Source organism: Rosa rugosa, chromosome 5 (genome assembly GCF_958449725.1).
Source record: "Rosa rugosa chromosome 5, drRosRugo1.1, whole genome shotgun sequence".
NCBI lineage: Eukaryota > Viridiplantae > Streptophyta > Magnoliopsida > Rosales > Rosaceae > Rosa > Rosa rugosa.
In genome coordinates, this window is record NC_084824.1 from 53,962,219 (window position 1) to 54,034,307 (window position 72,089).

Genomic DNA, 72,089 nt, shown 5'->3' on the forward strand with positions numbered 1-72,089 from the left:
CAACAACAAGATTATTATCAATTTGCTGAAGAAAATGTTGGAAGTTAATCCACGACAGTGGCATGAGACACTTTATGAAACTCTTTGGGCCTACCGCACCTCTAAGCGGAATCCCACCGCGACAACACCTTATGCTTTGATGTTTCGCCATGATGCAGTTCTGCCGTTGGAAGTCAACATCCAATCATTACGAGTTCAAGAGCAACATCATCTCATTGGAGAAGACTACGTTCAGGCTATGTGGCAGGAACATGAAGACCTTAGCGAAAAGCGCTTGGAGGCTTTAGATAATTTGGTCATGGAAAAGCAACGAGTCGCTCGCGCCTATGACAAGCGGACGCGGGGAAGGAGTTCTCCCACTTGGCGAAAAATTAGATGGTCGCGGCAAATGGACTCCAAGATGGGAAGGCCCGTACATCATCTATAAAATCTTAGAGAAATGAGCTTTTCATCTCAAGGACCTGGATGGAGATGTCCATCATAACCCTATCAATGGGAGATACTTGAAGAAATACTTTCCCAATGGCTGGGACTCGGAGGAGTCGTAGACAATTTATTCGCATAAGACATGGGGGACAATTCTAGTGTTCCTACACTCGTAAAGCCCATTCATGAAGGCCTGTTTTTGAGGCCCATAATCATTTCATCACTATGCCTAGCAACACTATACAATACTAAGCCCATTTAGCCTACAAAAAAAAAAAAAAAATTTCGATAACTTTGTTTTAGGTTTTATATTCATATTTCGGTTTTTTGGTTTATCTTTGTTCTTTATTTCGTTGGTTGTTTGTTTATTATTAGAGTCAAAATGAATTTTGGGTAAATATCTTCTTCATCATAGGGCGCATCCAATGGGATGTGAGGTCTAGTTTGGATACGAGAAGTGCTGACAAAGGGTCTCGTCCCCTGTCAATCAAGTGAGTTGAGCTCCGCCAAAATCGTTCCTCTCTTCACCTGGTCATGTTCCAAAGGAGTTACCGAAAGGAGAAGAGAAATATCCCTAAGTCCAAAACGTTTTTTTGTATGTTGCGTTGTTGCGTCACTTTATGTGTTGTTCTTGTTTTTATTTTGAGTCTTATGATGCCCTTTCAACTGTCTATGATGAGTTTATATCTCCAAAATTATGGCTAAAAAAAAAAAAAAAATCATAAATACAACTCTTAGGGGGCAATTCTAAGTGTTCCTACACTCGCAAAGCTACTAAGCCGAGTCAGCGGCTCCAGAAACTTTTTCCAGCTTTGCCCTCGCAGGAAAAGCTGAGCTCAAGGGAAATGTGAGAGCCACCACCGTGACCGCCACCTCCATCGGAAGTAGTCTTCATGTTGCCAAAGATGTCCTCACCATGCACGGGAAACAGTGAAAGGGTTTCAATCTCCTGGTGATCTTCTCCTCTTTGTTCCATGAAAGTTTGTTCTACATTCATGTCAAAGAAAGTAGAACTAGTTCCCCCTCCAACTGAGATTGAACAATCCCTAGCACTCTTCTCCATGTTCATGGATCCATAACCGCCATAGTTCCCCATCTGCCCGTTAAAAGCAATCATTACACCAGCAGAAGAAGCAGAAGCAGAAGCAGGTGCAAATGAATTGGTAACATTGTCATCACCAACAAGCCCTGATCTTTGCATGGGCACATGAACATCCGAAGTGGACCTCTTCTTCGGCTTCTCCCGAGCCCTTTGGTTCACGAACCAAAAATAGACGTTCTTGAACTCGATCTTGCCGTACCATTTCAGCTGGAGACAGATCCTCTGAACCTGCTCTATAGTTGGGGACCTAACTCCCTTGTTGTAGAAAAGCTCCTTGAGGATTCTTATATGATCTGTAGTGGGAGTCCACCTGCTCCGCCTACAAAGCATGTTAGCACTACTCCCGGCTGCTTTGTTGCTTCCTCCATCCTCGGTTGGTTGCTGGGTTTGTGGTTCCATTGGTGATGGGTTGAGAGAATGCAAGAATTGAAGAGTGATGATGATGAGTAATTAAGAAAGATTGCTGTTAGAAATATTCGAGTTGATGAAATGATTTTGGGATTGGAAATTTGGGTTTATAATGTGGAGGAAGATATAGGCATGCAAATATCCACCCTTGGATGAAGCTCAATTTCAAAACCGATGTCAGTAAATCGAGATTAGTGATTCCAAATCTCGGAAGAAAAGGGACTAGCAGCATGTGAGGAGCGGTTTTTGAGGAGTTAGCTATTATTAAAGGATTAATAGCATGTGGGGAAACCGAACGGTTTTCGAGGAGGTAACTGTTCTTTTCACGAGATTATTTTTCACGACTGTTGTTTTTCAACGAGTGATTAGTGCCTTAAATCTCGGAAAAGAAGGAGTTATTGACGCTAAGAGTTTTGCGTTCGGAGCCAGCAAGTGGATCCAAAAGATACATATTTTCTCAAAACCCTCGCCGCGAGGCTCTTTTTGACGCGGAGCATATTTTAAAAGTTCATATTATTTTCAATATACAACTTTAGGGGCCTATATTTGGGGCCTTGCGAGACACAATTATTGGCTTCTCACGGATATTTGGACATCAGGATAGGAAAATATTATTGTATTCATAAAGTGGCTTTGCGGCCAAAAGCAGTACATTCATTACAAAGCCAAAAGTGGCTAGAATACAAAATAGGAATCTTCGGATTATCTTCTAAATCTTTTCTCAAGTAGAAGCAGCTATGGAATCCAACGTCGGGTTGAGCCGCGCCATTATCTCAAGGAGGGGCAGACTTCAGGGAAGGAAAAAGAGGAGTAACGAAGCCCCCGCGCCCCCTTTACATGGAAGCGGCGGAGGAATACAACATAGGCTTGGCCAACGCCATTATCCATGAGAAGGGGAGACTCCAGTGAAAGAAAATGGAGTCTCCAAGCCCCCTCAATTGGAAGCAGCTATGGAATCCAACGCCGGGTTGAGCCGCGCCATTATCTCCTGGAGGGGCAGAGAGTGAAGGAACCGAATATCAGCTTGAGTCTCTGCACCCCCTCTAGCCTTGGTAACCAGCATTAGTTGGACGTGAAGTATAGGAACAGCCATTTTGTAGCTTGAACCCATTCTTTCAAAGAGTACATCCCTTCTCATCCCTCTAAGATTCTATCAAGAAGAGAAAGGGGGAGAAGGAGGTGAGAACCAAAGCCCCTTCCATCTGGAGGGCACAACACGGGCAGGGTCCAGAAGGAAGGAAACAGAGGAGGAAAGATGAACCACAGAGTGGCCTTCTTCCCTTTCTCCGTTTCGCTCCGCGTGTGGGATTCTAACAAAGATGATCTCGCATGATCGTGGATCCCACACTCGGAGCCCCCTCGCGTTTCTAAACCAACCTGAAACCTGGCATTGTTGTTGCATAATTCCAGAAGGACGAAACAAGGGGTTGCCTAAGATTACGCCATAAGGCCTAACCCAGGCTTAAGATTACGCCATAAAGCCTAAAATTTAGAGGCTAAAGGTCATTTCATGAGGGGAAGATTTGTGAAGAAGGAGAAAAAGAAGCAAGGACTGAAAGGCCATTTCTTGAATATTTCAGAAAAGTTGTTGTGAGTATTCCCTTCCCGAAATACAACTATTTATAGGGACTTCAGGCAAATCCCCACCCAAGGATTCTTATATGATCTGTAGTGGGAGTCCACCTGCTCCGCCTACAAAGCATGTTAGCACTACTCCCGGCTGCTTTGTTGCTTCCTCCATCCTCGGTTGGTTGCTGGGTTTGTGGTTCCATTGGTGATGGGTTGAGAGAATGCAAGAATTGAAGAGTGATGATGATGAGTAATTAAGAAAGATTGCTGTTAGAAATATTCGAGTTGATGAAATGATTTTGGGATTGGAAATTTGGGTTTATAATGTGGAGGAAGATATAGGCATGCAAATATCCACCCTTGGATGAAGCTCAATTTCAAAACCGATGTCAGTAAATCGAGATTAGTGATTCCAAATCTCGGGAGAAAGGGACTAATAGCATGTGAGGAGACCGAACGGTTTTCGAGAAGGTAACTGTTCTATTCACTAGATTATTTTTTCACGACCGTTGTTTTTCAACGAGTGATTAATGCCTTAAATCTCGGGAAAAAAAGGGACTAGCAGCATGTGAGGAGCGGTTTTTGAGGAGTTAGCTATTATTAAATGACTAATAGCATGTGAGGAGACCGAACGGTTTTCGCAAAGCTCAATTTCAAGCAAAGTTCCTCCACGCGGAGGTTCGCCGCAATAGCACTAGCTTCGGCCTGAGTGGCCCGTTCTCTGAGATGGGCCAGGTTGAGGCCCATTTCTTCAGAAGCAGCCAGAGGTTCATCGAGTTGGGCTTCTTCTGTAGCAATCGCGTTTTCAACAAAGGCTAAACCGGTATGGAGGTCCTCGATCCGAAGGTTGAAGTCGGACCTTTGGATTTGTAGTTCCCGCAGGCGGTTGGTTCGCTCATTTAAAATACCGCGAGAGATGTCCATTTCTCGAGAGAGGCTATTCAAAGCCTCTCGAGTGTCGTGAGCCTGGGCGTTCGCGGCCGGTTGACGTTGGCGGGCCTCACCAAGTTCATTCAGCAGATCGTCAATGGCACTAAATTGCTGCAGGGTCAATGCCTTCTCCCGACAAAGATACCTTAGGGCTTCCAAGACTCGCGAGAGGATGTCAATCTCCAATACCTGAGGACCCAGATGTTCGTGAAGCACCATCTTAGCCTCATCCACAGCAGAAGGAAGAGTTACCTCTAACACCCTCATCAATCTCTCGAATCTGGTGGGAGGAGGAGGAGGCGGCGGAGGCGCCACAAGATCACGAACCACCAATGCAAAAGGGTGGACAGCTTCCTCAGTTTCTTCATCTTCAATAGGTTGGTCTGTCCCTTCAGCCGCGGGAGAATCTGGAAACTCAACTCGCGGCTCACCATGGGCAAGTGGAGCAGATTCAAGCACAGGGCCCTCGGCTTCGACGGTTGTCTCATTTATTCGCGAGACTTGGGGGGCACCACCACCGTCAGTATCATTTTCCATCTCTGGGGCGACTGTCCAGCCGATAGGACCCTTAGCGTTTGTAGCCACCTCCTCGGTACAAACAGAATCCTGGTTAGATTTAGAAATGTCAGAGAGCGGGGTTGGATCTAAAGGGAAATGGAAAGTATTGGCCAAACAGTGGCTTACCTCTCGAGCTGTCGGGTTAATATCTGGTACATAGTCACCAAGAGGAAGAGGCCCAGCCTCATTCACCTCTTGAACCTCTAGTGCCGCGAGAATCTCTGTCGTCATCATTTCCTCATAAGCGGCAGAAGTCTCAGAGTGGCTTTCCACGCTTTCATCCTCCGAGGAGTCGTCATCGGAGATCGTTATTAGAATGGTAGGACCTTGCAGATGCTCTGTAGATGTGGGAGACGGAAGAGGCGCCACGGGGTTAGTTGATGCTTGAACTAGCGAGAGAGTTGGTTCTTCTGCAGTGGCTGAGGGTCCAGCCTCGCTCAGGCGAGAGGGATTAGTGGTCCTTTGACGGACCTGTCAAAAGATACATAGTGTAGATCCTGCCCAGATTCTAAAATTTAAATAGGATAAGACGGGGTCGGAGTTTACCAATCGCATTCCCAGAGGTTCGTCATCTTCAAAACTCTCTTCGACGAATTGAGCTCGATCGCGTTTGCAAGCAAAGACAGCAGTGGCCTGTACGAGAAAAGAGTCATAACTCAAAAAGGGGGGAAGCAACAAATATACAAGTTTGGGATCATTCTTAACTAAATTACCTCAGCGGGATCTTCATCATGCAAAGACTCTCCCTCAGAAGTCTCCTCTGCTATTGCCTTTTGTTTCCAGGCCTGAACAGAGGCTATCCTGCTCCGGGTAGTTTGCTGCAAAACACACTCAGGAATAAGAGAGGGAAAATCAACACAAGGAAAAGGAATGGTGAAGAAAGACAAAAACTTACTGTTGCCCTAGGCTCGTGGATTTGTATCCCTGGACGCGATGAGCGAGAAGGTAGAATAGGTCGCGGGGGTTGTGCTGCAGGGTTGGAGAAGCGCTCAAGAATCTTGCGGTCCTCCGGACCAGGACTACTCATGCCACGAAAGATCAGGACGAAGAGTTCGTCATGTGGCAGGTCCCAACAGTTCACGGACACTTCTTTCCACCAATCAGCATAATCATCGTCGACATCGTTGAGGGGGTACAGCGCTCTGACCCAAGGGGGAATCACTATCAAAGTAAACTGACTCTGAAAGGGGGCAGACCCAGGTGGGGCTAATCTCCGCCAAGAGGTGTAGTAATTGGCAGAATCAAACAGAGACCAGGGTACCAACTGGGCCAACCCAAATTGGCGAGCGAAGTGGTTAGGGGCATAGAGCTCATAACTTACGCGGTCGGTGGCAAGACGAATATCCAAGCAGGAGATGGCGCGACGAAAGGCCAGGAGGGCTCTTTCGCTATGATCCCGTCCACTGGGCAGAAAGCCATCGTCAAGGGGAGGAGGGAAACTCCTAGAAAGGACTATTTTTGGGTCCGGCATCTCTCCCAGCAAGTACAAGTAAATAAAACACTCGGAGTAGGGAGGAGCTCGATACCTTACGTTGCGGCAAAGCCAGTTCCCCAAAAGGGAATCAACTGGAGGTTCCTTTGGAATATCACCGCGACGGAAGAGAGGGAAATAAATCTGCAGCCAAAAGGCAAGGATCCAGAAGGGACCACTAATTTCGGTATCGAAGGGGCGCATTACGGCTCTATAAAGGGAGCGATATAACGCACCCAATACAGGTTGCCCAAGGCCAACACAAATACCATTGTAGAGAGCAGTGGCCAAAGAATTCCAGGGCCCAGTAGGTTTGTTGGAAGAAGTGCAAAAGATAAATTTGCAAAGCCAGAATTCCAGGAATGCGATACCTCCTGTATGGTCACGCTGGGTGCAGTAATAGTCGCGCCAGAATGGGTAGGATCTGTTGTGATGCCCTCGACCAGCCATATCCATTCTCAAAGAAAATTGAATGCCATCAAACTGACCATGCACATAGGGGTCAAAGTCAATGGGCAACCCCGTGATGGTAAGAACATCCAGCAGAGTTATGCTCATCTGCCCAAACTGGAAGTCGAATGTATTGCTGGAGGTGTTCCAGAAGCAAAGAGCGGCGGCTAGCGGTGCAGGGCTAGTATTATGGGGAAGACAGAAGCATAGATCCATGGTTTGGGTGATACCCACCGCATCCCATCGGGCCAAATCTCTCGCTCGGACCTCCTGATACCAAACCTTTTCCTCGGGAGCGATGGTAGGCCAGAAGCCCACTTTCCTCCTTGGTCCCCAACTGCTAAAATCACCAGGCACCTGCCGAAGAGCCGCTATGGGACGGCGGATGGGAAGCGCATAATAGGCCATAGCATCATCTGGCAAACGATCGCGAGGTGTGGGACCCAGACTCGCTTGACTATCGCCGCCACCAAAGCCCATCAGTCGACTTCTCTCCTCTCCGGTCTGACTTCTACATCGAACACTCATGTTAGTCCGCCAGGTGAATGCGGCTTTCTCAGTGATTTCATCTGCCTGATCGATAACGAATGGTTTCTTGGATGCCATTTCTGGGTTGTGAGGAACACTTCTCCATTACACCTTGATTTATAGCTCAGATCTTTTTGGAGATTAGTTTATTAGCTGGGCCAGTGAGTGGCCCTAGTTGATAATTAATGAATCATTATTTCATCTTGAGAATCGCATCTAAGACGACAGTGAAGATACTTCTCCATTACACTTTGATTTATAGCTCAGATATTTTTGGAGATTAATTTATTAGCTGGGCCAGTGAGTGGCCCTAGTTGATAATTAATGAATCATTATTCCATCTTGAGAATCGCATTTAAGGCGACGGTGAAGATATTCCACCTTTTCCTACCACCGCAGGGCCAGCATAGTGGCCTGATGTTTTTTTAAATAAAACATGATTAAAACCGATGCGGTTTTAGATGCTAAAGTTGCAGCTCTTATGGTGGTTTCACTTGGTCACACGTCATGATGTCGATAACCATGATCCAATCATCCTCTTCGGCATAAGACTCGCGAAGGATTAAATGACAGCAAACAGTTTGCTATTCTGCATCTTATTTCGCCAAGTACTATAGGCCTTGATCTAGCCAGGAAAGCGGCTCCAACACCTACATTTGAGAAAATCAACAGAGAGCCAGCGAACAAGGCAGATACTTGTTGCTATACACATGGCGAAGCTACCACCAAGGAAGAGAAGGATCCTCATTCGCGATCAAAAGCAGTCTCCTTCGCATGGGGGGCACGCTAAAGTTCTGATCTCCTACAACCTGCCCAAGTTTCGCCAGATCCATGGGGGGCAATAAAGTTGGCAAAGGAAGCGTCAGTTCATGACAAAGGCAATTCAGTAGTGGCATTCAAGCTTTATGGCCTATTTAGAGGCCTATATGGAAACAGTCAAGCCAATACAAGTGGCTTTGGAGCAACAACATTATAAGAGTAGTGTTGATTCAAGACCTCTTCAGTCAAGACGAAGACCTTTGACTTCGAGGTCTGGGGGGCAATGTTTGGACCCAAAATGAGCATTTTGGCCTGACAAGGCACGTCTTGGAGAAATTGAGCCAATGTCAGTGGCTCAAGCTATATATTGTCGACAAGTTCGAAATATATATTTAGAGGCTAAATAAAGCCTACTATGGAAGCATGGAAGCATGAAAAGTCAACTTTAGCACATTTTCCTACTTCGGCTAGGAGAAACCGAGCTAAACAAGGAAGGAGGGGCGGAAGACTAACCAAATGAAATTCAAATGAGCTAAAACTGTCCAGATTAAATCTAGACATCCCAAGGATCATTTCTTATGAAGAGTGCCAGAGCTAGTTTTGAGTGGAAGGCCTTCAAACAATCAGTCCAATCTTTTGCAGAAGCAAAACTGGAAAACTGGACCTGTAAGAGGTCCAGCAGCGTTTCCGGCCCAACCACTGTATGAAAAGCTCTGAAATTTCATCAGGATGATCTACACTCATAGTGGAACATTTTTTATGAAGAAGTCACGGTCAAATTCTGAATTCTTGATGGAGATATAATTGAAGGAATAAAGGAGCCGAAAGTGCTTCCTTATCTCCAAAATTCATCATTCCTTATCTCCAATTATGCCTCCTTATCTCCTTATCTCCGAAATTCATCATTCTTTATCTCCAATTATGCTTCCTTATCTCCAAAATTCATCATTTCTGATCTCCAATTAATGCTCCACTATCATTTGTTTAATGCTAAACACTTTGGCATGGTAGCCTATAAATAGAGGTTACAATGAAACACAATTCACTCATCAATACATCTCTAAGATGATCTAAGTCTCTCTAGAGCAAACCTCTCTAAGAGCAACTCCTCTCCTTCTCTTTCTCTTACCGGTGATCACACTCCTAGTCCTAGTCTTCTCAGAAGCCGACTTTCAGTGCCACCAAACCCTCTGTCAACGTACTTCGGTCCTAGTCTCCTCGGGAGCCGATTGTAGTACCACGACCACAACGGTTACGGAACCAGCCAAGAAAGGGTAACGCCCTCGCAAACCAGCCAAGCTAAAGTCACGCTTTAGCAAGTTCTCTCTACTTCCCAGTGGTTCTCGCTCTGCTCGATCTACAACATCGAGTATCGATTGTGATTTTCAAGAAGATTAGCAAAAGTCCTCACCACGAGGCATAAAGAATCCCACGACGAGGTTGGTGCTCTCCTCGTCTACAATTGCTTGAAAGAAGTCAGGTCAAGGGACACCCCCGACGACCGTACCCGAACGGTGCTGGCATGCCCACGCAGAAAAGAGACTGTTGACCAGCTGCAACAAAATTGGAGGTAAACAGGACCGAGGTACATTCATGCCAAACAAGGAAGCACGAACAACTTCCATCAACTGCCTGTTCTTCCGTTCTGCTAAACCATTCTATTGAGGAGTATAAGAATTGGAGGTTTGATGACGAATTCCATGCGACCGGAAAAACTCAATCATAGGGCCATTCACAAACTCTCCACCATTGTCAGACTGAAACACTCTGATGGACTGTTGATACTGAGTTGCCACCATTTTGTGAAATTCGGTAAACATTCCAAATACATCACTCTTATTCTTCAGTAATGACACCCATGTCATGCGAGTGCAATCATCAATAAACGTTACAAAATACCGAGCTCCAGAAAGAGAAGGAATTTTCGCAGGACCCCAGACATCAGAGTGAATCTTCATAAAAGGAATAGGACTTTTATTAAGACTTGGTGAATATGAAATACGGTGACTCTTGGCCAGTTCACAAATGTCATAGTGGAAATCCAAATCACTAACAACTGAAAACAAATGAGGTTGCAGATTCTTAAGATAACTAAAGGATAGATGACCTAAACGGCGATGCCATAACCATACAGCTTCCTTCGCATTCTCTACCCCGTTGATCGGATTAGCTTGTCCCAAAAGATGCTTCTGTTTCTTTCCAGTCTCTGTCAGATCCAGATAGTACAATTTCCCCCTTCTAACACCATAACCAAGAATCCGTCGAGTCAGAATGTCCTGAAACACACAGAAAGACGGATAGAAGGTCACAATACATGCAAGAGCTAAAATAATTTGATCAACAGACAGGAGATTATAAGCTAGTGATGGAACAACTAAGACAGATTCAAGGGTTAAGGTATCAGATAAAGCAATAGAACCTTCTCCGGCGACCGGAGTTGGAGTACCATCAGCAGTAGAGACAATGTTTTGAGGGGAACGTCTAAGGTTTTTCACAAGACTTGGGTCATTGGTCATATGGTCAGATGCACCTGTATCAATTATCCATGTACTATTAAAAGCAACCTTACCCTTCATACCTGACTGCGCTACATTAGCGGAGGCATTGTCTAGGTAAACTTCCTCTGTAGTAGCAACAGCAGCCTTGCCCAGATTCTTTCGCGGTTTCTTGGTGAAGTCCTGCCAATCAGGGTAACCAATCACTTCATAGCACCGCTCCTTGCTATAACCTAATTCCCACAGATAATGCACCTTTTGTTTGCATATGGATTTGGTTTACCTAGAGGATGGCGTGGAGAAGGTCCTGAGAAGCCTGGAGGAGGACCTTGTTTGCGTTGAGCCATAACAGAAAATTCGATAGTTACCGAATGCCCCATAGCTTGTTTCTCTGATTGCACCATTGAGGAATTCAGGATTTTCGCAGGATTGGATTTTCTAGGGTTTCAAGGTGGATATGAATGTTTTGGACAAAAAAGTTTTTTTTTTTTCTTCTTTTTCCGAAAAAAGGTAGGGTGATGGTGGTTTGAAATTCAGGATGGTTTGATTTCGACGGTGGTGGTACGCAGGTGTTCTTCAGGATTCAGGATTCAAAGGATGCAGAGCAAGTTCAAAGGATTGAACCTGCTCTGATACCAAGTAGAAAAGAATACTTCAATTCAGGGTTAATTCGATGATTCTATTCATCCCACAATGAGGGTATATATACAAGTACAAAGGAGTAGTCTAACCCTAATAGGAAACAAACTTTCCATAATTACAGGATATCCTAATTAAATAAAATCCTAATTACATACAGATTTACAGTGATTCTACAATGAAGCCATTGATCCGATGTCTATCCGGCGACGCCGCAACAACTCGGAGACCAGAGTCCCAGAGGGACACGTGCCGGTGTACGTCGGCGACGAGATGGAGCGGCCATCGTCTCCGCTGAGCTCCTCAACCATCCGGTGTTCGTCGAGCTCCTCAACAAGCCGGCGCAGGAGTACGGCTGCAAGCAGCGCGGCGTGCTCCAGATTCTCTGCCACGTGGTGGTGTTCGAGCGAGTCCTTGAGACGCTCCGGCTCAGACGCATCGCGCCGTCGAGTGACATCAATGACCTCCTCAGCTCGTTCTTCGATGATCGTCACTTCATCTACGCCAATTGGCGGTGGAGGATTACCATCTCTCGCCGGTTTAGATCTCGCTGGGGTGGGTTTCATCTCTCTCTCTCTCTCTCTCTCCGCCTGTTATCTCTGAAAGCTCATAATTTTTTAATGAAAGAGCTACGCGAGTCTTGAAGTACTTAAGGGTTTGTCTTCCATTGCTAGTGCTATTAATTGTGGCGGTGGTGAAAACAAGGCAGGTGGCATGGGAGGATAGTTTTTGTTTGGGTTGATTCATTTTTCAAATTTTTTTTTTTATCATAGATTGTAAAGCTATCCACACATCTTTTAGGAATGCTAGCTACCTTCCCCTTCTACATTTCCCTTTCAACCTTCCCCGCTCAACAAATGACATATGGATTCTACTATCACTTTAAACTCAATATTTATTACATTAAATAACTAATTCTATTTTTTCCATGTCAGCCCTTCTAATTTTTTTAATTGTTATTTTGAGAATCTGGGTTGTGGTTTTTTTCTTTTTGGGTTCATCTAGGTCAAACTTCCCCACACCTATTTTCCCTTTTTTTTTCTTTTTTTTTATAGTATGAAATATTTAAGTTTTTTTTTTTTTGGCAATTAAAATAATTTATTAATTAAAAAAGATAGTACCTAAGGGGGGGGACATGAAACCAAGACCCCTTAGAAAAAAAACAGCTAGCTCAAAAGGCAACAAAACATAAGCAAGATTAAGCAGAGCCGATTGAATCAAAGATCAAGACGCACAACGGGCGTTCGATTGAGGGTAGGGTAAGGATCACGTGAATCTCTCTTGGTCTTCAATTTTTTATTTTGAGACTTTGAGAGAGACTTAAGAAGATTCTCGTCTGCCAGAATTGCTTCACCCTCATCAAACCAAGAACACACCGGACTTATCTCATCCTGAGCATATGTATGATGACCAAGGGGTTCTTCATTTTCCAAATCACCCCAACAGAACTTAGCTTGATGAGCAATAGATTCAACCAAAGTAGAATTTGTATTATTATTGCCAACCAAATTGTCATTGCGCTCTCCAACTTCCTCTTGCTCATCTACAACAATGTTCTTTCCTTGCTGCATTGGAGAAAGAATCTCAAAGCAATTACCAGTAGAAATATTGACATTAACATTACCTGGAGAGTTTGTTGGAACTGAACTTGCAACTGGGCTAGAGATAATTTGTCCTATCTCCTGTACTATTGGAACAATGGCTTGCTCAACAACAGATTGACTAGTAGTTGGAGCAGTAACCTTCTCAACAATTGGAGTTTGTTCAACAATATCCATAACCCTATTCAATTCCGAATCAACAACCACTGCTGTAGCAAGAGGAGGAGATGCTCGTGCCAATGAAGGACCCTCTCTAGCATCTGCATTCACACTTGGCATAGGAGCAACAACCATCTTCTTTCCCTTATCCACTTGCTCAGTATTCTTTGCAACAAATACTTGTTTTGTCTTCCGTCGACGGCGCTTACATGATTGACCTTGACCCATCTCAATCACAGTCTGACCAGAAGCTGCATGATTTCGTAGAAGCTTACAAGTTGTAACGTTGTGCCCAACATTGCCACAATGCGAGCAAAGATCAGGGAGACGCTTGTATCCAACTTCAATCACAACAATATCTCCGTTGTTGCGACGAACAGCCAATTCATGTGGAGGATCAGAAGATAAATCAATATCAACCAAGACCCTAGCAAAGAGACCAAGTTTTCTATCCAAGGTATTCTGATCAATTTTCACAGGCACCCCAATTCCATTTGCAATCTCAAACAGTGTCAGAGGCTCCCAAAATTCAAGACCTAAATCCCAAAAATTCACCCAAACCTGAGCATTGGTGTTCTTTTGATTTGCAAGGGAAAATTGGGTGCCCACCTCATAAACCTCAGTATCCCAGGCTTAAGGGCAATTGCACCCTTCTCCCAAACCCTAGAACAAGCCGCATCAGATGTAAAGCTGAAAGAGAAGTATCCCTTGCCCATGGGAATAATTCTCCAATGGCCAATATCACCCCAAACCAATCCCAACTTACGATACAAGTCTGATGGAGAATAGGGTTTATCCTTGGCTGCCATATAGAGACGACCCAATAACATGTGTTTGCATTCTTCTAATCCGTATTGGTACCCTGCCTCTGAAATTGTCACAGTCGTTCTCCCATCATGAATAACAGGCGCATGTAGCCTTCCCTTTCTCTCAAATAATTCTTTATTTCTATCTATTTCTCTAGCATCCATTCTGAAATCCATTCTCCTTTTTTAATTTTTGTCCAATCAAATCTTTCTTTATCTCTTTCTATTTCTCTAGCATCCACTCTGAAATCCATTCCCATTTTTTAATCTTCATTCAATTTCATTTCTTTGGTGAGGGAAATATCTTTTGCAAACTATGGGCTGAATGTAAAATATGAACACGATTGACAACGAATTGTTTTCAAAAAATTGAAAAGAAAAAAGAACTAAACTCAGAATAAAATAGAAGGATCAAGCAAAAGTGCAAATTATATTTCAACAAAAGACAAATTAAAAACTCTGATTATGAAATGGAGATCTAAAAATAAAATTGATAGGAAACTAAAGAAAATTAAGAGAGAGAGAGGGAGAGAACAAAACAATTTGGGGCGCAATTTGGGAGTTTAGTTTTTTTTTATTATGGAAATTTTATTGTGAGTTGGTACTAGGGATTCTTTGAAAAAAAATAAAAAGGGTGCGGCTATTTCCACCCTATGAAATCCTCAGTTCACCCTATATTTTTTTTTGACCTATAAAGTTCCAATTTTGCCCTTAAACATTAGAAAAACTGCAAGAAAAAAATTAACCTAAAAATAAAAAGGAAAATAATTAAATAGAAGTTTAGAAAAAATACCACAAATCCACCTGCTAGACCTCCATTCTTCTTATATGCTTTCCTCCCCATTCTTCTTAAAGCACCCAAACCTCTACCGTATGACTTTCTAGTACAGTAGGTAGAAGTACAATTATGATGATCTATAGATTATATAACGGGAAAAATTGTAGTAATGATCACTTCAATTGAGGAGCTATAAACAAAAATAAAATAAAAATAAAAACAAAAAAAAAATAAAAAAAAAAAGAAGAAGAAAATTACAATCCCATCAAATTATTAAGAGAACTCGCAGAAAATTGAATTAGTGCCAGAGGTTAGAAGAGAGATTGCTGCAAAGGAAGATGACAAAGGTAGTGGGCTGAGGTTGTGATTTAATGTGTATATATATATATATATATGTTTTACAAAACTTCTAATGTAGGGTTAATATTGGAATATTTGATTAAAAATTCTAATGTAGGGTGAACTAAACAAACAGTTGGGTGGCAATAGCCATACCATAAAATTATCGTTTCATGTTTTATAAACTCAGAAAAGGAAACAAAAAAACCCAGCAAAAAGTTATAAATACAAAAATATATATAAAAGGATTGTAAAGGGCAAGCATGGAAAAAATATAATTAGTTATTCAATGTAATAAATATTGAGTTTAAAGTGGTAGTGGAAACCACGTGTCATTTGTTGAGTGGGGAAGGTTGAAAGGAAAAGGTAGAAGGGGAAGGTAGCTAGCATTCCTCCACATTTTTTAGTATTTATCAGTTTGATCTGAATTGCGATATTGCTGTTCGCTCAAAAATCGTCTCGGCCGCGTGTCACTGGGCCGAGGGCTTCTTTGGCTTACACGTGTCCTTCTGGAGTGGTGACGTGTGCGCGGGGGTGCCAACTCGCAGCCGGCAGGCCAAGCGAGGTTTTGTTCTAGATTGTAGATCTTGCGCCGATCTGACTTCTGATCAGTTGATTGTGGGCTGAGGAAGGATCGATCTCGGCCGCGGGGTTCTCTCTGCCTTAAATGCAAGGACTTTAGCACGGATCAGTCTTATCTAGCCGCAGTATTGTGTAATTCGGTGATTGAGGTGAAAGTGAAGTGATGATGATTCTTTTTGTGATTTTGTATTTTGTATAACGTAAAGTAAACAACATGAAATAGATAACATAAACGAAAGTGCAGGTAAAGACAAAGTAAAGTGCAGGAAAGATAAGTACCGGTAAAATAAAAGCAATAAGATAAACACGTGAAGATTGATAAGTGTTGTAGAAATGTTGAAATGTATTGAGATAAAATTTGAATAATCGCGTAGAGCATTTTGGTCGAGGACCACTAACAATGAATCCTATGGTCCTTTTTATAGTGAAACTAAACTACTGAATGAAGGAAAAGAAACAATCTCAGCCTTTACAATTAAGACCGCATTGATTACAAATAGAACAATATTCATGTTTGTGATATTTTTAACGTTATCAATGATTGATTTTTTTCATGAGCAATCAATCAGGTCTTGTAACTGATGATTGGCAATAACACCTCCTGATGCTCATTTAAGTTAATTGCCCCAAAACTTCAGTAACGTTTCTCCTTACAATCAACTTCTTTGATGTGCCACGGCTAAGTAGCCGCGATCATTCATTACGACTTGTGGATCATTTGATCTTTTCCGATTTAATAACGGCTCTTTGCACATGTTATTTTCGGTCATAAATTTGACAATAAACATTTAATGTGCCGCGGCTAATTGGCAGCGGTCCTTCATTAGGCCTTGCGGGCCGGGCCCACCTATCTGCTACGTGGGCCTTGCCAAATATAAGTTCAAACAATTGCATATTTTCAACCATATATATTTTAGGGTAATTAAAATATAATGATTAATTTTAGAGACACTAGGAAGGAGCTAATGCCCAAGTTTTATTGATTTTATTGCTCCAATAAAACATTTATTGGACGGCAATAGACGTCTATTGCCCCACTGAGGGGACTATTGGGGGGCAATAAATGTTTTGAATTGATGTAATCTCCTTGTTTTTTTCCTCAATCAAAGTTTTATTTGTCTAATTTTAGGGAGATTAGTTCATATTCCAGCGATGGAAATATCTATTGGGGGGCAATAAAGGTTTACTGGGGGGTAATAGAAGTTTATTATCGGGGGCAGTAAACCTCTCCAGCCCCATATGAGATCTCCGACAACCTCTTTAGGGACTTCCGGCCAAGTTTCATAAACCTCTATTGCCCCCCAATAGAGATCTATTGGGGGGCAATAGAGGTTTATTGTCCCTCTATTGGAGGGCAATAGAGGTTTATTGTCCCTCTATTGGAGGGCAATAGAGCTCTATTTATGGGCAATAAACTTTTCCAGCGACTTATGAGATCTCCGACTACCTCTTTGGGGACCTCGGGCGAGGTTTTCAGAGAAGTCCGGTGGGCGGCGGCCTGTAACGGGAATCCGGCGAAAGTTGGCCGGATTCCGGCAACTAGGGACCGGAATATGGCTGCTGGTGACCGGACTTCAACGAAGTCTCCTATGGTTTCTCTCTCTTCCATTTTCTCTATCTCTATCTATGTAACAAGGGGTTAGGGTAAAATAGTCTAAAACTAAAACAAAAAAAATAAAAAAACTTAATGGGGTATTAGGGAAGACCTCCTTAGAGTGGTTTGGGTAAGGGAAAATTAAAAAAACTTGATGGGGTAAGTGGGAAAAAAATCTCTAAAATTGGGGTAAATGGATAAAAAGTTAAAAACCCAAAAAAAAAAATCTAAATTAATTATTCATCTTGATATTAAGGGATTTGGGAATATTTTTTGTGGAAAAGGAATTTGGGACTTTTGACCAAACTCAGATTCAGGTCGTTAATTTTTAGTACTACGACATACATGTATATATGTAGTTTACAACCATCAATGAAAATTTGAACCTAAGTTTCTTTATCTGTGTGCTATAATATGTTGGTTTTGTACGGGAAAAAAAAAATTCATCTCACCACGTCAGGATGATGAGTTCAAAGGAGTGGGAACTTAGGAAATGATCTTAGTCAATATCAGTCTAATTTTGTTTATTATTGAAAATGGAGAATTACACAAATGGTCACTCAACTATGACTCATTCAACACTTTGGTCACTCAAGTTTCAAATATATCACTTTGGTCACTCAACTATTACACTGTCAATCACTTTAGTCACCCAATGAGTTTTTTTTCTCACTTTAATCACTTCTCCCAATCATTCTAATACATATTTCTCAATTTTTCACAATTGATTGGATGAAAATATCATTAATATTGTGGCAAATAATTTTTTTTTAATGAAAAAAATTAACAAAGTGACTAAAGTGATTGACAGTGTAATAGTTGAGTGACCAAAGTGATATATTTAAAACTTCAGTGACCAAAGTGCCGAATGAGTCATAGTTGAGTGACCATTTGTAGAATTTTCCCTATTGAAAAATGTAATTTTAGAAAAACTCAAAAATATGGACTCACTCCTATTGGGTCCCTTTGCTTGGGGTTTTGTTTTTGTTTTTTTTTTTTTAAATATGTATTAGATAAAACAGAAAATGAACTAAAATGGGAGCAATCGTCTAAAATATTATGTATGCGTTTCCGCGATATCTTCATTGTTTCTTTCACTCCTACTTTGTTCATATATACTATTTCCCGATTAATCCACTTTTGGCAGAGAATTGTCATAGTCTGGTATCATAATCTCCACAACTTTACAACCACAATGCAAATAAATTGGTGTAAAACGACACAGGGCACGCAATCAGTTGGCTACTAGTCTTGCTGTCATAATCATAGAGCTCTTTCCAGGAAAATGTGTAATACAGACTCTTATCAAAGTTCGGAATGTAACGCATTGAACCTTTGAATCCCTATACAGACTTTGAATCCAAGTATAGACTGCATTACTATAAGTAAGGGTTTTGTATGCAAGGTGATATACAACATTAGCTACAAGATATCCTTTTGCACTTGAGCATTCCTAAATCAATTGTGACACGATCCCATCGTCTTGTCAAAAGTTCTTTGCCAGTAATCGATCGATCCGATCCCAAAAAAAAAAACTCTCTGTAATACGCCTTGCAGTTTCAAAAGAGCATGAGTAGGTCATCCTTCAGTGCCCTGCATGGAAAATTGGGAAGCACTGTTGAGTTGATTCTTGATGTCCCGAGCAGTAGTCTTGGCATAAGAAAAAGAAAATGGCATTCTGCTTTCATTACCATCTACTGCTCTAGAGCCTTCCTCTCTTTACGACCTTCTCCTCTTCCCAAACATACCAACTCCACATTCATATCTCGCACACTCTCTTACTCCATTGTTAGCGTCGAGCCAGTCTCGGTCCCAGCCGTTAATGGATTCCAAGCAGACCAAAAAAGCCTCACTGAGCTTGTGAAGGAGAAAAATCTCAAGGAGCTCTCGGAGCTTGGAGGGGTTGAAGAAGTAGCATCAGCTCTCAAAACTGATGCAGAGCATGGAATCAATGGTGATGATGCTGAAGATATTGCGCGCAGACACGACGCATTTGGTTCCAATACATACAAGAAACCGCCAACGCAAGGATTCCTCCATTTTGTGTGGGAAGCCTTCAAAGACCTCACAATCCTAATCCTCTTGGGATGTGCTGCGCTTTCTCTTGGTTTCAGCATCAAAGAAAATGGATTGAAAGAAGGTTGGATTGACGGTGGAAGCACTTGTCTTGCAGTCATTCTGGTCATTTCTTTTTCAGCCACAAGCAACTACATACAGAGCAGACAGTTTGACAAGCTGTCGAAAGTCGGCAACAATCTCAAAATTGATGCCGTGAGAAATGGAAGGCACCAACTGATTTCAATATTCGAAATTGTGGTGGGTGATGTCATCTGCTTGAAAATTGGAGATCAAGTTCCAGCTGATGGATTGCTTTTAGATGGCCATTCTTTATCAGTAGATGAATCAAGCATGACAGGGGAGAGTGACCATGTTGAGGTAAGTGTCACGGAGAATCCTTTCTTATTATCTGGGACTAAAATCGCTGATGGTTATGGTCGCATGCTTGTCACATCAATTGGGATGAACACGAACTGGGGTGAAATGATGAGCCAAATCAGCCAAGATACCAGTGAAAAGACACCTCTGCAAGCACATGTAGACAAGCTATCATCGTCGATGGGTAAAGGTGGTTTGGCAGTTGCTTTCTTTGTTCTTGTAGTCATGTTGGTCCGGTATTTCACAGGGAATACAAAGGATGAGAATGGAAACAAAGAATACAATGGCAGCAAGACAAAATCTGATGGCATAATAAACGCCGTCTTTGGGATTGTAGCAGCTGCAGTTACAATTGTTGAGGTGGCAATTCCAGAAGGTCTACCATTAGTTGTGACTACCACTTTTGCTTATTCCATGAAGAGAATGATGGTTGATAATGCAATGGTGCGGAAGCTCTCTGCTTGTGAGACCATGAGATCTGCTACAACAATTTGTACCGACAAAACTGGTACTCTGACCATGAACCAGATGAAGGTGACGAAGTTTTGGTTGGGGAAAGAATGTGTGGAAGAAGAAGCTTATTCATCTATTTCTCCTTATTCTGGACTTGATCCAAGAAGGGGTTGCTCTTAATACAACTGGTGGTGTGTACAGGCCTAGCTTGGATTCTGAAATTGAGATCTCTGGCAGTCCAACTGAAAAGGCTATTCTTTCATGGGCGGTACATGGGTCGAACATGGATATGGAGAAAGTGGTGAAGAGTTGTAGCATTCTCCACGTGGAAGCCTTTAATTCGAAGAAGAAACAAAGCGGAGTTCTGGTGAAGAGAAAGGCAGATAACTCAATCCATGTTCATTGGAAAGGAGCAGCAGAGATGATACTAGCAATGTGCAAAAGTTACTACAATGCCACTGGAGTTGTTAAGGATATGGATGAGAATGAAAAAAGGAACTTTGAGCATATTATTCAAGGTATGGCAGCTAGCAGTCTCAGATGCATAGCATTTGCACATGAACAAGTTCCAGCAAAGGAGCAACTAAATGCAGACCAGAAAGTTTTGCTAAAGCAAGATGGATTGACCCTATTGGGACTTGTGGGCCTTAAAGATCCATGTCGCCCAGATGTGAGGAAAGCAGTTGAAGATTGCGAATATGCAGGGGTGAACGTCAAAATGATTACCGGAGACAATGTTTTCACCGCAAAAGCCATAGCCACTGAATGTGGGATACTCAGGCCTGGTGTAATAACTGCATTTTTTTAATCAAAGCGAAATGATGATCGGCACTTTACTTACATGATTACGCTTTATTTTACATGATGAAGATACTTTACTTTACATGATTATGTTTAATTAGTATGGCTGCTTGAGATTGATTAATGATCGACTGACACTCTCGCTCGACCGATATCTCGAGTTACAGATGACCAATTCTTGTGTTTCTTGGACTGGTGAACTCATATTCAGGATCTGAACAAGTTTCATGAAGGGATCGAGCCGAGTGGTGGAACTTTTTACGTCGAACGGAGACCGCCGGTTTCTGGAAAATTTCCGGCCAAACCCAACTGTTCTAGGTAATTTCCGACCACTTCCTTTCGTTTTCAGACTTCATGCTAGTTAGGAAAGTGGTTAGGCTTGTTGAGATGAAGAGGAGCAGCCTAGCCCCGACATCATTGGCGGTGGTCGGCGGCGGCTCTGCCCCTAACTCCGGCGGGCCTTTCCGGCCACCTCCTGGGGTCAAAATTATGGTTTCTGTACATTTTTAGATTCGATATTTCAATACGATCTTGTCGATATATTATACGCAATTTTTTGGATATCGTATGATTAAGTTATGAATTTTTACGTTTCGATCGTTCGATTCATGATCTGTGAAGATCGGACCGTCCGATGGACTTGTAGTTTAGATATATTGATAGTATGACTGTCCCAGTGACTTTGTGTGGTCATGGGCGAAGATCCGACCGTTGGATCTTCGTATAATTGCAAAACAGTGATTCGGGAGGCAATTCGTGAGAATCCGACCGCTGGATTTTCGTATAAAATTATGGAGATGTTAGTAAGGGCGATTCAGGAAGATCCGACCGTTGGATCTTCGTGATAATTTAGGAGGATGATCCTAAGGGCGATCTGTGAGGATCCGACCGTTGGATCATCGTTTAATTTCGATCCGACCGTTGGATCGTCGTTTAATTATGTTTATGAGTTGTTGGCTAAGTTAAGATCGTATTGGATTAGGTGATCGACGGATTGATTTGGAGGACGATTCGTGAAATCGTTGTTGAGCTGTTAAGAAGACACAGCTGGATTGGAGGTGAGTAAAACTCACGTGGTTCATATTACGAACCGATGCACTTTTAATTACTTTATTTTTGTTGTATTTGTGTGAAAATATTTATGGAATAAATATTTGTTTTAAATCATATGGACTTGATCAACTACGGTCCATTGGTAAGTAAAACGATTTTTAATTATACAAAATGAATTTCATGATTTTCTTGTGTGAACTATAGTTGGTATTAGTGGTCATTCCTGAGTGGGTGATTACGTATATATATATATATATATTTATGTGATTATATATGTAATGGTATGACATGGAGATGTGTGATTTTATAATGATTTAATTGATGTGAAATCGAAAACGTGAATTACCATATTCATTTATGATGATAGTGATTGGTGAAATTATATTGGAAATTTATGGTTGACGTGGTATTGAATGATGATATGATTGAGAATGGATTGGTGATTTTTTGGGGTTGTATTTTGAACACATATTTACACAATAATAGTACGTGTCATGGAATTATTGATCCTATTGTGTAAAAGAATACTGTTGTGCTCGATTTTGGTTTTAGGGTCAACATAGTGACCAGTATGAGGAAATCGGATGCTCTAATACTCGGTGGATGATGGGCTACGATTGGTTGAGTGTAAGAGATGCCACAAACCTTATTGGGTGATGGGCTAAGTTGAGTATGTGTATCGGACGTTCTATGCTGATGAACTACGATAAATGCAAATTATGTCGGATGCCACAACCAGGGCCAGGTGATAGGCTACGATGCAGTAGAGCTCTAGTCTGTGAGTCACCGTATTTATATAAATACGTTGTTGGGGTTTTGAGAAGAAAAATGTGAGTTTATATCCCGTATCGATTTGTTGATTTGGTGATTGTTATTGAGGTTGCTGTTTCTTTGTGGTTGTTGGAATTGTTGAAATTGTTGGGTGTCAACTTGGATTAAAGGAAATATGATTTAACAAATCAACTGTTCATTTCTTTTTACTCATACGGGCTGTCAAAAGCTTACCGGGTTTTGTGTTGTTGCAATCCCGGTACACTATTCAAACGGTGTAGCGGGTAATCCTACAGGACAGGAAAATCAGTAAGGTGATCGAGCTGCGTAGAGTAGCTGCTATGTGATACTCTGAATTTCTATTGTGAGGTTCGTTATGCTCATTTAGAGCTTTACAATTTTACTTGTACGAGTGAGTTGTAAAAATTAACTCGAGGTTTCGAGTTTTGAAATTGAGTGCGAGTGGTGTGGTTGTTTGTGAGAAAAAAATTCAGAACGTTTATTTAATGTAGTTGTTTAATTCATGTTTCGGATTTGAATTTGTCATTCAAAATTCGGGGCGTGACACCTGGTCAGGACATGCTCGGAGCAGTGATAGAAGGTGTGGAATTTCGCAACTACAAGCCAGAAGAGAGAATGGAGAAGGTTGAGAAAATTTGTGTGATGGCAAGGTCTTCTCCTTTTGATAAGCTTCTAATGGTGCAATGCTTGAAACAGAAAGGTCATGTAGTTGCAGTGACGGGTGATGGCACTAATGATGCACCAGCATTAAAAGAAGCTGATATAGGACTTTCCATGGGGATTCAAGGCACAGAAGTTGCCAAGGAAAGCTCAGATATTGTGATCATGGATGATAACTTTGCTTCAGTTGCTACAGTTTTGATGTGGGGAAGATGTGTCTACAATAATATCCAGAAGTTCATCCAATTCCAACTCACCGTCAATGTTGCAGCTCTTGTGATCAACTTTGTGGCAGCAGTTTCAGCAGGTCAAGTCCCATTAACAGCAGTTCAATTATTGTGGGTAAACTTGATCATGGACACACTTGGAGCTCTTGCTCTTGCCACAGAAAAACCCACAAGAGAACTTATGGAGAAGCCACCAGTGGGAAGGACGGCACCTCTAATCACAAACATCATGTGGAGGAATCTCTTGCCTCAAGCACTGTACCAAATAACAGTCCTCTTGATCTTACAATTCCGGGGAAAAGCAATCTTTGGTGTCAGTGATAAGGTAAAGGACACATTGATCTTCAACACTTTTGTGCTTTGCCAGGTTTTCAATGTGTTCAATGCAAGGAAGCTAGAGAAGAAGAATGTCTTCAAGGGAATACATACCAATAAATTGTTTATGGGGATCATTGCAGTGACAATTGTTCTTCAGGTCGTGATGGTGGAGGTTCTCAAGAAATTTGCAGATACAGAGAGGTTGAACTGGGGACAATGGGGTGTATGCATTGGGATTGCTGTCATCTCTTGGCCAATTGGTTGGCTAGTCAAGTCTATACCTGTTCCAGAGTAACCCATTTTCAGCTATCTGAAGATGAAGAAAAATAAGCACTGCAGATGAACTTTAACATGAGAAGAACTGTCCGGATGAATGCACACGCATTGTTGGATAGTATAGTATAGTTCTGAATTAGAATATATTCATTTTGTTCGTTTATTAAATAATTGTTACTTGCTTTTTTGTTTTGTAAAACAGGTAATTACTATTCTAGAACAGTGTAATGTAATTTCATATTGACTTGATGCATATACTCTCGCAAGCGTACGAATCGTGTCAATTAAGGGAAATATTTTGACCTTAGTTTATCGTACCGAGGTAATTGGATCTAGGACAACTCGAATGCATACAATAAAATATAAAATTAAATAAAAACTATAAATAATAAAGGCACTAAACCTTGACAATGCTCAGTTTAGTTCACACCAAGCCACTAACTTGTAGCCTCAAGATGGATATACACAAATGAGTCGATGAATTCAATGGTTGAGAGTTGATTTGAGCTTAACAAAAAGTAATAAAGTGTAAAGTGATTACTAAAAATGCAAAGAAACTAAAGAAAGTATAAACAATATAAATGAGAATGTTGGGTGCTAGGGAGGTTCATTCACCCAAATCTCATGTGTCGGAAACTAATCTAATGTAGATGCAAATTTCATAATTAAGTGGTAGTCGTATGACTCGTATCGTATCTAAGGCGGTTCAAGGCTCAAGGACCAAAATTCCCTTTCATGGTATTCCTACTTCGGTTCAAGGGTCGTAGGAACTCACTTGACATGAATTAGAGCCGGTTCAAAGGTCACTAAGTCACATCAAGATGCCTAGAGATCGAGGAATTAGAATACTAATTAGCGACCCGCCCACGCAACAGGTGTAAATTACCATGCTTATAAACCCCTTGAATACGAAATTAAGGGTTTCTAGCTTAAGAATTAGAGGAGGTCAAGCGTCTAACTCAGTCCTAGAATACACACTCAAGAGTTGACTTGGCTCATAGATATGCAATTCTAATCCAACAAAAATTGATATAAGCATTCATCATATAAAAATTACATCATTACATTAAAATAAGCGTATTTTATACAAGATTTGGACTAGGGCACACAACTCTAGCCCCCAACAATATAACTACTCACTACCCATCATTAAACTAACATCAATACACATAATTTAAAGAGGAAAAAGTAAAAAGTAAATAGCAACAAGAACAAACCACAAATTGTTTTAGAGCAATTATAGCTAGCCTTGATTTATGGCTCTTATTTTCACCCAAATTTGATAGTGATGAAGCTTTGATACTTGAGCTTTCCCTTTGAATCTTTGTGGATTTGATGATAATTAGTGGTGAAGAAGTGAGAAAAGAAGGAGAAAAATAATGGAAATGGAGGTGGTGGTGTGTTTCGGTGGATTAGAGAGAACGGAATGGGTGTGCGGCGCTCTTAACGAAAGAGAGAGGAAGGAAAAATGGGTGGCTCAGTGGCTCCGGTCTCTCCCTCTAGAGAGAACAGAACAGAAATAATAAATAGGTCGCAAGCTTTCGTGAGCCAAAGGATAGGAGATAGGTCTGTGGACTGTGGGGAATAATTGGATTAAGATAGGCCACGTGTCACATGATCACTGGTGGGGATGATTAATGGTAATCAAGCCTTTGCCTCTTCTTCATTCTGCTGCACGTGCCTCATTGGATAATTAATCAATGTTCAATTAATTAAAAATTTGTTTAATAAATGTCTAATTACTGCTTCTTTGGCTCTTTTTAATTATTTTCTTTTTCTTCTTTTGTTCCGGTCTTGAGGCACCGCTGCACAAATTATCCTAAGGTAATCGGTTTCCGCCTCCTCGTTCGAGTTGATCATGGTTGATTAATGTTGGCTTTTCGTCTTTTTGCCGGAAACTCATTTTACTCTAATTTCGCTCCACGTCTTTCAAAATCCACAACTCCGCTTATTTTCTACAAAGTAAATAAAAACAGATTAATTATATATTAATGGACTTTAAGGTTAGCTTAATTCTAATATTTAGAATGCAATTACGAGTGTAGAAATGCATGTATTCACATATCTTATATGGAAGTTTGCGTCGCATTTTGTTCAAAATGTAACATACTGAATATGTATAAGCAATGAGAATCTGATGCATGTACTGAAAAAATAATAATTTGAATATAGTTTTTAATCTGAACATAATCTGATTGCATTTTGTTCATACCAAAACCTACTGCAATATAGTTTTTAACGACTGTGACTAGCCAATAATAAGAATCTTTTATGTGCTGAATATTTGACATTTTTGTAGCTGAAGATGTGATTTTCAACTCAAAAGCAATCGTACAAAAAAAAAAAAATTAAGGGCATAGGATTGTGAAAACAAAGACTATATAGACTATTGGGAATACACACCAACAAGTTGTTTATGGTGACAATTGTTCTCCAGGTTCTGATGGTGGAGGTTCTCAAGAAATTTGCAGATACAGAGAGGTTGAATTGGGGACAATGGGGTGTATGCATTGGGATTGCAGTCATCTCTTGGCCAATTGGTTGGCTAGTCAAGTTTATACCTGTTCCAGAGAAACCCATATTCAGCTATCTGAATTTCATACTACATTAATCAATTTTTCATTTAATTTTCAGATTTTTATTAATTTTGTGAAGTATTGCGAAGTTAATTAATTCTTATTGACTAACGCATTGACAATTCAACACAAATCTATGACAGGTTCATTAATTAGAGTCTCTCGATCTAAAACCTCACCAGACCAAAGCATCGTAGTGTAGTTTAATATATTCTCATCCAACTACGAGATACCATGTTTTTTTTTTTTTGTCAGACAAATACCAGATACCATATATAGGTGATAGGTATGCCAATCTACTAGTTTTTTTTTTTCCTTAGAAGTATGATTGCTTGCTCCCTTAGAAGTATGAGGACGAAAGCGAATCGAGATTCAAAAATAATATCCCGCAGTAGCACTATAATAAAGCGATATAAACAAAATAAGGACAAAAAACAGTTGACACGAGATTTAAAGTGATTCGGCAAATTTCATGTCTACGTCCACCTAACATATTTGCTCTTTCACTATGAGAATAAAACTAGTACAAGATACATGAGTTAAATCTCATAACCCAAATCTCAAAACTCTTATACACCATTAATAGCCTACAACAATTAATAGTTTAATACATTCACGTACGAAGACCTTGCCAATTTGCCCATGCACATATGCATTACGTGAAACATGCAACAATGTTTTCTATACCAACTATGTCAATTGTCAAACATAATTGCCACATTAATACTTGTGGGTCATCAATTCTTTTTGCATGAGGATGAATACCAATCTCAACAGTTATAGCATATATATAAACAAAAGATAATGGCGTTATGCATGTGTTAACCCGCCATAAACTTTATAATAGCGAAAGATAATGGTTCACCGTTGGTACGTACATTAAGGCATTAAGCCCTAATTAAGTGGTAACAAGTATGTCCAAATTAATACCAACTTACCAAAATAAAGTGGAAAAGAGGCTCCCCAAATAGCAGCAACGAGGTGCTTCAAATCCAATTCAATCTCTATCCCAAACTCTTGAATTCTCATACAAATCCACCTTGAGCCCTTACCTCTTCCACCGTGACTAGCTGCCATTGTTATGCAATTGTGGTAGTGCAATTTGCACGAAGAGAATTTGCCACCGAATTAAACATTTTTTCAAAGAATTCACGTCTCTGATCTGGTCCCAATTCAATGATGAAGATGCATGGACTCTTCGGGGCATGAGTATAAGCTTGAGTTTACTAAGAACAGGATCCTGAAGCAGGTTATAAAAGCATGCATCATGCCCCTTCCACAAGAGGAGCACATGGAATTGAAGTGTTGTTGCGAAAATAAATTAATGTACTTTCTGGAATGCCTCAAGACGCTAATCTCATCCTTGTACGTGGACATATATGACATGACTAGTGAGACTTGATTGATAGATATGTGCTATTTGCATGGCCGAGTTTAAGTAGATATTTTAGCTACTCGCTTGCCTGCTTACACATTTTTCATTGACATTGCATTCTCGGGTGGCTGGGGACGAATCTCAAGCGTCCTTTGTGTCGAGATCCAATGCCTCATGATGATGCAGATCAATTTTTCTATGTCGACTCTGACTCCATTTATTCAGTAACGGTATTCCATCGTTCTTGGTATTTCGAAGTTGAGTCGAAAACATGCAACCGACTCTTCCCAGGCTTCAGATCCAATTCAATGTCTACAGATTAAACCCGTATGGAATGTTTCTGGATGAAGGTGAAGACCGTGAAGCTACACATTTACCTATATAAGCGTGATGTTGGGAAAATCCACCTCAAAACGGAACCACAAATACTTATTATCCGTATTCGTTGGGGGCTGCAGCCAACTATTATTACCCAACTTCTTAAAGGAATGAATGTTCCCCGGCATGAGCAGCCACCTATTGTTGCCAAAATATTTGAGGGGCTTGCTAATTACAAATAGTGATGATGGTGGTGGTGATGCTTTATATCAATGTGAATATCTACGAAGAGACTTTGGAATTGTTCGATGTTAGGGCTTTTCATCGATGGTATGCATGATTAGATGTATTGGAATCGAACATCCCATTACAAACAAAACCGATGCTAGGGTTGCGAGGGAACTAGCCCATGAGGAATCAAAAATAGCATACGACCCTAAGCCGGTCTGATACTAAATCAGCCATTGAGGGGTTGGAGAGAGGGAGAGTGAGAGTTGATAGGTAATATTATGGTATTTGTATGAGTGACTTTGAGGATGGTTTAATTAGTAGTTATTCGCGCGCTTCCCCTGCTTACACATTTTAATTTCTTGCATTCTCTTGCTGCTGGAGATCGATCACAACTGTCCCTTTTGCCGATACCCATTGCCTCTTAATTGAAAGATACTTCTATATTTTGATTTACTTTTTCAGAAAATATAGTTGTACATTAGTGCTTTGGATTAATCTTAGTTGCATGTCACTGCCATGGCATGGTTTGGTGCTGGTGTGCTTGGTCTGTACTATGCCATGTCTCAACTTGGACGGTAACCCATAGTTTTGCGGTCTCTAAATTTTACATGAATGCATCAACCCTTTCAGGTGGAAGTTGTTAAAGACCTATTAAAGAATTGGACACCAATTATTTCGTCTGTCCATGTCCAGTCTTACAAGTTATGACAAAGCGTATAACGTTGAGTTATGAATTTTCTATCATGTATCTTTCTTTCTTTATTTTTCCTTCTTTTCCAGAAGGATAGGACGTAATCGGGTAGAGGGAATATGACAGCCAATCGGCTTATCTACAACCCAAACGTGAAGGCAAGAAACAAAAGAATAATCCCAACTTCAAAAAACTAGGTGAGCTACCTGAACGAACATACCAATACTCACATTGTTGCTTAAATATTGATAGAGAAAACAAATGGTGAGCTCTGACCATGCGCATTTGTGTTAAGGGTAAAAGTGTATTTTGCCAACTACTTGACACTCGTAGTATAAATAGCTGACTAGTACTCTCATTCTCTAATATGTTCTCGTTCTGAATTGAATACCATACAGACGTCTTCTTCATCGTTTTCTTTCTTTTTGTTCAAGAAAATATACAAAGCTTTCCATTTGTTGTAGTGAAGATCTTAAACAAAATAAGCACGTTATATGTTTGAGATCATGATATGATCACATGCATAGAACAGCTGAATGCAATCTACTGACCGGGTTCCAATTTTGTGGACTCGATCTTCCTTGAAAGTCGAAACAGTAGGTAGCCCTAGCTTGCGTGGGTTTTTCCGACGTTGTTACGGCGAAGTTCCGACATGAAATTACCATGCTATTAACTCTGAGATATATTGCTAGTGAATTAAGTTGTGCATGAGTTTCGGTAGAAGTCAACGTACTATTTCCGTCAAAACTTATTGACCGCGTCATAGCAAATTAGAAATTCGCTGGAGATTTTTTTTTTGTTTCAACTCGTCTGGTACGTGTAAGATACTAAGATTAATCCATGTATGTTTTGACAGATTGTTTAATATCACGTTCAACTAAGAATCTGAATTAATGTATTAAAAAAAATCTGAATTAATTGTTCGTCTTATCTTCGGCGTTTGATATTAAGGGATTTGGGAATATTTTTTGGTGGAAAAAGAATTTGGGACTTTTGACCAAACTTAGATTCAGGTCGTTAATTTTTAGTACTACGACATACATGCATATATGTAGTTTACAACCATCAATGAAAATTTGAACCTAAGTTTCTTTATTTATCCATGTGCTATAACATGTTGGTTTTGTACGGGAAAAAAGAAATTCATCTCACCATGCCACATCAGGATGATGAGTTCAAAGCAGTGGTGGGAACTTAGGAAATTGAAGTCGGTATCAGTTTAATTTTGTTTATTATTGAAAAATGTAATTTTAGAAAAACTCAAAAATATGGACTCACTCCTATTGGGTTACTTTGCTTGGGGTTTTTTTACAAAAAAATAAAATATATATATATATATATATAATATGCATGCACGCGTTCCCGCGTATTCATTGTTTCTTTGATTCCTACAACAATTTCCCAATGGAATCCACTTTTGGCAGAGCATTGTCATAGTCTGATATCATGTTCTCCACGACTTTACAACCACCATAGAAATAAATTGGTGAATCAGTTGGCTACTCGTCTTCCTCCCATCATCATAGAGCTCTTTCCAGGAAAATGTGTAATACAGACTCTTATCAAAGTTCGGAATGATCGACATGAAAGCGGGCGTAAGTTTCATGGAAGGGTTTGAAACTTTGAATCCCTACAGAGTACAGAGACTTTGAATCCCTACAGAGACTTTGAATCCAAGTAAACTTCATTACTATATAAAGTAAGGGTTTTGCATACAAGGTGATATACAACATTAGCTACAAGATATCCTTTTGCACTTGAGCATTCCTAAATCAATTGTGACACGATCCCATTGTCTTGTCAAAAGTTCTTTACTGCCAATCGATCGATCAGAATAGTTTCTGTGATACCCCTTGCTGTTTCGAAAGAGCATGAGTAGGTTTGCCCTGCATGAAAAATTGGGAAGCAATGTTCGGTTGATTCTTGATGTTCCGAGCAGCAGTCTTGGCATAAGCAAAAGAAAATGGCATTCTGCTTTCATTACCATCTACTGCTCTAGAGCCTTCCTCTCTTTACGACCTTCTACTCTTCCCAAACATACCAACTCCACATTCATATCTCGCACACTCTCTTGCTCCATTGTTAGCGTCGAGCCAGTCTCGGTCCCAGCCGTTAATGGATTCCAAGCAGACCAAAAAAGCCTCACTGAGCTTGTGAAGGAAAAAAATCTCAAGGAGCTCTCGGAGCTTGGAGGGGTTGAAGAAGTAGCATCAGCTCTCAAAACTGATGCAGAGCATGGAATCAATGGTGATGATGCTGAAGATATTGCGCGCAGACACGAAGCATTTGGTTCCAATACATACAAGAAACCGCCAACGCAAGGATTCCTCCATTTTGTGTGGGAAGCCTTCAAAGACCTCACAATCCTAATCCTCTTGGGATGTGCTGCGCTTTCTCTTGGTTTCGGCATCAAAGAACATGGATTGAAAGACGGTTGGATTGACGGTGGAAGCATTTGTCTCGCAGTCATTCTGGTCATTTCTGTTTCAGCCATTAGCAACTACAGACAGAGCAGACAGTTTGACAAATTGTCCAAAGTCAGTAACAATCTCCAAATTGAGGCTGTGAGAAATGGAAGGCGCCAGCAGATTTCCATATTTGAAATTGTGGTAGGTGATGTCATTTGTTTGAAGATTGGAGACCAAGTTCCAGCTGATGGATTGCTTTTAGATGGCCATTCTTTATCAGTAGATGAATCAAGCATGACAGGGGAGAGCGACCATGTTGAGGTAAGTGTCACTGAGAATCCTTTCTTGTTCTCTGGGACTAAAATAGCTGATGGTTATGGTCGCATGCTTGTCACGTCAGTCGGGATGAACACAAACTGGGGTGAAATGATGAGCCAAATTAGCCAAGACACCAGTGAAAAGACACCTCTGCAAGCACGTTTAGACAAGCTAACTTCGTCCATCGGTAAAGTTGGTTTGGCAGTTGCTTTCTTTGTTCTTGTAGTCATGTTGGTCCGATACTTCACAGGGAATACAGAGGATGAGAATGGAAACAAAGAGTACAATGGCAGCAAGACAAAATCTAATGACATCATAAATGCCGTTATTGGGATTGTAGCAGCTGCCGTTACAATTGTTGTGGTGGCAATTCCAGAAGGTCTACCATTAGCTGTGACTCTCACTCTTGCTTATTCCATGAAGAGAATGATGGTTGATAACGCAATGGTGCGGAAGCTCTCTGCTTGTGAGACCATGGGATCTGCTACAACAATTTGTACTGACAAAACAGGTACTCTGACCATGAACCAGATGAAGGTGACTAAGGTTTGGTTGGGGAAAGAATGTGTGGAAGAAGAAGCTTATTCATCCATCTCTCCTTATGTTCTCGACTTGATCCAAGAAGGGGTTGCTCTTAATACAACTGGTGGTGTGTACAGGCCTAGCTTGGATTCTGAAATTGAGATCTCAGGCAGTCCAACTGAAAAGGCTATTCTTTCATGGGCGGTACATGGGTCGAACATGGATATGGAGAAAGTCGTGAAGAGTTGTAGCATTCTCCACGTTGAAGCCTTTAATTCGAAGAAGAAACAGAGTGGAGTTCTGGTGAAGAGAAAGGCTGATAACTCAGTCCATGTACACTGGAAAGGGGCAGCAGAGATGATACTAGCAATGTGCACAAGTTACTACAATGCCTCTGGAGTTGTTAAGGATATGGATACAATTGAAAAAAGGAACTTTGAGCAGATTATTCAAGGTATGGCAGCTAGCAGCCTCAGATGCATAGCATTCGCACATAAACAAGTTCCCACTGAAGAGCGACTAAATGCAGACCAGAAAGTTGTGCTAAAGGAAGATGGATTGACCCTATTGGGAGTTGTCGGTCTTAAAGATCCATGTCGTCCCGGTGTGAAGAAAGCAGTTGAAGAATGCCAATATGCAGGGGTGAACGTCAAAATGATTACCGGCGACAATGTTTTCACTGCAAAAGCCATAGCCACTGAATGTGGGATACTCAGGCCTGGTCAAGACATGATTGGAGCAGTGATAGAAGGTGTGGAATTTCGCAACTACACGCCAGAACAGAGAATGGAGAAAGTTGAGAAAATTTGTGTGATGGCAAGGTCTTCTCCTTTTGATAAGCTTCTAATGGTGCAATGCTTGAAACAGAAAGGTCATGTAGTTGCAGTGACGGGTGATGGCACTAATGATGCACCGGCATTAAAAGAAGCTGATATAGGACTTTCCATGGGGATTCAAGGCACAGAAGTTGCCAAGGAAAGCTCAGATATTGTGATCATGGATGATAACTTTGCTTCAGTTGCTACAGTTTTGATGTGGGGAAGATGTGTCTACAATAATATCCAGAAGTTCATCCAATTCCAACTCACCGTCAATGTTGCAGCTCTTGTGATCAACTTTGTGGCAGCAGTTTCGGCAGGTCAAGTCCCATTAACAGCAGTTCAATTATTGTGGGTAAACTTGATCATGGACACACTTGGAGCTCTTGCTCTTGCCACAGAAAAACCCACAAGAGAACTTATGGAGAAGCCACCAGTGGGAAGGACAGCGCCTCTCATCACAAACATCATGTGGAGGAACCTCTTGCCTCAAGCTCTGTACCAGATAACTGTCCTCTTGATCTTACAATTCAGGGGCAAAGCAATCTTCGGTGTCAGTGATAAGGTAAAGGACACATTGATCTTCAACACTTTTGTGCTTTGCCAGATATTTAATGAGTTCAATGCAAGAAAGCTAGAGAAGAAGAATGTCTTCAAGGGAATACACACCAACAAGTTGTTTATGGGGATCATCGCGGTGACAATTGTTCTTCAGGTTGTGATGGTGGAGGTTCTCAAGAAATTTGCAGATACAGAGAGGCTGAATTGGGGACAATGGGGTGTATGCATTGGGATTGCAGTCATCTCTTGGCCAATTGGTTGGCTAGTCAAGTGTATACCTGTTCCAGAGAAACCCATTTTCAGCTATCTGAAGATGAAGAAAAAGCATTCTGTTTGAAATAAACTGGCCGGATAACCATCATGCAGGGTTGGATAGTTTTTGTATAGCTCTATACCAGATGATATTATTTTCATTCTTTTATTCAATAATTCCTAATTAATTTTTTATTATCAATAAACATTCATTAGTATTCTAGAACGGTGTAATGTAAACTAATATGTTATATATGTAACATGTAAGTATGTCAGCAGTTTGTTCATAATGTATTATATTGAAATATCTCTAAGGGATGGGAATTTTATTAGATGTACCAAAGAAATTTGAACAGAGACCAAAACCTGGTAAAGTATAGTTTATTAATGACCTTGACTGTCTTTAACAACCTTTTATTAGATAAACAAATGACACCTTGGTAGCTGATTGAAAGAGAGATGTTATTTTGAACTCAAATACAATAATATGACTATAAATCATAGGGACATATGATTGTACTGAAAATAAAAACTATATAGGCAAATGAAATTGGATCAGTTAACCAATAAGACAACTTATAGTTGAGCAGTATACCTGCTGAAACGGCTGCAACCTAGTTGATAGCAATAGCAGCAGCAATTATTGTTGGCAGGAATATTTGGATGAACTTCAGGAAGTTATTGTACACACTTCTTCCCCGCCTCTAATCTGTGGCCACTAAACAAAGCATCATCAAGCTGAGTTCTCTTTGGCAACTTCTGATATAGGACTTTCACTGTACTTGACTGACTCAACTGAAGAAAGCCCCTTGCATCAACTCTACAGGACACTAATCATCAACTCCTCCACACCTCAACCTGGGACAATTATTTTGAGGACAGAGAGGTTTACATAACTAATTGCACTTTTTTATAAGCAAGAAATATTAATTCAAGGATAATGAGGCAATGAAAATAAGCAAAAGTCCCCACCCGGAAAAAAGAAACAATGAGGATAGAAAAACATAGCTTCACTACCTGTAAACCCCAGAAAAACTGACATATCTTTTTCTATTCAATCTAGTAAGCAACTTCAACCTAACTTCAGTTTTGTTTTTCGCTCTGAATGCATCCCACCTACTGCAATAGATGGAATGACTTTCTTTTTCTTATCTAAAACCAATTTCCAGAGCAAAACCAATACCTCACCCTCACTCTATTCCCGAGGTTGGTATATGAATAGTACGCAATATGAGGTTAGTCTGGGATTTTATACTGCAGCATACAATAATCTTATTTTCACACAAGTTATGACCAAACATAAATTTCACTTTGGTTTTCCAAGTCCAATCTTATAACCTGTTATGAGAAATGCACAATAAAAATAGCATTTTTTCAAATGTTTGACAAGTATGACCCACACAGAGCACTTTTCCAATCTTATCACATTCATATTGATGTAAGACTCTCGACACTAACATAGCACAACAAGTATAAAAAAAAAAATCTTCCTGGCAAACATAGTAGAATTACTTAGAGTCCAATGATATGCAAATATTAGGTTGATTCTTTGAGTCAGGCCCACAAATGTCTCAAAAATAGATAATAGTTTCCCCTTAGAGAAGGCTGAGCATACAAACATATCCATCGTGACTTACCCCTCAAGGGAATTTTCCTATCAGGCAATCAGATGCAAAAATGAAACCATCACTAACGACCACCAGGAATTTGCAACCTCTTCCCCACTAACTCAAGCTAGAAACAAAGAAGAGAACATGTTAGCAGCATATCGTATTTTATCTGGTGTGTTGTGTTTCAGATTTCCCTGATAAAAATGAAGCTTAGACAAAGAGTGTCATCCTTCAAGTACCTCACCACGTTACGGTGCAGGCACATCATTTTCCACTACGTAGATGACCCTCCGGTTGAACCATTGCACAGCTTGTCAAATAGAGGACATTGCCATTACACAGATTTTGTCAACCTTCTCCATGTCTCTTAAGGTGAGTTCGAAATCACTCCTGCGCCAAGTATTCCCTGACCAGCCTGGAGTATGTCACATGCGGTGCCCCAGGGCTTTTGAGCTTAAACACTGTTGCCTCTGATCATGTCACTCCTCGGTGACATGGATTTTTAAGACCTATTGAGAATCATCTTGTCTTAGAAAAATGGTGTTCTATATCCACTTCCCCCTTTGCTGGAACTTTTTATATGCAAAACTCTGAGGCTGCTAATTGTCATACCTTAAGAACCAGGAAGCTCCTCTGGAACCAACTATAGATGAGACTAGTTTGTTAAGGACATGAAATCACCTTCACTTATATCACAGTTACTTTTCGATAGCCAATGTGGAAAGCATCCTAGTATATAAATGAGCGATTTCAGACACCAAAAAGCAAGAACAGATTCTGATTCTAGCTATGGTTATTCTCCTCTATCATGATCAGCTCGAATGTGAACTCCAATCTTTAAGCAAATGACATCACCAACTACAATTCTGTATGTCGAAAGCTGTTGTGCCTACCTCCCACAGCTTCATTGTGGACATTAATATCGAAAAAAACCCTTCTGTGGGTTATTTCTTGTATTTGTTTGGACACATTTCATCAAACAGTTGGTGGGCGTCACCATGAATTGCTATTTTGAGAGCTGATGCTCGCTACTTCATCTCCTCCCAACTTCTTGAAAATATGGGACTTGTGTCCAAGCTGAATGCTTTTCATGCTTTCCTCGTCTTTGTTTCCCTTCTTCACTAGTTTGGGATGCTCAGAGCCTCGGATTAGTAGTATATGCCAAACGGATACACATTATGCTATTGAGTAATGAGTATTGTCCTCAAATGGATTAAAACTAGTAAAGCTTCGATTTTTAGTAACGTAAAAGCAGAAGCAAAAGCACCCAAACGACAATTCAATTGAATGAAGGGTTCCTATAAACAGAAGCAGTAGATCATACACATAAGGGAGAAACCTTGTACAGCTTTTACATGCTTGGTTTCTATGACGAATTAAACGGCTATATAAACCCTATTTCATGGGGTATATGAAATAAATCTAAACTCTAAAGGTTGTAACTTTTTGTGTACATGATCTAAAGATTTAATCATGAAGGGATTAGTAAATGTGTCACACTACACCAAAGCTAGGTGGAAACCATTGTTCATGATATCTTCTGTTTTTTTCTTTTTTTTTTAACAAAAAACAAAGTGGTTACAATTTACACATAAAAATATAAAACTTTGTAGTAGTTTACTCATTCAATATGCACTCTAGTGCTTTCCACACTACAACAACTTTGCTTATATTTTTTTTTAAAGAACTACAATAGGTTTCAATGTTTCATACGCTCATACGTACATGCACTATCGTTCTTAGTAAGAAATGTTGAACGTGAACGTTATAAAGTTTATCTTAAAGTGTCTTAGAATCGGTTTGTGTTATTTCTTCCCTATAAACTGCAAACCACTAGATAACTCTTTACTTAATTTTCATCTAGCAACACAACCCCAACAACTATGAGGAAACTATAAAGACACCAAAATCTCAAATTCAATTCAAATCCATGTCTAAAACTCCTGCATTTCATATATGTTGCAATGGTAGAAATTTCGTGCATTTCATATATGGTAGCAATGGTAGAAATTTCGTGAGACTTTAACTCTTGATCTTAGGTACAAACCGAATCCACAAAGACAACTAGAATATATATGAGATTGAGAAAACAGCAAAATGAAGTACTAGACAAGTACACAATCATACAAAAGGTAATGAAACAGCCCATTTGCTTATACCGAACCACATGCTAATCAACCCAACACTTTCATTCTCTGGTACCCTACCAGACAGTGACCTAGTACAATAAGGAAGCTACCATAGTCTATATCATCTTCCATAGTCCACATATGCATCATCTCTTTATGGAAAGCAACTTGTTTTGAAGTAGCTTCTCAGCAGCTTCCATTAGGCATTGGTTATTATATATAGCAGAATCCAATGATGCAGGAGGACCCTATATATAGTTAACCTCTAACACCACCTTATCTCAACACTACTTTCCAGTTTCCCTTTCTTTCTCCTAGTACTTTCTCTTTGAGCTTCTAGAAATACTAAGCATGAGTAGCAGCACTGTAAGTGCAAATCTGAATCTCGTTGAGCTCAACAAGGGGATCAAAATCGATAACAAATGCCTCACTCAACTCATGAAGGAGAAGAATCTAAACCTGCTTCAAGAGCTCGGAGGCACAGATGGTATTGCGTCAGCTCTTGAAGCCGACAGTGAGCGTGGAGTCCATGATGAAAAGGACAACATTGCTCGCCACCGTGAAGCATTTGGCTCAAACACGTATAGCAAACCACCTTCGAAAAGCCTTTTCCATTTTATGTGGCAAGCCTCTAAGGACCTCACCATTGTCATCCTCCTAGGTTGCGCTGCGCTTTCGCTTGGCTTTGGCATCAAGCAAGATGGACTCAAAGAAGGTTGGTATGATGGTGGAAGCATCTTCATTGCTGTTGTTCTCATCGTTGCTATATCTGCCTTTAGTGACTACAGACAGAACAAGCAGTTCGAAAAGCTGTCCAAAGCAAGTGATGATATCCCAATAGATGTTGTAAGAGGTGGAAGAAGACAGAAGGTTTCCATCTTTGAAATTGTAGTTGGAGATGTTGTGTTTCTGAAGATTGGAGACCAAGTTCCTGCTGATGGATTGTTCTTATATGGACATTCGTTGCGAGTAGACGAATCAAGCATGACAGGGGAGAGTGACCATGTGGAGGTTGATTGCAGCAACAATCCATTCTTGTATTCTGGAACCAAAGTGGTTGATGGATACGGCCGAATGCTTGTGACTTCAGTAGGGATGAACTCAAGTTGGGGCCAAATGATGAGCTTGATCAGCCACGAAAACAATGAGCAGACACCTTTACAAGAAAAGCTTAGTAAGTTCACTCCATTACTTGCTAAGATTGGCTTGGCAGTTGCATTCATGGTCTTTGTGGTGCTGTTAGTTCGTTACTTCACAGGAAACACAAAGAGTGAGAATGGAAGTTTTGGTAAGTTCAAAGGTGGCAAGACGAGGATTGATGATGTGGCCAATGCCTTGTTGGATATGGTAGCAGTTGCTGTCATTATTGTTGTGATTGCAATTCCAGAAGGGTTTCCACTGGCTGTGACTCTAACTCTTGCTTACTCAATGAAGAAAATGATGGCGGATCATGCATTGGTTCGGAGGCTCTCAGCTTGCGAGACTATGGGATGTGCCACCATAATCTGTACAGACAAAACAGGTACTCTCACACTCAACGAGATGAAGGTTGTGAAGTTTTGGATTGGAAAGGAAAGTGTGGAAGATGATGCTGCTCATTCATCAATTCCTGTTAGTATTCTTGATTTGATCCGAGAAGGGGTAGCGTTCAACACAACAGGAAGTGTTTACAAGCCTAACTCAGGATCAGGGTTTGAGTTTTCCGGCAGTCCTACTGAAAAGGCCATTCTTTCATGGGCTGCACTTGAGCTGAACATGGACATCGATGAGTTGAAACAGAACTGTACCATTCAACATGTAGAGGCCTTCAATTCACAGAAGAAGCGAAGCGGGGTTTTGGTGAGAAGGAAGAAAGACAATGCAATCCATGTGCATTGGAAAGGAGCTGCGGAGATGATAGTAGACATGTGCTCAAGTTACTACGATGCCTCTGGTGTTACCAGTGAGCTTGGTGAAGATGAAAGGAAGCAGTTCAAGAAAATTGTTCAAGGAATGGCAGCAAGCAGTCTCAGATGCATTGCTTTTGCACACAAACAAGTTCGAGAAAGCAATGATGAAAATGATAGCAAGATGCTGGAAGAGCACAACTTGATCCTATTAGGCCTGGTGGGTTTGAAGGACCCATGTAGGCCAGGAGTGAGAGAGGCAGTACAAGCTTGCCAGTTTGCTGGGGTTCAAGTAAAACTGATCACCGGTGACAATGTGTTTACCGCTAAAGCCATAGCTACTGAGTGTGGGATACTGAGGCCTAATGACCAGGAAATGGTAAGGGAAGCAGTGGTAGAAGGTGAAGAATTTCGAAACTACACACCAGAGCAGAGAATGCAGAGAGTTGATGGAATTCGTGTGATGGCAAGGTCTTCTCCATTTGATAAGCTTCTTATGGTGCAGTGCTTAAAACAGAAAGGGCATGTGGTTGCTGTGACCGGTGATGGCACAAATGATGCACCAGCGCTGAAGGAAGCCGATATAGGACTCTCGATGGGGATTCAAGGCACCGAAGTGGCCAAGGAGAGTTCAGACATTGTGATCCTAGATGACAACTTTGCTACTGTTGTCACTGTTTTAAGGTGGGGAAGAGGTGTGTATGCCAACATTCAGAAGTTTGTGCAATTCCAGCTCACAATAAATGTTGCCACTCTTGTAGTCAACTTTGTGGCAGCAGCTTCAGCTGGTGAAGTGCCTTTAACAGCAGTCCAGTTGCTGTGGGTGAATCTGATAATGGACACGATGGCTGCCCTTGCTCTTGCCACAGATAAGCCAACCAAAGAGCTCATGGAAAGGCCACCAGTGCTTCGATCTGAGCCTGTGATCACATACCTCATGTGGAGAAACGTTTTCGCTCAAGCTCTGTTCCAGGTAGCTGTGCTCTTGATCTTGCAGTTCAAAGGCAGATCAATCTTTGGTGTTAGTGAGAAGGTAAACAACACTATGATCTTCAACGTCTTTGTCTTGTGCCAAGTGTTTAATGAATTCAATGCAAGGAGTGTTGAGAAGAAGAATGTCCTCAAAGGGAGTCACAAGAACAAATTGTTTTGGGCGATCGTTGGTATAACCATTATAGTTCAGGTGGTTATGGTGGAGTTTCTGAAGAAGTTTGCAGATACGGAGAGGTTAAGTTGGGGTCAATGGGGTGCTTGCATTGGAATTTCAGCCATATCTTGCCCAATCAGTTGGGTTGTCAAGTGTATACCAGTTCCTGCGAAGCCGATAATCGCTTATCTAAAGAAGCATAATACAATCACACCATAGGTAGTGAACTAGGGATCTTTGTATTATCTCATTGGTTTTCAACCCAACAAACTAGGTTTCAATCTATGTCAATCGAGCTTTTGGGTTTCGTTGAATCAAGTAAGCCGACGAAACCAACATCTTCAAAGATGATCCTTTCTGAACTAAACTAAAAGCATTGCACAAACTCACTTCTATTGAAGGCAATCACACTATGATACAATGCGCCAATGCACAAATGCAGTGATGCAAGATGCAATTTGGGGCGCTAATTACAGATTGAGGCAAGTGGCCAACGTTTCTCTGCACCGGTGCCTCACATGGTTTTATTGGAAATCTGGGCAGAGATCTTAAGAAATCTTGATCACACGCAAAGGAGACTAATTAGCTATCAAGGTGAATCCTTATATCACACAGTGGAGACTAATTAGCTATCAAGGTTCCTCCAAAAAGAAGCAGAGTACAATATGTTACATCAGCTTCCATCTAAGCAGGAACTGCTTCTGGGACTTTCCCGCTGTCTGCAGGAACCAAACTGTCGTAGTAGTCCACCAGGACTTTCCAGCCACCAGGGCACATGAATCCTTCAGGAGGGTTCTCTTTGTTCCTTGCTAGTGTTCGCATCTGTAATTATAGCTTCTTTTAGTTATAATGAACGTGTACAAATACAATCAACCTAGTGACTTCTACAAATTTGCACAGTTGACAATGAGAATCAAAAAACAAGGTTGGCCACAACAATAAAAGAATACATACCTTGGTGCCTGATATGAAAATGAAGTCCTGAGCCCTTGAGGGTTCAAAAAATGCCATTTTCCCCTGAGTTTTATCATATGCAGCAACCTGCAAAGGAAAAGTTAATAATGATGAAGGAAATGTCAATAATAAGGCATGAATTGTAGCACAGGCAGAAAATGTACATACCTTGAAAGGAAGTATATTGAGGCGCTCTAGTCCAGGTGCCATGCTCAGCACTTTCTTCCCATGGTCGGCATCATATAGATCCCTTTTCTCAATTGGATGGCCCATTCCAGCTGGGTCCCGACCAACGATGTAAAAGTTAGCCCCCGCATTAATCCTAGCCTTTGCATGCCACTGCACCTCAGTAGGGCCAGCATAGTGCATAGGAGAGGGAAATATGGAAACCACAGTTGTCTCGGGATCAAGAACACCATCCTCAAGAACCTGAGGAAGCATTAACTCAAGCAATATCAGTATTTAGATGAGGGCAAGCAGTTCTATATGATATGGACTTGATCAAATTGTGCAAGGTAAACAGGTTTACAAGTCAGAAGGTGGAGGAAATAAAAATTCTAATGTGCATACCTTCTCATGTTGCTTCATGCGCCAAGTAAGTGGAACATCATCTGCCTTTGTATAGCCTCCTAGTGGATGAAGCAAGAGAATGGGGTTCTTGTAGCCCATCTCAAGAAGCCGGCGACGTGTATCAGTCATTAGCAAAGCATGCCCATTGTGCACAGGGTTCCGCAGTTGGAATGCAAATACTGCATCAGCATTGCGCTTTGTGAATTCATCGCGGAGTTCTGTAGGAGATAATCGGAAGCGATCAAGGCCATCATTGTACTTGATGGGTTCCATGACCTCTAGGTCACCTCCAATCAGCCAGTTTCCAGCGTTGGTTATGGCTTCATCAACATACGGCAAACCAGGGGCAGTTGTCCCCCAAGTCCTGGCAATGCGTTCTTCTTTATGGTGCTTATAGATCTCAATACTGATAAAAACCAAAAATAAATAAGGTATTAGAAAACATGGCAACTCATGACACAAATATACAAAGAAACAATACATCAACCAGTGCATATCCTTTGTAGGCAAGAAAAAATCCTACTCTTAAGTTCAACTTTTGCTGCATCCCTACCAGTACAACACATTCCCATACTTGATTGAAATAATTACAATACAAAGTATGATAAAAATGCAAGTAATTCCCAACACAGATAAACCAGCAAATGCTTTACATCCATCCCATGAGGTCAAAGTTTCACTGCGTCCATCCATTACTATACATCAGGCACATCAAATGGATTACGACATTAAATGACAATACTTAATCTTGAGGCCATCAATATTTAAACATAATGTGCAATGTTGACCAGAAAAGATCTAAGAAATCTGTTCATAATGCCCAAGAAAAGTCGTTTTCATATAACAAGACACAATGCGGTTCCAGGTATGTCATCTATACAATATTTTTTACAAAACAAAGTAGACTGACAAACGCAAAGTAAAATCAATTTCCAATTATAGTCATAACATGTCATGATCTTTACAGAACATAGCAAACACAAAATTCTCAGCCACTAGACCACCCCAAATACTAGCACCATCAAACGTTTGAAGTCAGGCTACACAAGGCAACACATCAAAGATAACTCACAACTACAAATTTTACCGGCAGTCTTTCCTTAGTGTTCCAGTTAAAACTAGTAATCTAATACTCGCAATGAGTACAAATCTAATGCACAGCTTATAACTATGATAAGTCGAACATTTACTATGAACTAACAAATCTAATACTATTTTTGTTTTTAGACAATCACATGCAAAGAAATTGCGATTGTGGGACCACATTGTTAAACAACGACAAGCGTGTTCTATGGCCCACCATGGACCATTATAGAATAATAACGAACTATGTACTAGAATTAGAGATATTAACTGGTTGATTAGTGTTAATGAAATAATTTGCAGTAAAAAATAAATAAATAAATGAAAAATCTTACTCATTGAGAATGGCGATCAGATTATTGTCGGAATCAACGAGGGCGACTCGGGTCGACTCGCCGATTTGGCGTTTCTGAGCGTCGTCGATGGCCAAAACGATCGGCACCGACATATTCACAAACGACCCGTCGTCGAGTCGGAGCGAATTGAAATGAAGAGTTTGGAGGAACTCGGATTCTCTCATGAACCCAGTTAGAGGACTCGACCAGCCTTCGCTGATCACATGAACCCATTCAAGATCGATTCTTGACAACTTGATTCTCGGCAGCGTGGCCGCATCTCTCTTCTTCTCGGCCTTTTCCGACTCCGGCACGAAAAGTTCGACGAGTTTCCCGCCGTCGGGTTCGATCAGCGCGCTCGAAATTCGGAGCCTTTGGCGGGTCTTGGGGGTGGAAACGGGTCGGAGCGAGAGCCTGAGGGTCGGGGCGAAATGGGTGTGGAGCTTTTTGGGGAAAGAGTGATGAGGGTAGGGGGTTTGGGCGATGAAGGTAGCCATGGACGCCATTGAAGGCTTCAAAAAAGCTCTGGGCTTGTTGTGGTTCAAGTGGGCAGGTTTTATATAATAATGGAGTCTGGTATTTGGTGGACTTGGAAATCCTTAGGTAGGGACTATAATAATGGAGTCTGAGTAATTTGGTGAATTTGAAATGCTTGGGTAGGGGCAAAGGGAAATCTTATCAAATTCAGGAATGGTGCAATGTGAGTTGGAGAGCATGACTGGCTTTCATGGTTTGGGGTCTTAATTTATAGGGGTGGAATTATGTACAAAGTTGTGCTTGGAGGGATGAACCTGGACACATTTTGAGGCTTTCGGGTAAGTTTCTTGGAAGTTGTGGTTCCCTCCTTTTTTTTTTTTTTTTTTCCTTTGTCGTTAAGCACCATATTAATGAAAATTCTCTTCTAATGTACTACAGGGACGAGGTAGGTGGCACTATGATTGAAATGAGTGACAAATGGAGAATGGAACTTTTGAGTTTTTTTTTTTTTTTTTTTTTGGGTATCAGAACAGTAGACCCTAACAGAAAGAGGAGGAATCGATGAAAACACGTACAAAAGGAAAATCCTAAAGAATTAAAAATAAGTCCCCCAAACAGGTCTTGAAATGTCAAGCATCGCATCACCATACCAGAGAGATCCCCAAAAGATAGGAGAGAAAGATTAGGTTGACCCCACAATAGTCAATAGTAAAGCTCCGAGGAAGAAACCAGAGTCGTAGTCGAAACTCTAAACAACGCGGTCATTTGTATTTCTGACGTCAAACTCTAGTAGCGTCAGAGAGAAAGAACACACTCTTTTAGTAATGATTAAACGATTGTATATTATTTTATTGAGATACGATTATATATTATTTTATTAAGATACGACGGTAAATTATAATTGAGACTCTAGCGAGTAAATATTTCTCATCTTTGAGGTAATTATTGTTGGAGTTGTTGCACATGTTTGATATGCAAATCGACAACAGATGGCAGTATATCAATGCTGGCTGTGTTTTTGTCATTTGTCTAGTTTGCAAGTGTAACGGCTGACATATGGGCTATTGTCACGGCAGATGCGTCTTTCCACGAACTTGCATCATTTTGAATTCAAAGATTTGCACAGAACACACAACAATTTAGAAAAGCGATCTGACCCTGTCTGCTTTATCGTTTAGAGCATGTGTGAAAGCTCCTCCACCAAATGTTGCACATCCCCCATTTCAAGACCACATTCATTCATAGCTCATTGTCGAGTGTTAAAGGCTGACCTTTCTTTCCTTTTCTTTCTTAATCACCAGTTTTTTATTATTTTTCTTTCAAAAGAAACGTACCCAGCCTAAATTAAATAAGACTCTCGTATTTATTACAACAATAGAATTAAGAACATACACCAACCAAGATTTCGAGCAAAAATACAATCATCTTATGACCGAACACATTATAAGCATATTGAGCTATGTAAAAGGTCTGTGTCCTAAAAACTGGTCTCTTATTCTGAATAAGCATATCAAGTTCTTACATCGTTGACTTCTCTAATTACATACATTATATACTGTATTTTAACTATTCATAACTGAGTTATCATAATCAGTGATATATTGACAAATCCTCATACGATATGAGTTAGACGTCTTGTTATACTATGTTTTACATTTAGACGTCTTGTTATACAATGTTATACATTTTTTGTTTAACACATTAGTACAATTAAATGAAACGATACATAATATCCAACACATAATTTATATTATTATTGTTAAGACTATGGCGCGTCATGCCAAACGTCACGGAACAAATGGCATGCCCCCAAGCATAAATTATTTACAAAAAGGATTAAAAAGCTAATTCAAAGAAGGCGTTGTCATAGTGTCACGGTCTAATTGTCCGACAAAGGTGTTTGAATAGTGTCAACTTTTTGTTTTGCTAGATTTGTGCAATTGGATAGCCATCGGAGTTAATGGAATAATTGTTTGGAGTTTGGAGTTAATTCCTTTGATTGGTATAGAGCTGCTTGTAGCTTATCTGACAGGCATATATACAGGGGCGTAGCCACTCACAGGGCTACTTGGGCTATAGCCCAAAGGAGAATTTCGCCCAAAATGCGTCAAGTATGGGTATAGCTTAAATAAAAAAAAAAAATACTAATGCTTCGAAGAGTTGTTAGGTTGCTGCTGTCTCAAACACCAACCCCGTCTCCCCGTTCAGAACTTCAGATCGGTTCCGCCTTCCACTCTTCCAGAGTTCCAACTTCTAGGCTCTAGCCACGGAGCCACCTCCAATCGCTACGAGCCACGGAGCCGGGAGCCACCTCCAATCTCAGAGTTTCAGTCCACCGAGTGACCTCCTACTCTCACTCTCCTCGTCTCCCCGTTCAGAACTTCAGATCAATTTTGATTCCACCTTCCAGACTTCCAGGCTCCAGCCACGTACCGAGTCACCCCCCCTTTTCAGAGTTTCAGTCCGCCTGAGATTCATTGATAATTGGGAATGGGTTGAATCGATTGATGAGATTCATTGATATTATGCAGGTCACAAAAAAAAAAAATTTGGGCTTCGCCCAAAAAATTGCCACAATAAATTTAGCCCACCCCATTGTCGAATCCTAGCTACGCCCCTGCATATATAGATCCGATCTTATTCATGAAATAAGTAGGTGTGATTGATAATGTGATATATGAAAATTGCAAAACCATTACTTTTTATTCAAGATTTAATTTAAAAATATTCAAGCATGTGCGGTTAGAAGTTGATTTTTCACTTATTTTGATATTTCTTCATTTTTCTCATATCAGTCATATGGTGCCTTGGCAGCTTAGGGTGGAGTGGGTAATCCTTCTTTGAATTTCTCAAATGCAATTCCAGTCTTCTTATATATATCAAGAGGGTAATCAAACGATGCATTATTCAATTTGACACTTCTTAGACTAATTTGAATTTGTGAGATTTGGTTCCACTCTTTGCAAGATTACGTACGAGAAACTGTTTAAATTTTCCTAATTTTAGATTTCACTAGTTTTGGTTTCACTGTTCTTAGAGGGATATGTACCTTATATGTTTGGATTTTTGGTTGCACGGTTACGATTTTGTATTCTTCCCATAACTCGACGTACTCTTCTTCATTCATCTTTAAATATATAACCATCAAAGCTCATCAAAAAAAGAAAAAAAAAATTACTAAACACTGACTTAGATCCGAATCTCATTCCAGGCTGATCCTCATCACTACAACTTACAACGATCATGGCCTCATGCGATCTCTCTATTTTTGGGTGGTGCACTATGTGTATACCTTCTTGAACAACATTTATTCATAGCGTCAATGCAATTTGAATATATTTCCACTGACTGATTAGTCCTGAATACTTTTTTTTTTTTTTGAAAGAGATTTGAAACCCATCTTAGCTAGAAGCCGAGAGGCTCAATTATATGTCTGATTTCATTTATATGTCTGATTTCATTTATTATATTAACAATAGAAATTTGTATCAGAGAAACATAAAATCTGAATCCCGAGTTACAGAAGCAACATGACAATAATCCTCGCTCAGGATACTCTTTCATAAGAACGTAAAGTTTGAAACCCCTCTATGCCTAATTCTAATATTAATATAATAAGTCAGGCGTGGGGATGAGCCTCCCAGCTTGGCTGGATTCCAAACCCTTTCAAAAAAAAAAAAAAAACGTAAAGTTTGAAACAAATTAAGCACTAATAAAACAAAAATAAATAAAAAGGGAAAGTCATCCCGCATTGGTCAAATCTGAACCGTTCCAACAATCCAATGGTCAGAGTACAAGCCAAATCAGCGAGACTTTTCTGCTGGTTATCATTTCTTTCGCGCCGTCAGCGTCAGTACCTGACTACCTGTAGCAACGACCTTCTTCTGTTCTTAGTCTCCTTCACTGTTCTTAGTCTCTGACCAATGACCTTCTTCTGTTCCTATCGCCAAACTTTCAGGAATTTTCGAAAAAGAAAAAAGAGATATTAAAGTTCAAGAATTTACCATATTGTCCATCACAAGTTTCAGCTGGGCGTCTTCACTCTCATCTTCGTTGGTCACCACGCATGAAGATCACTGGTCTCTCTGTTTCAGTTGATTGTTTGACTTCAGTTTTCAGTTTATGCATTCAGGTACTTTGCTTGAGAATTTACATTCAGTTTATGCATTTAGTTTTCACTCTCATCTTCTTATGTTTTTTTAGCTAAATATGTAAGCTTTTCTTTCTATAACTGTTACATGGTGAATTTCTGATGTGTTTTTTTGTTCTCGAGTCATTTTCTTTGATTTGAAGCATGAAATGTATTCAAGATAACACAGGAGGGATTCTATATACACTCTTAAATGCAATCTTCAGAGCCAAGGTTTTAAAAAGATTTTCTAATGACTTAATTTTCCTAGTTTGATTGCAAGGAGAAAAAAAAAAAAAGGCCTGGTTTTCTGAGGAAGTTGATCATTATTGATTGAGAAAGCTTGGACGTAATCAGCCAAACCTTGTTGTATCTCTTTCTGGGAAGTTGAAGTAATGATTGAGGAAGTGCCCTCACAGCTCTTCTAAGGTGTTTCAGAGTGAGTGATTAGCTGCCAAGGAAAATGAACTTCAATGTTGACTTTTTTTTTTTTGGGCCACGGAAATATGGAGGATGAGCTTCAATATTATTGATTCCTGGAACCTGTTAATGTTAACTTGTGCGTTTATGTTTCTTCCACATTCATTTGGTTAAGTTTGCATTTTCAGATAACAAATATAGATCTAAGCATTATCCAATCTACATTATATACTACCGATATCTAACATAGCCAAATCAAATGCGTAAATTCTGATACAGCCCACATCTCTAATCTACATATCCACAGCTTATCTCCAATAATGCATGATGCTTCCAGCCCCGAGTTTCTTTCACATCAAAGTTTAACTGGAGTTCTTATATATCCTAACTTCCAGATAGCTGACAATAGGAATAGGTTTCTGTGGAACAGGTAGACACTTAACAACCCAACCGAGTGGCCAAGAGATGGCCGCAATTCCAAGACATGCACCCCATTGCTCCCAATTCAACCTCTCTGTATCTGCGTATTTGTTCAGAAGTTCCACCATCACAAGCTGCAGAATAATTATTAATGCAATGATCCCCAAAAAGATTTTGTTGGTGAGCAGTCCCTTGAAAACATTCTTCTTCTCAAGCTTTCTTGCGTTGAATTCATTGAAGACCTGGCAGAGAACAAACGTGTTAAAGATCAAGGTATCCTGTACCTTATCATCTACACCAAAGATTGTGTTGCCCCTGAATCGTAAGGTCAATACTACTGCTATCTGGTACGTAGCTTGAGGTAAAAGGTTCCTCCACATGATGTTGGTGATGAGAGGCTCCGTTCTGCTCACAGGTGGATTCTCCATGAGTTCTTTTGTGGGTTTGTCTGTCGCAAGGGCCAGAGCACCCAGTGTGTCCATAATCAAGTTCACCCACAATAATTGAACTGCTGTTAAGGGAACCTCACCTGCTGAAACTGCTGCTACAAAGTTAATTACAAGTGCTGCAACATTGACGGTGAGTTGGAATTGAATAAACTTTTGGATGCTATTGTACACACATCTTCCCCACATCAAAACTGTAGCCACTGAAGCAAAATCGTCATCCATGATCACAATGTCTGAGCTATCTTTCGCAACTTCAGTGCCTTGCATCCCCATAGAGAGACCTATATCAGCTTCTTTCAATGCAGGAGCATCATTTGTGCCATCACCAGTCACTGCAACTACATGACCTTTCTGCTTCAAGCATTGCACCATAAGAAGCTTATCAAAAGGGGATGACCTTGCCATGACACGGATATTGTCTACTTTCTGCATTCTCTCTTCTGGTGTGTAGTTCCGAAATTGCTCACCCTCTATCACAGCTTCACTGATCGTGTCCTGCTCAGACTTCAGTATCCCACATTCCGTGGCTATCGATTTTGCAGTAAAAATGTTGTCACCTGTGATCATTTTGATGTTTACCCCTGCATGTTGACAGTCCTCGACAGCTTTCTTCACTCCTGGCCGACATGGATCTTTAAGACCCACAAGTCCTAATAGGGTCAAGCCATTGTCTTTTAGCAGAGCCTTATGATGTTCTGGATCCACTTGCTCCTCTGCAGATACTTCTTTGTGTGCAAATGCAATGCATCGGAGGCTACTAGCTGCCATACCTTGAATAATATGCTCAAGTTTTTCCCTTGCATCGTCATCCATATCTTTTATATGTCCAGAGGCATTGTGGTAACTGTTGCACATTGCTAGTATCACCTCCGCAGCTCCTTTCCAATGTACTTGCATTGTGTTGTCTATCTTCCTCTTGATCAAAATACCACTTCTTTTCTTGTGTGAATTGAAGGCTTCAACATCTTGAATGATAGAATTGTTTTTCAATCTCTCCATGTCCATATGCAGGTCCAAAGATGCCCATGAAAGAATGGCTTTTTCAGTAGGACTGCCTGAAAATTCAAATCCAGATCCTGAAATGTGCCTAGAACCGGTTGTGTTCATAGCAACCCCTTCTTGAATCAAGCTAAGAAGACGGGACGAAATTGATGAGTAGACTTCTTCCACGGGCTTTTCACCTATCCAGAACTTGGCCACCTTCATTTGGTTCATCGTGAGAGTTCCTGTTTTGTCAGTGCAAATGGTGGTAGCAGAGCCCATAATCTCACAAGCAGAGAGTTTCCTAACCATTGCTTTATCAGCCATCATTCTCTTCATAGCATAACAGAGAGTAATCGTCATGGCAACTGGTAAACCTTCTGGAATTGCAGCCACAACAATTGTAACTGCAGTTCCTACCATCCCAATGACGGCCATTATTATGTGATTAACTTTGGTTCTGCTCCCATTGAACTCCTTGTTGCCACGTTTGTCCTTGGTATTTCCGGTGAAGTAGTATATCTTTGAGACTATGAGATTTGACAAAGCTACTAGCAAACCAACTATACCTATTGATGAGGCTAGTCCCCGGATGCGAGCTTGTAAAGGTGTCTGTTCACTTGTATCACTGCTGATTTGGCTCATCATTTCGCCCCATGTTGTGTTCATGCCGACGGAAGTGACAAGCATCTGAGCATGCCCGTTAACCACTTTGGTGCCAGAAAACAAGAAGGGGTTCTGGCTTTGGTTGATTTCAACATGGTCACTCTCCCCTGTCATGCTTGATTCATCTACTTCCAATGAATATCCCTTCAAGAGCAACCCATCGGCAGGAACTTGATCTCCAATCTTTAAGCAAATGACATCTCCAACCACAATTTCGAATATTGAAATCTGCAGTCTCTCGCCATTTCTCACAGCTTCAATTTGGAGATTGCTACCGACTTTTAACAATTTGTCAAACTCTCTTTGCTGCCTGTAATTGCTTATGGCAGACACTGAAATCACTAGAATGACTGCGAGAAATATGCTTCCACCATCACTCCAACCGTCTCTTAATCCATGCTCTAGGATGCCCAAAGCAAGAGAAAGTGCAGCACAGCCTATAAGAATAAAAATTGTGAGGTCTTGGCATGCTTCCCACACAAAATGGAGGAACCTCTTGGCTGCTGCTATCTTGTATGTATTCGAACCAAATGCTTCAAGTCGCTGTGCAACATCGTCAGCGTCACCGCAAACTCCATGCGCTGCATCAGTTTTGAGGGCTGATGCTACTCCTTTAACCCCTCCCAACTCCTGGAGCTGATCAAGACTTTTAACCTTAACGAGCCGAGTGAGGGTTTTTTGGTCTAGTTTGAAACCCTTGTTGTCTGACACTGACACTGACTGGAAGAATGACTGGAAGGCTCTAGAGCAGTAAATGGTGACAAATGCCGAACGCCATCTCCTTCTGTGTATGGTAAGAGGGACATCTAGACACCCCAAATATGCGGGCACAATAGCACTGGTCGTTTCAGTCATGCTTTCAGAAGCATAAGATTAAGATGGCAGAAAGGAATTGATGGTATCAGAAGTAAAGGAATTGATGGCAGTTATCACAACGCAGAATTTGTATGCTCTGACTGACCTTGGAAACTAGTGATATTTATATGTAGGAAATGACACGGTTTGTGGAAAATTAGACAGACGTGTGATGGTTATGTCTGCCACTATCATTTCCTCATTAGTAATATTCTGAGCACTTTCCATAACAGCCAAAACCCTTTCAACCGGCGCAGCAGAAATTATGTCTGAAACTTCCCAGAGGTCGACAGGATCATGCAGAGACGTCGTAGAAGCAACCCCTAAAGTCGCTAATTTAGATGTGTGAATCTCTAGCTGACAAAGACATTGATTGCCCTCGTGTATTAAAGAGGCCGGCCAAATGCACGTACACAATCATCTTCTTAGATCAAACAGTTGGGCCAAAAAGCTAGTTAGTTGCTTTGTCCCCTTTGATATATAAGTTGAAAATAGTCTTATTTATTTCTTGGAAGTGACATCTTTGATCTTCTAGACGCTCAATTGTGGTAGGAAGCTACTACCTAAGAGACTCATTGAAACAACGTAGGAGTTTCAGTATGAAGAAGAATTGTAGAATCTTCGTGTGTGTGAACTGAACAAGGGCACCCAAAACTTTGGTTGGCTGAGCCCCGACGAGAATGGTGCGGTTGCCCTACTGCAACTGCCTCCCGGAGCCTTGTTTGATTGTGATTAATATCACCCAGCGAAAGCATGGTTGGACAATTCAAAATTATTGCATCTGAAACTTGGATACCATTCATATATTACTTCATTCACTTATCTTTGTTTCAATTATATGCACGGAATGTTATCACACCAATAAGTGCAATACTTGTATTGAAAATAATAACCTTTCAGAGTTGGTGTCTATTCTTTTGTTCTAGAGGTTCTCACATGTTGGTCCATAAATGGCCACACGAACAATCTTTGAAGTCAACGATGAGGAGAAACATTAACCCTTACTAGAAACTTCTCAATCTCACTCGTGTTCGAATATAACGGTGTGGTAATTCTTAGGATGAGGCAAAGAGGCTCACTCCTAGAGTTCATTTCTGAGAACACTATACCTTACAAGTCTTTCTACAGATTCCTTATTTCAAATAGGCTTGTGGCTTCAATAGGGATTAAATCCTTAAGCCAAGAAGATTACTTATCAAATAAGCAAAACCTCCATTTGCAGCCTCCCAAGCCATCCGTGCGCAGGGTTTGATGGTTGTGCCCTTCCGGCCTAGGACTTCCTCCGAAATGATTAATTAATAATTACTTAACCGAAGTCTAAAACCAAACGAGATAACCCTTTTACGAGAATAAACCGTTTGTATGACCTTGTAGCTGGGTGTCGACTAAAGATGATAGTACAATTGATCAGTTGTTCTGTGTAATTATAAGTTTATAACCACATTCTAATTTTCCATCATCCGGACTTCCACAAGTCCAAGAGTTCCTACCTACTAACATATCATGTCCACCCGGATGAGCTAGCTAGAATGTTTTTGAATTGCTCTCAACATATTTTCAAATTGAACCTATTTAGTAGATGTCGGAGACTTTTAGTTTTTTTCTTAGTAGAGTAGAAATGCTTCCTCCTGGAAAACAAAAGTCTTACATAATAATCTTTGATACACAACAAAAATTAAACGTGTCGAATCTCCTCCAAAACTTCCACAGCTTATCACTGTCATGGCTAAGAATTTCATAATCTAAATTTGTTCTAAGATCCCTTGTTAAATGGCTTTTTAGATCCCTTGTCAAATGGCTTTTTGGATCCCTTGTCAAATGGCTTTGAAGAGCCCTTGTTAACTGGCTTCTTCTAAAGGTTTTCCTTTTTTTCAACTGGCTAGGGCCTAGGGGTTCCTGAAGACTTCTCCGGTCTGCTGTTTCGCTTCCTGCAAAAAGCTAGCTATTATGCATTAAACCATGGTGCTATTTCAGGTTGTTCCAAAGAATATCGGCAAAGGGGACAATGACGATCGATCTCCAACCACTTAACAATGCAAGGTCCATGAAAAACATGCAAGCAAGGCAATCGACTAGTGTTACGTCCGACCTCATAGTCATCCATACAAATAGCACATGTCCCACGTTTCGTACCTTCAAAACGATTATGTATGTAGGCTTTAGTCGCTTCATCACGAGGATGACGCTCAATTTCAATCCCTTCAATTCGTCGCACATCAATGAAACCATTAGGAACCTAGAGAATGGAGTTTTGAACAAGATCAAGGATGAGATGTATTTTGTCTTGAGGAGGAAAATGGGTGTTAATAAAATCCACGATCATACGCCCTGAAGAAAATTGCAAAATACTAGTAGAATCATGGTTGCATAACTCAGAATTACGAACTGTGATGACCTCTGTTGTGTTGGGGATCATCCAAATTTCTTGAGTATCTTCCGGTGCAAAAGTGTGTTTGGTTTCCTTGTAGAACATAAATTGGATCTTAAGCGCATCATCACTTGGTGGAATCTGGGCCGAGGTATCAAGTATCAACACAGCTGCACGGTACACTATTCCAACTCACATTGCATTGATCTTAAGCATTGATTCAGAGCGATGACATAATTGAAGATTGAAGAAATGAATGCAGGGACGCTCTGCTATATATTGAAACAACTAGGACTGTTATATATTGAAACAACTAGGACAGCGACTTGGACAATCCTTCTGCCAAGAAAGTAATCTCTTTCAAGTATCCTATTTCTACTTGGACCCGGATTCCCTATTAAGCAACTTTATATAACAAAATTATAAAAAATAATAATAATAAACAATAAACAATAAGATTACCAGAACAAGTTCAATTTTGCCGACCGGCAATTGGAATACCGCTTGTAACTCTCGGAGCTAGGAATCCAACATCACAAAATATTGTGACTACCTCTTAAGAAAAGTTGTGAAGGAAAGAAGCAAGGAATGGTTGGCAACCATGGAATCTTTCTCCGAGGATCCGGAGAGTTTTCTTATGCGATGAGGATATGGAGGAATAGGGTTTGCTCTGGTGTGTGTTCGGAGACTTGTAGTTACAAGTTACAACTTAAATTTTTGCATGGCAGGTTTTGCACTGTTCAATGGTGTGAGCAATTGGTTTTCAAATTGACCCATTTTTTCTTAGAGATGATCTTAAAATGAGTCGGGAAAACTAAACTGTAAACCCCAAAATTGTTCTCTCCCTCATCTTTTATCTTAATTTCCCTGTGATTTCTTATGTCTTCTTAACCCTCAAGCCACTATTGGTCCTCAAGCCACTATTGGTCTATAAGATCGACGTTGGTTACAATCTACAAGAAAACCATTTCTCTCAACCTGTAAGGATCTCGCCAACTTTGGGGTCGATTTCAGGCTCCAGAATCATTCCTTAAGCTTCTTCCAACTTCTGGGGATCGCTCCTTTACTCCGAAAACCATTTTTTCGATGTTTTTTTTTTTTTTTCCCTTAAGAAACTACAGTAAATTGTAAGCTAAATCGATCGTAGCAGGCATATATGCTTAGATACTAGATACCAGTCAAAGAAACCCAAAAGAAAACGTCTGGTCACAGTCTAACAAAGATCACTTCACCACCCGACTAGTGCATGTTTATTATGCTCTCTTGGTCCCAACAACAAAACCCCTTTTGTCATCTTCAAGATAAAAGAAAATCATAGATATAAAGTGAAAGCCAATAACCCTTTTCAAGTCTCATGCACTTTTAGGAAAATGATGTTACAATCTCCTAATCTTTTTGCCACCTCCATGATTGAGGGCTAGGCAAACCCCTAAATTGATACTTACATTTACAACTTGAAAGTTCATTCTTACAAGAATATTCAGTCATAGTGGGTAATTTCTTTCTTTTGGCAAGTCGTGATCACAAGCTCTCTCTTTCGATTTGTTCATGCAAGTGCAATCAAACCTTTGGCCCATCATATGGTACGAAATTTTTTTTTTTTTTATGTTACCATATACACTATCTGTCAATGTCCAATTGGTCTAGCCAATGAATATTTTCTTATGTGTATGTTTATTGTTTTTACAAAATTTACTACAAGTTCTTTTGACCACTTTTTGAAGAATTGAAGAGAAAACATGGAGGCTTGGGGGAGCCGAGGTGTACTTAGCCATTTATGTGGCCGTCGGTGATATGTGTGTTCATTTAGTACAGTTTGTTATTCAGACGGATCGTAAAAATTTACTACTAAAAAGAAAGAGTACGTAGGACTATTGAGTTGATCACATTTTTATTCTAAATACCTATGTGATTTTTCATGGATAATTTTCATTGTATAAAAATTGTTACAATATAGAATTAGTGTTTATGTATCAAATTCTCGTATACGTGCAACATGAAAACTAAACTTGAAATTTTAAGTGATGAGTGAAATAAATTTTACAAAATAGAGTCACATACTAAACAACAATATGTCATATATATGCAGCACATTATCACGTGATTTATACAATATACAAATTAAATAAGACAATGTCGTAATCGATGATGTATCCCGTATGGAATAAAACTTTTAACGCATAAGCAATTTCACAAACAAACATCCAACATCAAGGAACATTCATTCACAATGATAGTTTCTTTCATATCTTATTTTTTTGTGTTTAGTCATAATCATAATTTCGCCTTCAATTTTGCATGTTATTTGTAATTCGTTTTGGGCAAGTCATAATCATCAAAATGGTCAAAAATATACGACTCTGGCCCATCACACTGTACGGAAAATCCATGGTCCATGGACCTTGAAGATGCTATTCTGGCGTCCAAGAAGACAACTAAAAGACAAAGTTCAATTTTTTTTTTTTGTTCCATATTTTTAAATAAACTTGTCGGTTTTTCTGTCACGAAATTACCCTGGTGCTTTTAGTTGTATATTTATACAGAAAAGTGGTACTTAGGGTCTGGGTGGGTGATGATTAAAGGAGGGAGATATGAAAGTTGTTTGTGTTTGACAGGCTTTGCTTTTGGTTGGGGGATGTTGAAAGAAAGTTTGTGGTGCCTATTGATGCCGACATATATGTGTTTTTGTTCTAAGTTGGAATGCTGAAGACTCAACTGAGAAGACGAGAGAGGGTGACATTGAAAATTTGAAATGAAACATGACAGCAATTCACTAGGCTTCATGTTTAGCACAAAATGGACAAAATTGTGACAGAAAAATGAAGAAGAAAGATAAAAAGTATTGAACCGACACTATTTTCATTTTTTTCTTTCACCGATTTTTGGGTTTCAATGTAGCTTCCCAATCTAGCTTTATCTTAATATCCACCAGCCTTATTGGCCTAAGGGTCTTCGTAGGTCTTGCTATTAGGGATGAGGATCGGTGTATTGGTTAGTAAACTCGTGTTTTGTTTCCAATAAGTGAGCGTGAGTTGTTTGAATCGAATATAAAAATCTTACAATATGTTAACATATGACATACATACATCTACCATTTTTAGGACTTATTTACTCAAATGAGAACATACTACAATTATCACTTTTATGACTTAATTTTTTTGAGTAAAAGAGGACTAATTTATTTAGCTCTTGGCAATATGAGTACAATCAAAACTTAGAACATCTCTAAGCATATAAGGAATAGCATCAATCCAATCTATACTATTACGTGACTCATAGGCTTGACTCGCAAGCCTGTGAGCTACTGCATTCGCAAAACGTTTTCGATTTGAAGAAATGTGGCATGCACACTCAAATTGCATCCATGTGATTCAAAAAGGATGGTCACGACCTCTAACAGGTAATGGCATGTTACAGGTTGGTATGAAGATTGGAGTAACTGGGCAGGAGCTACTGCATTGGCATAAACATGTGTTTGATGCTCAAAAAGGGGAAATGAGAGTGATCCAAGAGAAACTCCATGACTTAATGAGGCAACCCTTCTCCCCTAATCAATATGAGGAACAGAAAGCTTTACATGCTAGACTTAGCACTTTACTTGCACAGCAGGAAACGTATTGGAGGCAAAGTGTTTGGCTCCAGTTTTGTTGCAGCTGGTCAACAATCTCTTTTCTACGCAGGCGTGCCAGCACCGTTCGGGTGCGGTCGTCGGCGGTGTCCCTTGACCTGACTTCTTTTGAGCGACTGTAGACGAGGAGAGCACCAACCTCGTCGTGGGGGTCTTCTGTGCCTCGTGGTGAGGACTTTGTCTTGTATCACCAAGTCGATACTCAACGTTGTAGGTCGAGCAGAGCAAAATCACCGGGAAGTAGAGAGAACTTGTCAAAGCGTGACTTTAGCTAAGCTGGTTTGCGAGGGCGTTACCCTTGCTTAGCTGGTTCTGTAACCGTTGTGGTCGCGGTACTACAGTCGGCTCCCGAGGAGACTAGGACCGAAGCACATTGACAGAGGGTTTGGTGGCACTGACAGTCGGCTTTTGAGAAAACTAGGACTGGAGTGGGATCACCGGTAAGAGAAGGAGAGGAGTTGCTCTTAGAGAGGGGTTGCTCTAGAGAGGCTTGGATAATCTTAGAGATTGTTGTTGAATTGTGTTGTTCTATTGTTACTTGTTGTAGCCTCTATATATAGGCTACCAAGCCATAGTGATTGGCCTTAAACAAATCATGATGGGTTAGGTTTGAGCACTTAAAACACTAATGGAATGTTAGGTTTAAGCACTTACTGCTCCAATTTTTTTGCAGCTATATCTCCACCAAGAACTCAAAATGGGCCTTCGACTTCTTCATATCAAATGATCCAAAATGAGTGTAGATCATTGTGGCAAATTTTCAGAGCTTTCTTCCATGTGGTTGGACCGGAAATGCTGCTAGACTCCTTACAGGTCCAGTTTTCCAGTTTTGCTTCTGCAGAAAATTGGACTGATTGTTTGAAGGCTTTCCACTCATAACTAGCTCTGGAACTCTTCATAAGAAATGATCCTTGGGATATCTAGAATTAATCTGGAAAGTTTTAGCTCATTTGGATTTCATTTGGTTAGTCTGCCGCCCCTCCTTCCTTGTTTAGCTTGGTTTCTCCTAGCCGAAGTAGGAAAATGTGCTAAAGTTGACTTTTCATTTCCATGCTTCCATCATTTCTTTTTCTTGCAGCTTGCATAATCTTCCATAGTAGGCTTTATTTAGCCTCTATGTGCCAAAATGCTGATTTTGGGTCCAAACACAAAGATCTAAAGCTCTATGGTTGAAAGAGGGTGATAGAAATTCTACTTTTTTTTCACAGAAAGGCCTCAAACCGCAACCAAAAGAATCGAATCACGGGAGTTAACAGCAGCGAGGGCATTTGGTCTACTAACCCTGCAGAGATTCATGATATCATTCTTCAATATTTTGAAGCCATCTACACATCAGAAGGCATTTCAGATGAGGATTTGCATGATATCCTCAACGTGGTGGAACCGAGAGTAACTACGGATATGAACTACGACCTCATGCTTCCTTATTGTTTGGCTCCAGTTTTTCTTGAGCTGGTCAACAGTCTCTTTTCTTGCATGGGCGTGCCAGCACCGTTCGGGTGCGGTCGTCGGGGGTGTCCCTTGACCTGACTTCTATCAAGCGATTGTAGACGAGGAGAGCACCAACCTCGTCGTGGGATTCTTTATGCCTCGTGGTGAGGACTTTGCTGAAGTTTCTTCTTGTTAACACAATCGATACTCAATATTGTAGATTGAGCAGAGCGACATCACCGGGAAGTATTGAGAACTTGCTAAAGCGTGACTTTAGCTTGCCTGGGTTGCTAGGGCGTTACCCTTGCTTGGCTGGTTCTGTAACCGTTGTGGTCGCGGCACTACCGTCGGCTCCCGAGGAGACTAGGACCGAAGTACGTTGACAGAGGGTTTGGTGGCACTGAAAGTCGGCTTCCGAGAAGACTAGGACTAGGAGTGTGATCACCGATAAGAGAAAGAGAAGGAGAGGAGTTGCTCTTAGAGAGGTTTGCTCTAGAGAGAACTTAGATCATCTTAGAGATGTTTTGAATTGTGTGAATTGGTCTTTTGTGGTGTTTTTGGTCGTGGTACTACAATCGGCTCCCAAGGAGACTAGGACCGAAGTACGTTGACAGAGGGTTTGGTGGCACTAATAGTCGGCTCCAAAGGAGACTAGGACTTAGAGTGTGATCACCGATAAGAGAAGGAGAAAGAGAGGAGTTGCTCTTAGAGAGGTTGCTCTAGAGAGAACTTAGATCATCTTAGAGATGTTGTTGAATGTATGAATTGGTCTCTTGTGGTGTTTTTGGTCGTGGTACTACAATCGGCTCCCAAGGAGACTAGGACCGAAGTACGTTGACAGAGGGTTTGGTGGCACTAATAGTCGGCTCCAAAGGAGACTAGGACTTAGAGTGTGATCACCGATAAGAGAAGGAGAAAGAGAGGAGTTGCTCTTAGAGAGGTTTGCTCTAGAGAGAACTTAGATCATCTTAGAGATGTTTTGATGTATGAATTGGTCTTTTGTGGTGTTTTTGGTCGTGGTACTACAATCGGCTCCCAAGGAGACTAGGACCGAAGTACGTTGACAGAGGGTTTGGTGGCACTAATAGTCGGCTCCAAAGGAGACTAGGACTTAGAGTGTGATCACCGATAAGAGAAGGAGAAAGAGAGGAGTTGCTCTTAGAGAGGTTGCTCTAGAGAGAACTTAGATCATCTTAGAGATGTTTTGATGAATGAATTGGTCTTTTGTGGTGTTTTTGGTCGTGGTACTACAATCGACTCCCAAGGAGACTAGGACCGAAGTACGTTGACAGAGGGTTTGGTGGCACTAATAGTCGGCTCCAAAGGAGACTAGGACTTAGAGTGTGATCACCGATAAGAGAAGGAGAAAGAGAGGAGTTGCTCTTAGAGAGGTTGCTCTAGAGAGAACTTAGATCATCTTAGAGATGTTTTGATGAATGAATTGGTGAATTGTTCTATGTTGTAGCCTCTATTTATAGGCTACCAAGCAACACTATTTGGCCTTAAACAACTCATAATGGGTTAGGTTTTAGCACTTAAACATTAATGGAATGTTAGGTTTGAATACTTAAACACTTAATGGAATTTGTTAGGTTTAAGTCATTTTCTGCTCCCTTATCCCTCAATTTTTATCTCCACTAAGAACTCAGATTCAACCTTCGATTTCTTCATATGAAATGATCCACCATGAATGTAGATTATTGTGGTAAAATTTCAGAATTTATTTCCATGTGGTTGGGCCGGAAATGCTGCTGGACCTCTTACAGGTCCAGTTTCCAAGTTTTGCTTCTGCAGAAAATTGGACTGTTTGTTTAAAGGTTTTCCACTCCGAACGAGCTTTGGCACTCTTCATAAGAAATGATCAATGGGATGTCTAGAATTAATCTGGAAAGTTTCAACTCATTTGGAGTTCGGATGGTTAGTCCGCCATCCCTCATTTCTTGTCTAGCTCGCTTTCTCCTAGCCGAAGTAGGAAAATGTGCTAAAGTTGATTTTTCATTTCCATGTTTGGTAGGCCTTATTTAGCCTCTTAATAATATATTTTTGAACTTATCGAAAATATATATGTGAGCCACTAATATTGGCTCAATTTCTCCAAGACGTGCCTTGTCAGGCAAAAATGCTCATTTTGGGTCCAAACACTTATTCCGATGATGAGATTAAGGCTGCACTCTTTCATATGCACCTTTCGAAGAGTCCGGGCCCTGATGGTTTGTCCCCATTTTTCTTTCAGAAAATTTAGATCATTGTTGGCACTGATTTATGTATTGCAGTCAGACAATTTCTTGAGACAGGAGAGAGTTATGCTGGCTCTAATCTCACTATCTCTGCTTAATCCCTAAAGTAAAGGAACCAAAGGAAGCTAGTCATTTTCGACCTATAGCATTATGCAATGTTACTTACAGAACTGCTTTCAAGGTGGTAGCAGTTCGACTGAAAAAACTTTTGCCATCCATTATTTCTCCCCTGCAAAGTGCATATGTTCCGGGAAGATTAATTTCGGATAACACTCTGGTGGCTACTGAAGTTGCGCACTTCATGCACAATTTGAGAAGGCAAGAACAAGGTTATTTCTCCTTGAAACTACACATTTCCAAGGCCTATGACAAGTTGGAATGGGGCTTTGTTAGGGCAATGCATCTTAAACTTGGTTTTGCTGAAAGATGGGTTGAGCTAATCATGCAGAATGTCACATCTGTGCAGTATTCTATTCTCCTAAATGGTCAACCTACTGAGATCATCAATCCCACCAGAGGAATAAGGCAGGGTGACCCTCTATCACCTTACCTATTTATCTTATGTGCTGAGGGCCTCTCAACTCTAATAACACATGCGGTTGAAAGCCATGCCATTCAAGATTTGAAGATGAGTCCCACTGCCCCTACACTACACCATCTATTCTTTGCTGATGATAGCTTCATTTTTGGAGCAGCTACTGAATTGGAATGTCATAGATATCAGGATTTACTTAATGTGTACGAATTGGCATCTGGACAAAAGATAAACTATCAGAAGAGTAGTGTGGCCTTCAGCAGAAATGTGCATCCTGATTTGCAACTTCTACTCGCCAACATTCTGCAAGTTAACAAAGTGAATGAGCATGACAAATACCTTGGTTTGCCTATGAGAGTTGGAAAATCTAAGACAGCAATCTTCGCTTATATTAAAGAGAAGTTGACCAAAAAGCTTGTGGGATGGAAGTCCAAGTTGTTAAGCTCTGCTAGCAAGGAGGTTCTACTTAAGGCAGTGGCACAAACCATGCCTTTATATGCCATGCATTGTTACTTACTACCCAAGACATTATGTGACGACATTCATCAGTTGTGTGCAGGCTTCTTCTAGGGTGATGAGGAAAAAAAAAATTTCATTGGCACAGTTGGGAAAAATTGTGTCTTACGAAACATGAGGGCGGGTTAAGGTTCAAGAATTTGCATGCTTATAACCTGGCCATGCTTGCAAAACAACCTCACTTATTGCTCAATTATATAAAGCGAGATATCAAGCTCAGTATTGGTTCTGGGAGGCTACATTGGGGGATAAACCTTCTTTTTCTTGGAGGAGTATTTTACAAAGTAGACCAATCCTAGCTGCAGGGGTCCAGTGGCACGTTGGTGATGGGACACAGATAAATCTCTGGACTGATAGATGGATTCCAAATTGTCCAAACTACATGATCGATCAACAGGCCTCCCAACTGTGAGTTCACGAAAGTTTCTGACTTAATTGATCCTACCTCTAGAACTTGGATAGAGGCTACTGTTTCCACTTTGTTCCCACAACATATTGCTGCAAAAATTCTCAGCTTCCCTTTGAGTCGTAGAATGCTCCAAGATAGAATTGTATGGAAGCCAAAGCGGAGAGGCTGCTATTCTGTCAAAACAGCCTACTGGTTGGCAAGAAGTGTGGTAATGGGAAGTGTGTTAGCCTCCACTTCAAATGGGGACGTGTATGAGCCTTTGTGGAAAAGATTGGGGAAATCTAAAGTTCCGGGACAGGTATTAAACTGTGCATGGCGAGCTTGTCAAAACCTGTTACCTACTCGAGTGAAGCTTGTTACGAAAGGTTATCAGGGTGAGTTGAAATGTGTCTCCTGCTCTCACCAATATGAAGATGTTGCTCATGTCTTTTGTGCATGTCCAATTGCAGCTAATATTTTATCAGGAGAGCCTTTTAACCTTCACTCGTGTATGTCTCCCAGCTTCAATTTTAAGGAATGGATGCTTGAACAAGCAATGACTCTCAAGGTTGAGGTTTTTCAAAAATTGCTTATGGTACTGTAGGGCATCTGGAAGAACAGGAATGTGACCTTTTGGTTTGATTTTGCTCAAACTGCACAAGATATAGTCTGCAGTATGATGGCTTGGTACCATAAATACTAGGTAGCTCAAGACCAACAGTCTCTCCAGCCTAAGATAAAGCAGAAAACAAGGTGGTTTGCCCCCTAAACTAGGTTACTTGAAACTAAATGTTGACAGAGCTTTTTTGCCAAATCGAACGGAAGGTGGAGTTGGTGGGGTTCTCCGGGATGATCAAGGCCACTGCATTGCGGCTTTTGCTCATCATATCCAGTTTGTCACATCAGCTAAGCAAGTGGAGTTCTTAGCCATCAAAGCTGACATGGAATTGTTGCAAACTAGGGGGTTTACAAATTGTCACATTGAGACTGATTGTCTTGTGGTTGTCTCAGAAATTTACATGGAAGAATATCAAGATTTGGAGTATGGCAATCTGATTGATGATATCAGAGTTTGGCTCCACACTAGACCAGGTGTTTTTGACTTTGTCAAGGGGAACCCAAAGGCTTCCTAGGCCCAAGATAAACCCCTTCGGCGCATGTGAAATGCTCCAACTGTGTATTGCAGCACAGTGCCTGACCACTTTGACAGCTTCGGGGTTTGAACCTAGGTTGGGGAGCACACCCAACTAGGCAAGAACCACTAGGCCACTTGCATTGGTTACTAGACCAGGTGTTGTTATCTCTCATACACTTTTATGACTTATTTTTTATTTATTTATTTATTTTTGAAGTAAAGTACTGGAATTTTTATTCAAAGATTAGCAATTAGGATTACAATCTTGTGAAACAAGGTCAACAATACAGGGTGGAGTAGCTCCCTGCCATGTTGCTTGTCATAAACTTTCAAAAGCAAGATTAGCTAGTTTATGTGCAACCCTATTACAAGACCTGGGTGCAAATTTGATCAGTACACTCGGCAAGGCACCCAATTCTTGTTGAATATCAAGCACAATGTTGCTCGTTACTGAGAGATTCAAAATAGTACCTGTGATCTCTTGAACTGCCACTAGACAATCTGTTTCAATTATGGCATTCTGAATCTGTAGATTCTTGATGAACTGCAGCCCTTCTTTGATGGTCAACAGTTCAACTTGTGGTGCTGAGTTTACATGAAACACCGGCTTTGAGAAAGCAGCTTGAAAGGCTCCATTTGAGAACATAATTTATTCTCATGAGGACCATATTTATCTCAATGAGGACTTTTTTCTAGTTACCTACTTTACTCTAACGAGAATTTTATTTACCTTACTGATGATTTTTTTTCTAATTACCACATGAGTCCTCAAAATAGTGAATATTACATAAAGTAAGATATGTATGAGTAATGTTAACGTATTATATCTTTACCCCGAATGGACATGCTTATAAAAATTTATTTTACTTATCTAGTATTTTCAAAAATAGTAATTAGACTCATCTTTTTAACTCTCAAACTTTTCACTTTTGCAGTAAAACTCGGATTCTCTCTTTTTCTCCTGTGCTTTGATTCCTCAATTTGAACGTCCCGAATGGCAAAAATATCATGTCATAATTACAATAGTCCAACAAATCATTAGGATTCTTAGTAATTATTTCCCTACATTCTTGTTGGTCCAAGTACCTAATCCAGCTGACCAGCTCCATTTTGATTCTTTGAAATAATTATTAGTAGAATAGAATCTTTGAGTGCTTTGCTATGTAATGTGGACAAACCCAATGAAGAGCTTTTAGGTTGGAGCTCAATCAAATCCTCCACAAGCTAAGGGTTACTCCCTGATGAAACTGTAGATTATGAACTTCATAACGCAAAGTGTTGCGTAGTTTACCCGATCTTTTTCCGATAAAACCAACAGAAACAAATTTGATTTTCTTTTTCCGATCTTTCAAGCTTTGAAGAATTATTATATCATGAACTCAATATTAGACAAATTTGATTGGGACCTTCGAGGAATGTGCAGTTGAAATGGCACATCTCAAAGGTTAATTTTTTTTTTTTTTTTGGGGATGAAATTGCACTTTCATTTCACCCAAGGAGATGAGCGACAAAACCAGGTTTTGTGACAGCTCCTGCAGTTTATGTTGCTGTTTTTAAAGAAAATCTGACACTACCCAATTGCCATTTCCATATACCATCTCTAGCCAAAGCTAGCTTTCTCTTAAAATACGCAAAAGGAAAGTTTTTATCTGCAAATATGAAAGTTCAGAACCTTGATTTTTGAAAGACGAAATCTTTAAGCAAAGGCCTCCATCTGGTTTCTTTTGACAGCTCTCTGGCTCTTGCCCTAGTGCGCCTACTAACTCCAATATGTAATGTAATGATTGTAATCTACTCAAAAATGTCTTCTAGCTCTTTTGTTTTGTGCGCAAGTCTTCAAGGTTTTTACTCTGCAAAGTTTAAGTTCTTTACCTTTCCATAGCAGTTTAAGTTTGATCACATTGGCTGTTTGTTCGGTTGTTCCCGCTCTTGCTTTTGTCTAGAATGTCCTTATTAACAATCGTAATTAATTGTTCCCATAATTGTTATAATGTTGCATATGATCAAAGAGGTTCAAAGTGATACAATTTGAATTGTCATTGTTCCACCATCACACCACACTTCCGCCTCATGTGATTATGCAGCATATAATCCGACATATATATTGGTGATTGAGTTAGAAGTCAACCAACAACAAAGACATGGCAAAGACCAAAGAGAATGCAAGCTCGCCATCTCGGCCTCAATGGAAGACATGGCAAATGAGCTAAAGAAGGAATTGAGCCAAGAAACCCTAGCTTGATTTGGAAAGACAGACTGCTCATAAACTATGAAAATGCACTTTTTAATTATTGTTTGATTATAACCCATTTTCGTATAATTATATGTAAAGTGACTGGTAACTTTTTTAAAGTGACTACTATAAAATACCTGTGTTGCAAGAAAATTCTTGAATAATATAAAGCACTGGAGCATAAATTTTTAAACAGGATAAGAAAATCTTAACAGGATCGAGAAACATAAATGCTTGGTGCTCGGCATTATGTCATTGTTATGGTAGCTTCCTTGTTTCATAGTTTATGTTGATGTCAGAACACTTGTATTTTATTCCTGGAACCATACTTATTCAGTAAAGTCTGAACCATCTCCCTCCCCACTTTCCCAATAAACAATCCTCTAACAAAAAGAAGTGGCTTGTATATATATGCATGTATTGTCCATATGAAGAAAAAATATGAGAGAATTCCTTTTTAAAGTCTTTTTGGAGAGGTCTGAAATTAAATTTGAAAAAGGGAGGATCCCAAGTTCCTTCATAAATGTTCTACTTATCATCTGGTACATGAGGGATGGATACCTAGAAAAAAAAAAGAGAAAAGAAGAAAAGAAACCCCAACTTTTTCTTGACGGGTATCTCAAAATTGTGCTCAGGTTATATGCATCTAGGATCACTTATTGAGAATTTATTCTATATAAGTTTAATTCTAAGTGATTGTGGGGACTTGAGTTTGATCATTTTTCTATGCAAACATTAACATATAAATTAAAAAAGTAAAATCATCGAGGAAACAACAAATGCATTTAATCTTAGTATGTAATTAACATGTCAAGACCTATGTATCTCTCCCCTCGACAGCACGCCCTAACCTTAGGGCTTCTGTTATGACACTTCACACTAAGGTAGCAAACCGTAGTCTTGGAGTCACATACATAGCACTTGTGGAGTTGTGGTTAGCATTGGAGTCTCTTCAAAGTTCAAACGCGGTGTTAGCATTTCGAGCATGTTTTGTTCGATTTATAGCTTCACGAAATACTGTTCCCAGCCTCTATTCTCTTTTGTTCGCAACATTCTTGAAGATAATTTGTATTGGTTTTTTTCGAGGGTTGTAGGTAGCTCACAACATTTTGAGACCGAGACTAAATAATCTCAAGTTAGTTTGATGGTGGCGATCTGAATGTCATGGCTCTATTTTGTAAGGTGTTGGCTCTAGTCTATGGATTAGGATTGGTGGCGTGGTTTCTCTCTTGTCACGGCATGGGACAACCTATATGAGTGATTCACATTTGTTTGACTCGCGTGATAACATGAGTATCGATCGCAGTTTGTTGAAAATGTTTAAAGGTCCCAAGTTGGATTTCTTATATGCGATGTGTTATAAATTTATTACTGATTTTTTTTTACGTGGTTGTTCGTGGCCGCATGCGACCAATTCTGCTAAGGTTTTCCATGAGAAATGAGACCTGAATTGATTCTATTATGTTGAGCTCTAGGCCCAAGCAGATTCCGGTTATATTTGACTCTTGGCCGTGCAGTTATTCAGGTTTGGATTTGGAACCCTAATGAATTTTATACAAGAATACGAGACCTAAGCCGAGTAGTGCTCAGAATCTTGCATTTAGGGAAGTTTAGTTGTAGAGTCAATATTATATGTTTCTTGCACTTATAACAACTTGATTGAATGTAATTAATTGCTTAAATAATGAATTTTTTTGTTATGCTTCAGTGAATGAGTCATGTAATTTTGCTTATATTTTTCATTCAAAATCCTTTTGTATTATGAATACAAAATAATCATCTGACATTGCAAATACAAAATCTTCTTCCCTAACTTATGCCCACTGCGGTGCAGTGGATTAGTCTGGCTTTGTCAGGCTTTCGTCGCAATGTCGGTGCAGGTGTCCTGGCGCTGGGATACCACTGCATGGGTGTGTGAGTTACTAACAACTAACCCGATCAAAAAAAAAAAAAAAACTTATGCCCACTGTATAATTTCAGAACACTTCTCTATAGACTTGAAATAAGAAAATAACCATCATTGATCATAGAGGCCACAGGGTCACATTCAAATGATGATAGCTATGAAGAAGCACATAAATCTGTGCACGGTGGATATGCTGCTAGCTGCGCAGATGCACACTAAAGTAAAAGGTGGTGGTAGGGGTTGCAGTGGGTCTCATAAACTTTATACATACAAACTCCCCTCCCTTTGGCCTTTAAATATCTAATCTTTCACACTTTTGAAACACAATGTCCCCAACCCAAGCACCCAACAACATTGAGAGAATTGAGATTGAGATTGAGAGGATGTGGAAATGGAGCAGTGCTGCAAAAATATGCAACCTTGAGGAATGTGATCCCTATTATGCTATATATGTGGAGTTTGTGACCCACCACACGCACTCTCCTCCTCCTCAATTGGCCAAAGCAAACCCAAAAAACACTTGCTTGGGAAACTAACTCTACCTCCTCCTCCTCCACCACCACTTCTCTTCTATTCTCCAATATCAAATATCCCTCTTTCTTGTCCTCAACCACAACACAAAACACAGTAACACACCACATTGTGATTAGTGATGAATATACCTATTTATAAGATTGAGTCACATACCCTTCTCCTATTTCCTATTCTTTATGACCCCAAAACAAAAACAACAACAAAGCTTGCCCATGTCCCATTTTTTACCATGAAAATGGGGGAAAATTCCAATACCCTATACCAAAACAAAACTAGCCCATCCTCCTCCTCCATACCCATCTCATCTCTTTTTTAGTATGTCTTAGTGGGAGCAATGATTCTGTGCGGTGGACTTTTGTGAGCATGCCACCAAAACCATCCAATGGAGTGAGATCATTGCTACTCGTAGTAGTAGTACTCAAATCACAAGATCTTCTCACGACTCATGAGTCAAGATTCGAATTCAGATTCAGTAAGTTTTTATTACAAAAATCCAAGGCATGTAGTCATACGACTTTAATGTTGTTTGATCTAATCCGCTGGGTTTTTGCTGGTACATGACTACAAGTTTAGATGGCGTCCGTGTAAACTTACAAGAGTGTGTAGAGATGGACAATCCACATTGTGAGAGTTGTCTTGTAGTATAATTTACTGTGACTCACAGGAGTTAATATCGCACCTGATTTTAATTTTATTTAAAAAAAAAATTGTATGAAAACATAACAGTTCTCATTGTATTGTTGATAAGTTATCAAACTTTGTATCGTAATTACAGTAATTTTATCTTGCACTAGCGATAAAAGGTTGAGCATTATGAATCAAAAAGCTACGACACTTTGCTTCTTTTAAAGAAAAAAATGATGTAATGAGCTAAAGTAAGGGACCATGTGTGCTTTTGTTTGAAATAGTGTATTTACCTTGAATATTCTTGTGGAAAATATATCCATGAACATAATAATAGCTTCTAACATAAATATTTGTCTCAGAGGTTTTTATTGTAGTTGTCTATGCTCTTAACTCGAATATGTAATGAAAAAAGCTTCAATTCGGTATGTTTATATTTGATCACCGCAATAATGTTTAGGAAGTTTCTATTCATACCTCCAAAGTTGGCATTTGGACCTCCTAACTTAATAGACCTCCAACTTATTTTTATAGATAACAAATTTGCTATCTATACCTCCCTAATTTTCCCACAACGCCCATCGTCCAATAAAATCAATAAAAACTTCTTCTTTTACGTTATATTCATACCTCCAAAATCAGTAGTCGAACCTCATTCAATTTTTGAAGATTTCACAATCCTATTTTACACTTCATACAATTAAGCTGCACCAAAAAAAAAAAAATCTCCAGTTGGTAATCAATACAATATTTTTCATTAAATCATTTGAATATAGAAGCACGTTGGTATACTGCTATCTGAGATGTTTAGATATTACTCCTAATTCTCAAAGTTTTTAATTAAACTGAGTTTTTTGATACAAAGTTTTCATCACTTAATTATAAGTCCGTACTGAAAGTGGTCATGGTGTTCCAAAGCTGGTCCAACATAATATTGCTTAGCTTGGAGAGAGACACATATTTACTAATTGTTTCGAGTTGGAAAAAAAGCGCAAGCAGCAATATAATAGGCAATGCACAGCTTAGAATTTTGCGAATTGCCTCATCGAAACATACTGTTTGTAAAGGTAAGAAGATACTTTTTTTTTTTTTTTTTTTTTTTTTCTATGAGCTGTGAGCTGTTGGTTATGTATGATATAACCGATATCGTGGATGTCACAGTTTCAGACCTCACTGACATCATGGGAGGGGAGGAGTGGGGTGGGGTTAAAAAAAAAGTTTTTTGTTTCCCCTCTTTTGTGTCCTTATTGGTAATTTGGCATGAGTTGACAAAGTCAACTATAATTTGGAAAAAGAGAGATGTACAAATACCAATTTTTTTTTTTTTTTTTTAAGGAAGCGGAAATAGGACTAACTCCACGTCCTACCCCGAAATTTTATTAAGAAAAATAATAAGGTTACAAATGAGCTGGCGGACCAAACCAAACCAAGCTCAAGAGAAAGAGAACAAAAGCAAAAGGAAGCGGGGGACTAGGCCAAGACCGCATCCGATACAAACAAAGTAATAAGTAAGACAAAAATTAACAGGCAATACAAATTGGGACTCAAACCAAGAGCCCAAACAAAGAAACTAAGAAAACCGATAACTAGTACGCGAAGAGTAATCATGACCAAACTCAGAAGTAATAATGGACGGGAGGGCAATCCACCATACCGCTCCATCATGCAAAGCACCATAATTAGCCAGCTTGTCTCCATCATACAAATACCAATTTTGGAGGTATGAATAGAAGCTCCCTAATGTTTATGTGATTAGTAACTGCTAAAAAAAAATTATGCTAAATTTTCATTAAATGAAAATTAAAAGATAGAAAAAATTATTTTTAAGTTGAGTTGTTTATTTTCTATTGTAATATTATTCTTTAAGTTACTAGTTACTAACAAGGTGAACACCACTGTTAGAGCAACTCCAACAGTTTCCCTATAATTTCTGTATAATAGGGAAGCAAAAGTCAAAACTTTAACATCTTTTTATTCTCCAACTCCAACAGATTCTCTATTTTACAGCAATCTCTAAAATCTTCATATTCTTCCTTAAAATTTTAGAGATTGCTGTAAATATAGAGAATTTGGTTTTCTCTTTCCTCATTTTCCCTAAAATATGGATAGTTATAGGGAATCTGTTGGAGCTAAAGAGGCTCATTATTTTTCCCTAAAGTAGAG

At 40.1% G+C, this 72,089-nt stretch overlaps 4 protein-coding genes and 1 pseudogene across 4 annotated transcripts; 3 read left to right on the forward strand and 2 right to left on the reverse strand.

The window, feature by feature from the left end:
• Positions 1 to 18,581: 18,581 nt before the first annotated feature.
• Positions 18,582 to 24,277, forward strand: LOC133711905 (putative calcium-transporting ATPase 13, plasma membrane-type; annotated as a pseudogene).
• Positions 24,278 to 31,118: 6,841 nt separating this feature from the next.
• LOC133707792 (putative calcium-transporting ATPase 13, plasma membrane-type) lies at positions 31,119 to 34,590 on the forward strand. Its single transcript, XM_062133279.1, has one exon. It carries the CDS (start codon positions 31,273 to 31,275, stop codon positions 34,363 to 34,365), a length of 3,093 nt encoding a protein of 1,030 aa, XP_061989263.1. The 5' UTR covers positions 31,119 to 31,272; the 3' UTR covers positions 34,366 to 34,590.
• A 3,309-nt stretch (positions 34,591 to 37,899) lies between these two features.
• LOC133709865 (putative calcium-transporting ATPase 13, plasma membrane-type) lies at positions 37,900 to 41,356 on the forward strand. Its single transcript, XM_062135797.1, has one exon. The coding sequence runs from the start codon at positions 38,371 to 38,373 to the stop codon at positions 41,269 to 41,271; it is 2,901 nt and encodes a 966-aa protein (XP_061991781.1). The 5' UTR covers positions 37,900 to 38,370; the 3' UTR covers positions 41,272 to 41,356.
• A 72-nt stretch (positions 41,357 to 41,428) lies between these two features.
• LOC133709866 (ATP sulfurylase 1, chloroplastic) lies at positions 41,429 to 44,696 on the reverse strand. Its single transcript, XM_062135798.1, has 5 exons — positions 43,995 to 44,696; positions 42,577 to 42,982; positions 42,175 to 42,435; positions 42,007 to 42,093; positions 41,429 to 41,874 (listed from the first exon to the last, which is right to left on the reverse strand). The coding sequence occupies exons 1-5, from the start codon at positions 44,498 to 44,500 to the stop codon at positions 41,737 to 41,739; spliced, it is 1,398 nt and encodes a 465-aa protein (XP_061991782.1). The 5' UTR covers positions 44,501 to 44,696; the 3' UTR covers positions 41,429 to 41,736.
• Positions 44,697 to 49,222: 4,526 nt separating this feature from the next.
• Positions 49,223 to 53,234, reverse strand: LOC133709863 (putative calcium-transporting ATPase 13, plasma membrane-type). Its single transcript, XM_062135796.1, has one exon. The coding sequence runs from the start codon at positions 52,389 to 52,391 to the stop codon at positions 49,383 to 49,385; it is 3,009 nt and encodes a 1,002-aa protein (XP_061991780.1). The 5' UTR covers positions 52,392 to 53,234; the 3' UTR covers positions 49,223 to 49,382.
• Positions 53,235 to 72,089: the final 18,855 nt, after the last annotated feature.

What these genes read in the sequence shown, in the direction of transcription:
- LOC133707792 (XM_062133279.1), top strand. Translation starts at nt 31,273, where the DNA reads ATGAGTAGGTTTGCCCTGCATGAAAAATTGGGAAGCAATGTTCGGTTG.
- LOC133709865 (XM_062135797.1), top strand. Translation starts at nt 38,371, where the DNA reads ATGAGTAGCAGCACTGTAAGTGCAAATCTGAATCTCGTTGAGCTCAAC.
- LOC133709866 (XM_062135798.1), bottom strand. Translation starts at nt 44,500, where the DNA reads ATGGCGTCCATGGCTACCTTCATCGCCCAAACCCCCTACCCTCATCAC. An exon ending in GCATGAAGCAACATGAGAAG is followed by an intron (nt 42,436 to 42,576) that starts GTATGCACATTA and finishes ATGCTTCCTCAG; the next exon opens with GTTCTTGAGGATGGTGTTCT. An exon ending in TCAATATACTTCCTTTCAAG is followed by an intron (nt 42,094 to 42,174) that starts GTATGTACATTT and finishes TTTCCTTTGCAG; the next exon opens with GTTGCTGCATATGATAAAAC.
- LOC133709863 (XM_062135796.1), bottom strand. Translation starts at nt 52,391, where the DNA reads ATGACTGAAACGACCAGTGCTATTGTGCCCGCATATTTGGGGTGTCTA.